At 29.0% G+C, this 72,089-nt stretch overlaps 1 protein-coding gene across 1 annotated transcript; it reads left to right on the top strand.

Moving 5' to 3' along the window:
• Positions 1 to 8,399: 8,399 nt before the first annotated feature.
• On the top strand, positions 8,400 to 40,836 carry LOC107439191 (SPRY domain-containing protein 7). Its single transcript, XM_087149333.1, has 5 exons — positions 8,400 to 8,418; positions 9,893 to 10,003; positions 22,312 to 22,414; positions 26,164 to 26,279; positions 35,901 to 40,836. Exons 2-4 carry the CDS (start codon positions 9,896 to 9,898, stop codon positions 26,259 to 26,261), a joined length of 309 nt encoding a protein of 102 aa, XP_087005459.1. The 5' UTR covers positions 8,400 to 8,418; positions 9,893 to 9,895; the 3' UTR covers positions 26,262 to 26,279; positions 35,901 to 40,836.
• The last annotated feature ends 31,253 nt before the right edge of the window (positions 40,837 to 72,089 follow it).

Here is a 72,089-nt window from a genome sequence, read left to right on the forward strand (position 1 = left end):
CATGTTTATTTGTATTATAATTAGCGTTGAACGGTCGATCCAATTCTGAATTGATGGCTATCAATATTCAAATCCGCAGGCATGTTATTGTGAACCCAACACAGAAGACAAACTCTTGAACGATGCATTGGAACAAACCAGTTGCTACGTGCCATGCTATAGACTAGTGATTCTCAACCTCTTTTTTTGTTGCGGCACACTTTTAACGATTTCGAAATTTGACGGCACACAATGAAAAAAATTAGATTAAAAGTTGTTTAATTACCTATTTTACACGGGGTTAAATTGTTTGTGATAATAATTTTGAATGTGAAATAAAATAATATGTACTGCAAAAACACAATTATTAAAGGATTCATTATTTCTTTCGATGAATTTTTTATTCAATAGTTATTAACTGTTAGTTTTTTTTTTACATGCACTGTTATTTCTTTGTGATTTCTTGTTAACTAGTTTTTTTTGCTAATTATTAATTGTTAACTTAATTTTTGCTTGTTATCCTTTGTTAATGTGTTTTTTATATATTTGTTTTTTCAGTTATCCTTTGTTGATTTGTTTATTAATTGCATAGCTTACTTTAATGATTACCTTTTACACCATTTTTTTAAAATCGTGTGTCATATACAATTTAAACACTTCCATCTTATTTTAAGATTGTCAGAGACAAGACAATCGCCGACAAAGATGTTCACGCGGTTAAAGAGTGGAAAAATTATAAAAAAGTATATATATAATATTATATACACTTTTCTTAAATTTAAACTTTACTCATAATAAAAAAAAGTATTATAATTTTTATTGTATCATTTCTAATATTTGGCGGCACATTTTAAGAATTTGGCGGCACACAAAAGTGCCGAGGCACATTGGTTGAGAATCACTGCAGACGGTTTTAAAAATCGGTATATGTATTTAGTTTGAGATAGAAATTCTAAATCTAAAATCTAAAATATGGAATAAAATAGGGTACATCTAAAATATGGAATAACTTCAAATCATTTATTCAAATGGACATTTGATAAATAAGCAGTCAAATTCTTCTTCAACTAATGGCAAAGAATAATTCATCCAGTAGCTTCAACAAAAAATGAACTCTTCAATCATCAAACGTTTAGTTTATTATAAATGATACCTACGCACAATGGAACAAAACGATCATCGGTTTTCCATATGTCTATGCATATTTTATCTACGTTCCTGAGACTACTAGGAAGCTGAGCTTCAATTTCCTTCCTTGGACTAAAAAGAAAAACTGCATCGATCTCCCGATAAATAATAAAAAAAAAAAAAAAAAAAATTAAAGGTAATTTGCAAATTAACCAAACTTGCACTTCAGATTAAAAATAAGGAAAATAGCTAGATCTGTCAAAAATAAAAAACTTTAAGTGTATTCTTTGCATAACTGAACTTCAATTTTCGTATTTAATTCATTCAATGAGATCTCGGAAGGGAAAACTTGACGTCTGTAATTTAGAATAATTTCTACGACATCCGTTAGAAAAACCATACTATTAATACAACAATTCGATATAAGCCTACATTGAAATTTTGACTGGCTATAGCTAAAGATAACAATGATGCAAGTAACTTGAAAGATTTGAACAAAAAGCGATCATGCTTTTGTTACTGCTTGCTATCAATTTGCGAAGTTACAAGAATACGAGAAAATTGAAAATAAGGAAATCCACACTGTTAATAATAAAATAGTTGTTGTTTGGACTACATTGTTCGACTTGGATTTTCATCTAAGTTTTGTTCGACTCTTAAATAAATTTGTGAGCAGTATAATTATTTCCTTTGTAAAGACAGTATAGTATGCTATTATACAATATTTGACCTAGTTTGAAAATGTTAGGTTAATATTTAGGAGAGATATGGGGCCGTTTATATACAGTATATGAGCGTCAGTTTATTACTTTAACACTTTATTTCATTACGCACTTATAAAAGTAAAAAATAATAAGTTTAAGTAAAGGAATATTTAATTTGCACAACATTATTGCAAAATAAATAATAAAAAAATTCTTTTAAATATTGACTAAGTTTGGGGTTTGAACCCTGAAGCCTCAAGACTAGCAATTTGTTGCTTCCTATCACTTTAACCATTTGGACACACTAAGTATTCGACCTATAACAAACTTTTTATGTAATTTCCCATGGTTTGTCAATAGAACCATATAGTTCCACATTGTGACAAATTCTGGGCTGCCTTGTTTGTCTATAATTATTGGTAGTATAGTATAATATATTATCTGTCCGATTTTGAGAAATATAATTTAATATTAAAGAGAGATAAGAGGCCATTTATATATACAGTAAAGTGAGCAACAATTTCCTACTTTTAACGTTATTATCGTTAAAAGTTGTACATACATACTTACACGCGATGAAATATATGCAGACATACCTACATATTATGCCACATTGTAGGCCTCTTGATTTTTCTATACTTATTTCCTATGGTATGATAGCATAGTATATTGTAATTAGGACTGGGCGATATAAGAAATTTTATATCGTTATGCATAGTCAGTTTTGCATCGCGATATAGTATTTTTGAAATTCATTTACTTATAAAGCGCAGAAAGTCGGATTTCTACCAAAACTTCATACTCAGATTGATTTAAATCAATTTATGAATTTGATGTATATGTTTTGCTTAAGAAAGATATTAATGTTATATTCTCTTAAAATGATCGCGCAAATAACGAAAAGATTGCTTAGTTTAAAAATAAATAATAAAAAAATAAATAAAATTGAAATTTATCAATATATTTAGCTAACAATATAGAAACAAAATTCAAAAAATAAGTTCGTTAAAAATTATTTGTATGCTTAAAACAAAGTGCTAAATAAATTAATCAAAAAAAAAAAAAACACTTTTAAAAGAACACTATTTTTTATCGTTATCATTTCACATAAATAATAAAATTAAATTGAATAATTACCGAATTCTGAACGAAAAAACAAAGTAAGATTTAATTTCTTAAAAATAAAAGCAAAAGAATTATGATATTCGATAGTATATTCAACTGACAATATTGAAATAAAATTTAAAAAAAAACACGATTATACTCTTTAATAGAACGAAGTGCTAAATGATTTTAAAAAAAGAAGTCGCAAACATTACTAATTTTTTTGAATAAACGAAGTTGATTGACTTAAGACCAAATCCAAAAGAGGAAAAATAAGTTTTATTATAATTTCATTTATAAAAATGAAAACAACTAAAGATTTATAAATTTAAAATCAGTAATAAGAACCCATTAAATTATTATTTTTTCCAAAAAGTTTTTAATAAATTAAAATAAAGTAAAAAATAGCCTAACAAATTTAATTACTTTTTAATTTAATTCTTTATGGGCACCTTAAATTAGATTTCCGTTTGTAATAAATTCAATAATGTAAAATAATACTTAAACATATAATATCAAAATTAATTTTCACAATTAAAAATAAAAAAGAAAGTTTTGTTTCAAAAAAACAATTTACCTAATTAATTAAGAAACACTTCTTTATATATTCTTTTCAATAATAGATTACGTTCAGAACAAGGTAACGACGATCACAAAGTCAGTCCCACTGAAAATAATCTACAAGAAACGATATCAAGTCGCGACAAAGTAGAAAAAAAAACTAAGAGGTGCGAAACGAACATGCGAGATCACGATATATGTTCTCAAAACCGATTCTGATTCTACCGCTCATCAATCAAAGCCGTTTCAATATAACGATACGAACATCGTCTTCCCCAGCGCGAGTTGGCATCGGAACGTAAGAGATCCTTGCGTGTCTTGTATCGCTATATCGTATATCGCTATATCGTAATATCGTATATCGCTATATCGTATATCGCTATATCGTATATCGCTATATCGTTCGTCTTCTTTACTCGACGGCTTAAATCAGATTTCTGATGCATCGCCTGGAACTAAAGTCGCTGTATCGGCCTGCCGATAAAGGCATTAAATCGATGTGTCGCGATATATCGATTTATAGTCCAGTCCTAATTGTAATATAAAATCTGATCGAGTTTGAAACTTGTAAATTAATATTATATAAGGAGATATGGAACCAGATGCATATATTCAGTATATGAGTAACAATTTCTTACTTTTAACACTTTCATTATGTTACCTCCCTTATCAAAGGGAAAAAAATAATTTTAAGTAAATAAATATTTTATTTATGTTACAAAATTGCAAAAACCCTTTTTTTTTACTAAATATTATTTTTAAATATTGACAAGATAAATTTTCCTTAGAATAGAGTTAACATGTCTTATATACTAGTGAACCAGAATTATAGCTGTTATAGACAAGGTGAACAGTTACCCCTAGTTGATTCATTGCTGTTTTGTGAGAAGCCGGGAGAGCTGTATTAAGATCACCGTATTTTGGAATGCTGATTGTGAGAGCTGTATTACGTTCATGGTCGTGGTCACTCCTGTGTTGCGTTTAGCAGTCGAGTGAATGCGTTGTACGTAGCAACAGCGCGAGGAGGTGGATAATGTCGTAGTCACAAGTCAACTGTTCAATGGGGACCATCCATCAATGTTGGCGTGTTCAAATCAAAGTAGGAGTTTCTGTCAAGGTAGGCGTGTTCACATCACGTCACCAATGACGAGTGAGAAGTTACAGACAATATCAACTTTGATCTATCAGAAGGTACCCAACATAGAATCGTGTTAACATGTCTTATATAACTAGTGAATTGGAACGATATTTTTGTAGTAGTAGATACACTACAGCGTGGTAAAATATTATCTTATAATATAATGTCTGACCGAATTTGAAAATTATTGGTTAATATTAGATGAAGATATGGGACCATTTATATGTACAATATATGAGTAACAATTTCTTAATTTCTTATTCAACATTCGTACTATTTCATTAGATTATATTATGATATTAAAATATCAGTATTAAGTAAAGAAAAATTTTATTTGCTGTGCAATGTAGCTTTTTATGTTTCCCTGGTCTTTTTTCTTTAAACGGAACCATATTATCATATAGTGTAGGCCTCCCAGTTTGCCTATAACTATTTCTTTCGGTATTGTAGTATAGTATATTATAATATGACATCTGGACGAGTTTGAAAATTATAGGTTAATATTAAGGAGAGAAACTATGGGAGCAAAATGGGATTGATTCAATGATTAAAAATATTTTTTTTAAATTTATTTGTTTTTAAATAATAAAATTATAGATATTTTTTTAAAACAGCTTTTTTTTAATAGTTTATTTTTTGCAAATATATTTTAAAAATGTGAATATTTCTTAAATTATCGAATCTTATTTACCAATAAGTATTTTGATATTTGCTGAAGTATTTTTGTAGTAAAGAGATTTCAAGGAACTTCCTGTTGTTTTTGAGTCTTTCTTCAAATATAAAACAGAGCGATGCAGTTCTCTTTTATTACAGTGGCTAAGAGGTTAAGAAGCAAAAGTTGAATAAATAGGTTATATGTTTAAAAAAAAACTTATTTAACGTAAAAGTAGTAAAGTAATAGGTACATTATAAACGTTCCTAAAAGAACGTATAATTTATGGTTGAGTTTTAGATTAGCTGCAAAAATATGCATTTCAAAAAAAAAAAAAGCAATCTTAAAGAACGATTAAGACTTATTGGATTTCGAAGTAAAGTTTATTTAAAAGTATGCGATGCGTAGAGAACGAAATAAAAAAGCTAACACCCTGAATAATTTTAGATTCAATGATAAGATTTTTACGTACTAGAACTTAATCTTAATAGTACTTAGTAGCTTAACATTAAACGCAAGTATTTGATTAGTGTAAACGATATAGATTTACAATTTATTTTTTGACACAGTAAGTAAGTAACGAATGCAAATCTTGAAAATTCAATTGAGGCTTTCCACAAGACCCTATTTGAAGAAATTTCTCATAAACCATTTATTAGACTTTTATTTCATTATTATGTGATCTAACACTTTGCAATGTATGGAGGAAACTTTAATGTCTCTATTTTGTATTTTTTTTATAAGATTCAAAAGTTCACTTTTTAGGAAGAAACAACTATCCCATATTCTTTTTGTTCCCTTCATTTTTTGTAATTTTTGATTTGCAAAGTATATTCAAAAGACTATCCTTTCTTAATGAATTTTCAGACAGTTTTTAAAAAAAATTTTCATACTTCAAAACCTTTTGATAGAATATATTAATCAACTGTTTTTTTTTCTTTCGTTTTTATCTAAGGAAATTTGAAAAAGTTCTTTTCAATTTATTTATGAGGCAACTAAGAATTTTAAACTTGCATAGATACTATGTAGCAGACGACGAAAGAAAATTAATTATTCCTGTAAAAGATTAACGAATAAAATCTATAGTTGTTGTTCTACAGTTCTAAAAAATATTAAACATATTATCTTAACTTTCCACGCTCGTGTTATGAATAAAGTGTTTTTGGATTACTGTTTATTTTATGTATGTGGACGAAATATTGATGAAATTATTAAAATCGATATTTCTAAATGGACATTTTCTAGAAACATTTTTTTTTCTCGCAATGGAATGATCGTAAAAACTCAGTTCAAGATCACTTCGGTCAGTAAGTGGATTTGTGACCACTCTGATCAGCTTGCGTAGACACCAAGGGTGCGCGGGCTAACGAAGCAGCGGTGGCAGACCCTCTGCCAGGGTGTAACTCGAAGCCACTCTTGAGCAAAAATCTGCGCATTATTATTATTTTTTTTAATTTTTCCCATTTAAAATCAATTTGGCACCTTCGAGATCTTAGTTGGCATGACAGATGAAGATACGGAAGTGTCCCCTATAACATTAAAAACATTTGTCAAATAGAGATACAGATAGCACAATACAGAGAAGATGGAGCATGGTGGCTCAGGGGATTCCGCACCCGGTTTGCACCAACTACAGTGCTGATGTAAAATATCCTGAGTGGTAGACGGATCATGGGTTAGAGTCCCCTTGTCGTCAGGCTAAACATGGGAGGTTTTCGTGGTTTTCCTCTCTAATGCAAATGCGGGTTAGTTCCATTAAAAAGTCCTCCACGAAGACAAATATCTCCCAATACTAGTCATAGGTGTTCCCTTGTCTTCTGGATTTGATTAAAAATTAGAAAACTACTGAGTTAGTTACATTACATTACAGCACATTGGTAGTCAAGAACCCAAAAAAATTGGGGTAACTGCTCTACGACTGTTTTAAAATACAATAAAATACAGAGAAGGTCCTCTGTGGTAGACGAATCATGGGTTAGAGTCCCCTTGCCGTCAGGCTGACCATGGGATGTTTTCCTCTCCATGCAACTCTAATGCTGGTTAGTTTCCTAAAAAGAGTCCGCCACGGAGACAAAATTTCTCCCAATATTTGATCCATGAGTTCCCCTGTCATCTGGATTGGGTAAAAAATTACATAGCTAAGGAGTTGAACGTTCATAGACGTAAAGAAGCCAAAAAATTGGATTGGCTGTTCAACGACGGCTATAATATTGAGAAGGGTGGCTGAGAGGATAGAGCACTTGCCTCCCAAGAAGGTGACACGGGTTCGACCCCAATGATAGCTGGTCCATCCGAATTCCGCACCTGGCTCGCACCGACAATAAATATCCTCAGTGAAAGACAGGTCACGGGCTAAACTATTCGCTTGCAGTCAGGCTAACCGGGGAAGGTGCTCTTCTCTATATAACGCAAATACCGACTATTTGCATCAAAAAGTCTTTCACAATGGCAAATTTCTCCCCAATAATTGATTCAGGAGTTCCCTTGTCTTTCGGATTGGGTTCAAAATTACAAGGCTACGGTATTGAACATTAGTGGTCGTAAACCCTAAAATGGGGTTCGCTGTTCAACGACGGTTATAAAATAAAATACAGAGAAGGGCATAGCGAAGAAAAAACCAGGGTGAAAGCGGGATTCGAACCCACAACTTCCACTCCTAGAATCAAATGATTTATTCTAATTTCTGATCTTTTTTTAAGATGTTTACCTAATAGTCTGCTGAGCACCGTTATCTTACCTTTTATAAAATTTGCATTCCAGAATAAAAATTAAAAATCTAAGTCCTGTAGTGATAGTTAGGAGACGGTTTCCAGCAGATCACCGATGTCAAGCTTCACTGGCTGCTGCCAGTGTGCGGGTGGAGGACCACTTGGTTCTGTCTGCGTAGGATCCAAGTTAAACTGTTCTGCCGTACTTTACTGTAGCACAGTTTAAGGAGGACCAATACCGCACACCCTCGGTTTCTGCGCAAACTGATCTAAGTGGTCACCCACCCGCACACTGACCGCAGCCAGTGATGCTTGACTTCGGTGATCTGCTGGGAACCGTGTCTTAACCATCAGTCCACTGCGGGGCGATTTTGATATACAACTACAGTCTCTCGAAAAAATGACTGTACAACCAAAAAAAATCTAAAACGTCATAGAAAACAAGTAAGCTAAAAGCGTGAAAATATTTTCGCACAATCTTTCGAAATTGTTTTCAGCCAACAATTTTTTTGATTGCAGCCATTGCAGCATTTGAATTTGCTTTTAGCATTGATTGATTATAATAACCAAAACAGTATTTTTAAATTAAAAAATTTGACAGAAATAAGAAAAGGTTTTTGAAACTTAACTAAATTGTAATTGCCCTGCTGAGATTGACTTGTCTAAAAGTTCTTGTGCTTGTTTCTTGTGATTGCATTGTTGATCATGAATTTTTAATACGCTAATGAATTTAATTTATGTGAATGTTCGTGAAATTATGTAAACATGTCAATTAAGCATTTAAGTAAAGGAGCTTTTTTATATATTCTTATTTCGGTCGTTTCAAGTAGCAGTTTAAATTATACAGGGATATATTCGTAATCTGATCTGTGACGCCAACTAAATTTGCCAAGAACCAGGTTATCCAGAAAACACATCGAGAAATAAAATTATCTGCAGGGATGGGGCGTATATGGATATCATCAAATCAAAATAGTATTTCGATTTTTGCTTTATTGAGGTTGATAGTCCAATTGTTATTTTTGAGCTAGTTTTAGTTTAAATTTATTATAACTTTTATTTTGAAGTTTTATTTGGGGGGAAATTACTGAACTGTGTAGGATATTATAAATGGTGTAAGTTTGGTGTGCTAAATATTTCTTATGTTGTTCTGTAACGATGTAAACAAGAAATTTACTCAATCCTGAAAGATAACAAAACTTAAATAATTCATTTGCTAGTTTAAGACAGTGCTAAACATTCAAGGAACCAGTTCATTTGTTTTTTTTTTTCTAGATAAATTTGTGTGTATTCTGTAATACTTAGCTTTGTTAATCTGAAATGTTCTGATGTTTTTAATCATTATTACTTCTCAGAATTCCAATTGCTATTTTTAATTGAAATATTATCTTTATTTCATTGTTCTGTAACTTTTATATTAAGATAATAAATAATTGTTCATTCTAGACCTTTAAAAGGGCAGGGCACTAGAAACAGGAAAGAGCCGCTAAAATAGGGCACCCATCATAAAAAAGAGCATTATTTTAAAATATTTGCTTTACGTTTAGGACACCCAAAATATACAAAGTTTTTAATTTTATCACTAAATAAAATTTTTAGCGGTAATTAGTTTAAATTAAAAAAATTATTTCTTAATTTAATTGGTACATTCTATAAGTTGATTTTAAAGTGAGCGTTATTATAAAATTTTGAATTGCGTAAAAAAATAGCTATATGATTCGAGAGTTGGTAAGAAATTTACATTTTTGTAAAATCTTCAGATTGTTTTTCCTTTCGTTGACAACTACGCTTATTTATGTACTTAATTTTAAAAAAAAATTTCTTTCCTATCTAGGTTTCAAAAATCAAATTGTATTTCTTCTTTTCATGTTGCTTATTCATGCACTCAATTTAAAATATTTTTTTCTTTCTTATCTAGAAGATGAAAATGTTGGACATCTCTTTTTGGAAACTGAAGATTGCAAACATGAAAGAATTAATGGTGGTATCATTGGTAGTCAAAAACAAGAAGCTATCAGCTGATCTAATGGTTAGTTAATAATTATAACAATAAACTTAATTTTTACATTCAATTTTTATACTTTGATTATATTACAGAAATGATTGTGCTCCGTAAAATGTACAAATTTTTCACTAGTATTTGAAAGTTTGACAAATAATTTTATAACAAACATTAAAGTTATATTGCATAGATCATTATTTCTTTTGACTAAAATAAAATTTTGAAATTTCTCAAATGTGGCTGACTTTTGATAAATAATTATTCTTATTATTTTAATAAACACAGATTCAATACAGATAAAAGCTAAATATAATTTTGAATGTTTTTGTTAAGAAAAAGAAAAAAAAAGGCAAATTTGTTTTAATGAAATAATTTTATGGATAAATTAAAAATGAAATTTTATAATTTTTATTATATCACTTATTCAAACAACAAATTTTATAAATTTGAATTTTATTCTCATGATAATTGAGGATCTTTTTCATTTAACACAGTTTATCGTATCGCATTGAAGAAAAAAAATTTCTTCAAAATGCACCAATTTTAATTTAAATGATTTACTTTACTACATTACACTCCTTTTTACACTACTTTTTTAAAGTAACATTGATTTTATGCTTTATTTATCATTTTAATGCAACTAGTTGAAATTTGAAAAAAAATGTACATTTTAAAGTTTATTTTCTTATAATTTATAGTTAAAATTATTAAAAAACGCTCTCAAGCTGTTTATCAAATAATCATTTTTTGTTAGTTTACTTTTAATTGAAAAAAAATATGCACAGAGATTGTCTGTTAGCATGCCTTTAATTATTTTTATTAACAACAATCTCTTCTCAGATTTTGATAATGAGAGAGAATTACTTTTAGATAATATACTTATAAGATAGTATGAGACAATTTATGACAGTATGAGGTAATTTAATTGGATAAAAATCTAAGACATAAAAATAGAAGACAAAAAATCTAAATTTTGAGTTCTTTTTGAAAATTTTTTTAATTCTATAATAATTACATATAATTCTATAATAGCTATATAATACATCATTATAATGACTTTTTTAATTTTGTATTTGTGTATTTTGCCTTTAAAATATTTGTACAAGTATTTTAAGACTCTAATCTGCTTCAATGCCTTTAACAAGAATTATTATAAGACCCTGCTATTTCGTTACCCAAATAAAATTTATTCTTTTAAAAAATATTTAGAAATTAGTTTTAAAATTTAAAATTACTTAAAAAATTTATTAATATGCTCCTCCCCGACCTCTCCCTAAAAATATACTTATATTATAGAATATTGACCAGTTGAGAATAGTCCAAACAAAATAAATGTTTGTAAAAGTAATCTGAATTTAACCTATAGACACATAATTTTACCAATGTGTAATTGTTATTAAAACAATGAATTAATGATTTTCAAAATGGAATCTGAATAAAAAGTTAATATTTTTAAGAGAGAGAGTCCTATTTTTATAAAAAGGGTAAAGAGGGTACATTTATTGGGATCAAAGAGTTAGCTGGAAGGGTTGCCCTTCACAAATGAGATAAAGAGAACACTGGTATTAAAATATACTGCTAATGAATTTCTTGTAACAAAATAACTAAATGTTGCATTTTTAGAATGTTTTTCAATGCCATTGAAAAATTATAGTTATTGGAGATAAGATTTTGTTTTTTCCGATCAATAATATAAAAAATGTTTAGTTTAGTGTGTCTTAAAGAACATTTACAAGCTCTTCCAACACTTATGTATCTTTGAATTATTAGTTACGTTATATCATTAGTATTGTTAAAAGTTTCATATTGTTGTATTAATTTTTAAAAAAATTTTAAATTATCTTTTTTCAAACTTAGGAAGTTTCTAATAAGCTGAACCAATTTCATTCTATTTATCCTTTTACAGTTATTTCCAAATAATGTAATGTAAACAATTGATAACTGTTTTTCCAAGTTTATAGCTTCTTGGTAAAGCTCAACATTATTTAACAATTTTAACATATTTTTATTGAATCCATTTTGATGTTCATATTTGATCCTTTTACTGTTACATTATTTGGGCAAATTAGTTTAAGCTTTTCCCTACCTTTATCACATTATCATTACTTTAAATTAGAAGTCATTCAAATATTATGTAAGCATATTTTTGGCAATTTCAAACACCTCCCTTATCAGCAAAATTAAGTAAATTTCAAACCTTTTTCCATGTGTCAGGATATTGCATCACCCTCTGGTTTTTACTTTCTTTTCAGTACTAATTTAATTTAAGGATAAAATTCTAATAAAAGATATTAACTTTGTTTTAAACAAGTATTATATACAACTAATAAAAGCTAATATAAAAATTATAAGAACACTCCCCTTTCTTTCGCCGTTTTTTTTTACTATAAAAATAGTTCAAGGTCAGTTAAATGGGAGTCTGATTTAAATTTGGACAAAGATCCTTATCTACCCCTCTCCTGTGATTGGATATCAAAATAAAAGTAGGGTGTGGGAAAACCAACAGGGAAAAGGAGATCTTCAACGAAACCATGTCTAATATTAGTCTTGTTTTAACCATGCACTATTTTTAATGTGTGTGGTTTTTGCAACTTTTTATTTAATTTGCTTACGTGTTAAAATTAAAGTTTTATTCCTATTTGAAAATCTGGTGATTTCTGATGTATTTAATTTATTAGTCATAAGTATGAAATGGTAAAAAAATTTGCACCAATGTAATTTTCAAAAAGCTCCAATGAGTAAATTCTTGAAGGTGAAAAGGGAATACATACTTTTTCCCTTTTTCTTCTTGGATTATCTTTCACTTTGATATTTAGAAAGCCAGAATTTTTAGCAGACAATTTTCGTTTCTGTACATGGCTTTAGTTACCGTTCGGGATGCAGTATTTTTTTCAAAGTTTAAATATAATCATTGTGTTAACTTCATTTAACTTTTTTTTATCATTTATGAATTTGGATTTAATATAAGGATTAGATATTAAGCGATTCTTCCTTTTCTTTAGGAAATAAGTAGAATTAAAAATAACTTTAATTTTATAGAATTTTTATTAATGTTTTTGTCATGATTAGCGTTTTCTCGGTTTCTGTAAACATATAAAATATTGATAATGAAACTGCAAAATACATCTAATTGAATTGATTCATGCAGTTAAGTTGGGAGTTATTGCTTTGAGTTTAATTCACTTATAATTGAGACTGTTCCTTCATAAATTTTTTATCTTCATAATTTCTTAAATTCATAGTTGATTGCTCAATTTGTATGTAGTTTAAAATTACTCCAATTTTCTTAAGTATTTTTAATTGATGAAAAATTGCATCATATTATAACTTCCGAATTGTTATTTTTTATGTATATATATTTTGCTTTAATTGTAAGTACTATTTTACATTTGATTGATAATTCATATTCACTTATTTTCAAGATAGGGTAACAGTATAAAGCAAATAATTCAAAAATAATTTTACAACTGTGGCACACAAAAATGCCTAATGTGCATGTTTTACAAGGAAATGCCCCAAAGGCAAAATATTACGCTTTAAACTTTCAGTTCATTTACCTTTAAATTAAGAAAAACTTTGTAGCTCACCTGCAGTTGTGGTGTAGCATTTAGACTTTCCATTTTCTGTTGAATGGTTCGGATTTTAATAGAATATTTATTATCTTTAACTTTCTTTTCCAAAAATGAATTATTGAACATGTTTAATCATTTGATAAATTATTTTAAAAACAAAAAATATCAGTACCTGTTTAATTTTATCTTATTAAAACATATGGATTAATTAAAAATTCATAATTTAAGTTAAAAAAATTTTGTTATTTTATTTAAATTACAAAATTAAGTTAAAAAATTTTGTAATTTAAAATTTACATCAAAATGTTATAATTAGTTAAAAAATAATGGAAATATTTTGATTAAAAAAAATGTATTAATTTTTGTCTTAAAAATTAAATTTTTGAAAAGAATTAATTTTGATTTTAAAAAAATTATAATTTATAAATTGAATAAAACTTATTAAATAGTTATTAACCTTTTTAGATACAGAAATTTAAATTGAACTCCTGACCTCACTGGTAGACACCACTATTACACCACGAAAAAAAAAAATTAACTAAACCAATATTAACTTAGTTTTAATATAAACTAAAATACGCGTTTGAAAATAATGAAGTTGTATTTCTTGAAACTGAAATGAAATCAATTATAATAGTTAAATAAAAATAAAGAAAATTAAAAAATACTTGTTTTAAAGAAAAGTTTTCAGCAATTTTTCAAAATTGCCTCAAAGCAATACACACCATCTCCCTTCCGACAAATCGTGATATCATTTTCGACCAATAGCGTGTCCTGGCTATTCTGAAATTTAATTGCACGTTTAATTTGCGCCCTATCTTAACCATATGCTCCTTAATTTAGAGCTTATTTTGTTTTAATAGAAATTTTTGAGATGTGTTCCACCCTTGTTAAATACAAACTTGTTTGCATGCAATCGCTTGTGAGAACTAAACAATAATATTTGCTTACTTTTTCTGAATTAGACTAAAAATCCCAATTGAAATTGCAAGCATTCTCTTTGAATAGAATTAAATTAATTTTGTTTGGTATATTATGAACTGATAACATATCTATAAGACTGCTTTAAAACTCTACTACGCTTTTTAGTTTGTCTCAGAAAGATATTTTTGAGCAATTATATAGTTTTTTTGCAAATTCAAGAAATGGTATTTATTATAAGGATATTTTTTTTTGTTGTATAATTTAAATATTTTTAGATTTTGTCTGTTTTATTTTCTAAGTATTTCTTTTGTGTATGTGGATAAGCAATTCAATACTGCCATTTGAATTACTTTGTTGTTTTTGTTTTCTTTTATTACTTTGAAATATTTCTTGTAGTTTGTGTTACTAAAAACTTTTAATTTTATTTCAAAAATTCATTTATTCCTTAGATGTTGTTGAAAATTTTTATTTTATACTGTAAGTAAACTTATTTATTTAATCTTGTACATTTTGACAATAATTTGTTTATAATAAATATTTCTATCTAGTGGAATATTTTTTCCAACTTTTATCTAAAATTTAACAAGAGTTAACTTAGAAGTTGGAATTGCGAACGTGTGTTTTGAAGACTTTTATCTTTCAGGTTTTGAAGAGGTTATTTATTTGTTATTTCTTAAATTAAAAGTTCATGTATTTTTCTTAATATGGTCACATACATTTTCCTTAATATGGTCATATATTTTTCTTAATATGGTTATTAAAAAATTATATAGTATTTTGATGAATATAGAACCATAGTTTTTGATATATATAATTTTCTCAAGATTCTTAAAATAAGATCCTTAATACATTGACCTCTAATAATGTTTTTAGATTTGCTATTCCTTTTTCTTTTCACTAAGAATGTCCTTTTTATATTGACACTTTAATATTTGAATATATATATATTTACCAGCAGGCTGTAAAGTTTCACATTTATCAAAAGTTTCTTATTTTCTATGTTTGCAGTAAATTTTAGTTGAATGTTAAATAACTGGTAGATTCTTAGGGGTTATTCGAAGAAACATTTAAAATTTCTCTTAAATACTTTTTAGAGAGGGGTTTACTAACAGAGAGCTTGATGACATTTTTTAATTCTGTTACATTCGTTTGAATATTTTAAATAGTTTGAATATCATGTGTATGTTTCAGTAAAATATTTCACTAAGTTTGTAAACTTGCAGTGACTCATGCTAGTAAATGATGTTAAGTAAAATATGGAACTAAAAAAAATAAATAAAAAATACAAATTAAAAATTGTATGCAAGTTTCAATTAGAGTGCACAATTGTGTACAGTTACATTAAAACATCTTTAATGCAAAGTACCATGCAGAAAACATTACAAAAACAAACGTTGCAAAAGTGTGAAATATTTAAATCAGCCTATGAGAAAGGGCTTAAAAAGTACTTAAGAAAAATCAGCGTGACAATTTTTTTACTGCTCTTTTTATTTTTTTAAATTCAGTTATATGTGTTTTCAAATTTTTTTTATACCTATTTGTAATGTTTTTTTATGTAATTAGTGATTGTTGTTAAACAGATTGTAATGCAAAATCTGAGAAGACTGATCACCTTTTCCGATTATAAAAGCAATTTGTCTTTACATATTTCCTGAAATCCGGGTTAATAATTGAAATAAAAATACCATTAAAGGAAAAGTATAAATAAATATAGAAAGTAGATAGAAGAATAAGAGAGAGAAAGAAAAGAAAAATTTTTACAGAAGGCAAATTTTGGACATAGAGAAAAAAAAATATTTTTCGGATACTTTGCTATTAAAGTGATAAAAATGTAAGGTAAATAATAAATAAAGTGAAATAAAGACAATACTGAAATCTTAGACTTGACAATAACAACCACTGTGTCATTTTTTTTATTTTGTTTTCAAACAAGGTAAACAATACTCAAGTCTAATTCCAGATTGAAATTTTTCCTGTAAAAATGTTTTTTGTGTTTTACATTTTAAATTACACATTTTTAACAAATGTTTATAAATTTTTGTCATCATGACTGAAGAGATAACATAAATTGGTATTATGAGGAATACTTCTTGCAGAATAACTGTAATGTGATCTTTAAACAAAATATTTTTGAAACTGAAAAAATTGTTAAGTCAAAAAACTGTTGAAAATGAAAATTTTAAATTTGCTGATGATGCTATTACAGATTTTTGATTGTGTTAAAATTTTTTCAATGAGAACATATGTAAATGTTTTATAATTTATATTACTTTTATATATTGTTACCATTACAAATTTGGTTATTTTATTTGTACTTCTATACCATAGGGAAGATTTTGCAAATGGATAATTTCAAAATTTTTGGATTCTAATTAGACAATTTTGGCGAAGGGGGATGTAACATAAAAAGCTTCAATTAATCTTTTTATGTTAGTTTCTTTGCTATAAAACTTCATCCTAATTAATTATTCTAATCGAAATACTTTCTCACACTTTTAAAAGCCACATCCTGTTCTTAAATCTATTTTTGGCTCAAGTATGCATTTAATTAAGAGCAGGACATTTTTCCCTTTGCTCTGTGTGGGAAACATTCGATCTATTTCATAAACCAATGGCAACTGCTGAGGTTTCCCTCTTTCCCTAAATTAAGACATTTTACGGATTTTACTTTGCAAGATTTTCCCTAACATATAACCAAGGAGCGCAACTTTTCATGTGCACTTTTACTCACTCTCATGACTGCTCTTGTCTAATAATTAATAAATAAATTTTGTACCCTCCTTCCCGACCTATGACCTGTTTTAATCCTTCCACTTGGCAACGACGTTATATATATATATATATATATATATATATATATATATATATATATATATATATATATATATATATATACTGAATGGAACTAAAAAATCAAAAGTTTTTTCCTTTTCTGATGAAGAAGAAAAGTATCTTTAGAATATAATTGTTCAGAAAAAAATTCCTTGTTTTTATTTTTTATTTTTTCAGCTATTTTATTGCTTTAACTCTTTTTTTAAATTAAAAATCTATAAACATGAAGATGCAGAGTGTAACAGTTATACCTATAATGTACAGTTTTTGTCATAGGAAAAGTCATGAAAAATTCTTTAAATTAGTCATGGAAAAGTCATGAATTTGAAAATCAAAAATGTAGCAGATACCCTGTCTGTAGTTAACAAAAAATTTGCTTTTTCCAATTTACCTCAAAATAACAAAAAATAATTTTGCTGTCCTTAATTTTTTTAAAGAAAATGTAAGCACCCATTTTGCGAATCATTTGTGTATTTTGAAATTAGGCATAAAATTTGTTTGAAGGGAGGCAAATATCAGGATTTGCATGGATACATCATTTTCTGTGTTCATATAAATTATATACCTGAAATTTCTAAACATTTGATTTTTAAATCAGTCATTTTGCTTCAAATGCTATGCCTCCATGCAAATTAAATTCTAATGATCTTTTTTATGTAAGCTCACTTTTTTAGATTAATCAAATGTTAGTAAATTATTAATGTTCATCTGTTGTTTTATATATAAAATAAATATATATAGAGAAATCTTTTTTTTTACTAACAACTGAATAAAGGTATACACTCTACTAGTGTTCTGAGTTTTGCTTCCTAATTTATTACTAAAGCTTCATAATCATTAATATTCAGATTACCTATGCTAGTTAATTTGCACATTGTTCAGAATGATCTGTTAAAGTGCAGAATTAAGAGTTTTCCCCCAATTTACCCAGATAATGTACACATTAGCAGTCTTCTATCGTTAAGGCACAAAAAGTCCCATTCTATCTACTAATTTGTAGATTGCTTAGTTGTACTAACTTGATTCTTTAAATACAGAAAAGTAAGTAAATAGCATTATTGTAATTTCCTTAATAATATGTTAAACTGTTAGCATTTGGCATACCTGCCAAGCCTCCTGATTTTTAATGAAGATTCCTGTATTTTATGACTATCTCCTGTTTACCCATAGATTCTTAAATTTCTTGAAATGAATTTAAAAATTTCTTCAAATTTGTTGAATAAATTTTTAAATACAATTTTGGTGATAAATTATCTGCTGATGGCAAAAATACTTTTCTTATTCCTCAACAGATGGTGCTATTGTCAGTACTGCAGTGTGTTGAGTGTTATTTAGTTTAAGTAATTATAAATAACGGTTTAAAAAAATCTTTAGATTAAGATTTATATCCATATTTTTTACTTCACACTAACTAAGAGCTGATATTATTTACAATTTTGATTTAAATAATTTTGCATGATGTATCAAAACTTTACTCGTAGCCCCCCAAAAAAATGTGCTAGTAAAAAATCTCTGTTAGTTTATTTCTCTAATGTTGGCAGTTGTATGGTTTTAGTTTATAAATTGATTGGTGAGGGATTCTCTCATCTGATGCATTGATAATTTGATTGTAGTAACTTGATATTTCAGATACCAAAGAATAAATAACATTGTACAGTAAAACTTGTGTAAGTTGACCACTTTTGGTGGTCAACTTAGACAAGTGGCCAACTTATAGAGGGGGTGGGTCATTGTTTACTTTTTCGCTGCTATAAATAAATATTTTTTTTTTACTTGACTTAAAAATTTTATTCAGAAAATATGCAAATGAATATCTTAAGAAATGCGCTTAAACCTGAATGAACTTCAATTTGATACATATAATTCTAATATTTAACTAATTTTTTAAAAAAAAATTATTTCGTTAGTTATGCATGTGAAGCGTTTAATAAATATAATTTCTGATAATATCACAACGCGAAAACATGTAATTTGAAAACTTTAACAAAATAAAATTATTTGCACACTTTAAAATTTATTTACGACCCTTAAAGATCAAAGACCATAAATAAAGGATTAAAGCATATTTCAGAGCATTCATTTATTCAAATGCTCACTATTGCGACTGGAAGAGCAACTTTTCAACTAACACACCTGTTTTCAATGAACGGATGAAAGAAATGGTCAAAAGCTGACCCCTTACAGTTTCCCCTGATGGTCAACTCACAAAAGGGTTTAGATTAGTTTTTTACACTATTTCACCAAACAAGTGAAATTTTAACACGCATTGCCAAAATGACAGAAAATTTTCTGAATTTTTTTTTTCTGTTCAACTTATGAGGGTTTTAGAATAGAATTCTGTAATACTCCTAGACAAAATTGACTTATTTCAGTGGTCAACATACAAGATAGACAGGTGGTCAAGTTACAAAGGTTTTGCTTCTTTATATTATAAAGGAAAAATTCCGTTCTTGATAATTGAGGTCAACTTATGCAGGTGCCCAACTTACAAGGGTGGTCAACTTGGCAGGTTTCACTATGTATTTATTTTTCGGTACATATTTTTTGTCATATGTTAATGTAAGTGTTTAAAACGTTTCTATTGTTCCAGCAAAGATCTAATTTCTATTTAATTCTGATTTAATCTAATCATAACAAACATTTCAGTTACAAGCACGATTCAGAACCAGTATTTGTTTAATTCTTGAAATATGTTAAGAAAGCAAATATTTCCAATTTGGCTGTAAGTTTGGTTAAAAGTTAAATTTACTATGTGACATCTAATATTGCAAATGAATATGAAGTAAATTAAATAGAAAAGAATGTGCTATTTTATTTGAAGTTAAAATTTTGAAACTTTTTATGTTTAAAGTTTTTTAGAAATATCGATTTCTATCTATTTTTCATTTATTTGAAAGGTATTTAAATTTTGTCATGGAATTTTTAAAAAAAAAAAAAACTTTAATATGTTATACCAATGTATGTTACAACTATTTAAAATTAATTTGTTACCTTCTACTAATTAAAATTGGAGGTTTAGGAACGCAAAACATAAAAAATGTCAACTTAAAAATGTGTTAATAAGATTTTTATTTTATTTCCCCTTATTATTAGTTATGAAAAAAATATGATTATATATTAAAAATAATTAAATATTAAAAATATGATTATATATTATAATATGATTATATATTATAGTATGATTATACAGGGTGTCTATAAAAGAGCTCCGGGGTTTTAAAAATTCATATCTCACTAACTATAAAAGATAGCAAAATTTAGTCGATTTCTTTGAAAAAAGTACCTCAAAAAGTTTTACTCATACCAATTGGGAATGTTTGTATCAACTGTTGGCGGCGCTGCAGGGCGTTGACCTTGAAATGGATTTGGATTTCGGATTTTTTTCTTTTGGATTCCGTTGGATTTTTTCTTCTGGGGGCATATCAAGAATCTTGTGTATGCAGAGAAAATTCGTGATGTTCAACATCTCATGGAACGAATAGTCAATTGTGTGGCAACCGTCCCCCCAGACATGCTCGCCAGGACATGGGAAGAGGTAGAATACAGTTTAGACGTCTGCCGTGCCACTAACGGGGCTCATATAGAACTTTACTAAGTGTTAAAAAAAACTTGAAAATGTAAGCTTTTCAGTCATGTATAAAACATGTATGTATGTTTTTTATTTCATTAAAATATTTTGCCTCAAAACCCCGGAGTTCTTTTATAGACACCCTGTATATTATAGTATAATTATATGATTAAAATATGATTATATATTAAAAATATGATTTATATATTAAGTAAAGAGAATTATTTTGCATGTTAACTAGCGTGCTTAAAATATATCTTCTTTTGGTACTTTTTTTTTTGTCTTCCAAGAGAGCACTGAATGAAAATTGAAATTCTCAGGTTTAAAAAGCAAGGTAAAAAGTTTGTGTAAATATGTTTTAATTTGTATTTTTATCTAATTCAACTAAGAAAAATATTTACGAAGCAAACACAAGAAAACTAGGATTTTAAATAGGCAAAATCATACAAAATTGTGTAAGAGAGATCATGGAGGACAGATAAGGGATTATATCTCTTGGCTATCACCAATTTGTACCAGATTTGTTTTCGTCTAATTCCTCTTGTTCCCAAAATAATGAATTCTCCCTATACAGATACATTACCTCTCTTTATTGAAACAATTGTAAATAATTTGAAAAGTTAGAGATTTGATTAATGAACTCATTTTTATTCTGTTTGAGTTATTATTTTTTTTATAGTATTATTATAAAATATTTGAATTAAGCAGATATTGAGATAATATACAAAATCAAAAACCTTAAGGCATTGTGGGGAAAGCCATTTTATGTTCATTAATTGGGTAATTTACCAATTCATTCATTGTGTGTTCCATATTCTTGATATTTTTTTCTAATCATAGGGTTAATGGGTAAGTCATTCTGATCATAAGATTTGTTATTTCTTCTAATTATAAGATTAATTACAAACCAGTATTTTGTAATAGTTACGTTAAAAAAAATTTAGCGCTCTTATTTTCATTTTAAAACGATTCTCCTGAAACTCTGTAGTTTTCTGAAATTCCTCATAACTCTCATAAATTCCTGGTGAAAACAATTATTGCAAAAAAACAATTTAATTCCTTTTTTTCTTCCACAAATATTTAGTGGTGCAGACATGAAGCAAACTGATAAATTTTTTTAATGGATTTTTATTATCAAAATCCATTATCAAACATGTCATCTGTTTTGAACTGTATTTTTAGTATAACATTCAGAACGCTATAATTTTAAATTTTATAAAATCATTTTATGAATTGAATTAAAATTAATTCAATTCAAAATTATAAGAATTATTCATTTGAATTATAAAAGGGTAAAACACTTTAATGGTAATATTTTGTTTTCTTGTAATTAATTGAATTCCAAGAAAACAAAATATTATATATTAATTATCTACAATAATTATATTAATTATTACAATATATATTTATTGAATTAATTGTATATTTGTGATTTTTAGGGAGTTTCTTATGACCATGTTGAAATCAACTTTTTCATAAACGGAAAGAATGTTTTGTGTCCTGTCACTGGAGCTAAGGGCGAAGTTTTTCCCGTTTTGTATGGTTTGTATAGATTATTTTGCTGTTTAACTACATACTTCTTCCTTGTAATTTATTTGTTCTTATATAAGTGAATAGTTTGATGTTCTCAAAGTAACTGTTGTACCATTGAACCTATTGTCACATCTATATGAGTGAATATGCAGTTGAAGTGCTGAGAAAATGAAGGTTTAAAATAGTATTTTACTAAATTTGAGTAAATAAGCTTGTAACATTTTGTAATTCTGCAAATTTAAAGATTTTGCTTTTTTCTCTTTTGATAATGCAACGATTGGCCGAGAAATGGAGCTGTCGCATTGCTCGTCAGAAGCAAGAACAATAGTGATTGTATTCCTGATGTATCAGAGAATTCCAAGCTTTTAGTATCATCCCTCCAAGTCTAAAATTTAAGGTCGGGTCATTTTTTTCTCGAATTTTGCAGAATTCCACTGATTACAAACTTACAATCGGACTACTATGGCTTTTTTTTATATTTCATAGGATTATGAAACCTATAAGACAACAAAATTTTTACAGAGTTGGCAGTATAAAATTTACATTTTTAAACTTTTGCTATATACCTATATACCATTCATAAAACGTTAATGTAAATCTTATTCTTCCACCGATTTGATTCTTTTGGTTTGGTGAATTTTTGCCATTTTCAATATTTGAAATTGTGCCGGAATTCACTAATATCTCAATTTTATATGTCCACAATTTTAACATTAATTGTTGCGACATTAGTCACACGATTTAAAATTCCAATATAGAGATTTGCATTCAATAGTTTTAAAAATCAATATTGTGATTTGTATTGAAACATTTTTAAAGTCCAATATCGGGATTCGTATTCACAAGAGTTTAAAATCCAATGTCACAATTCCTATTAGCAGCTTTTTTAAAATCCTATATTATGATTTGTATTCACTCACATAATATCAAACATTGATTTTTGTATTCAGCATAATTTGTAAGTTAGATTCGTATTTATGCTATTTAAAAATTATGCATCACGTTTCTTGTACAATGTAAGTTTTTCCCTAAATTAGTTATTTTTAAGTTGTGATTGGTAGATAATTTAATTATAAGTATTAGTTAAAATAATTATATTAAACATGTATGGTACATAAATTGATATCTTAATATTTAGTTTTTACAAATAAAAATTTCAAGGTTTTTCACTCTGTGTCACAATTATCCCGGCAAGAAGTTGTCATATATTTTTACCTCTAAATCATTTTTATAGTTATTTTCAAATATTGCTTGTTGCCATTGATATTATGCAAATTGGATAGTAGAATAAATACTGACAGTTTTCCAAAATAAGATCAATAACTGGGAAATAAAATTTCTTTCAAAAATGTCACTGATTTTCTACCTCATTTAAGAGTTCATTCTTCTGTGATTGCATTAATTTATTTATTCTTTTCTGTTCTAAGAATAATATGAATAAAGTACTAAAGTTTATATATAATTACAATATATATGTATGCAGTGTTAAAAGGCTTTTCCTGTGTTCTTATCTTTAAAAGTAATCAAGAAAATATAGCTGGTTTCCAACTTTTCTCTGCAGAAAAGCTATTTTATTACTTTTCATTAAACAAACGCAGACTATTTTCTGAATAATCCTTGTGCATTTTCAAACATGTATATTAATTAAAGATACTTTTTTTTGGAGCATTTAAATTAAAAAAATTTATTATTTTTCTGTTTCGAAAGATTTATGTAATAATTTAGTACTTTTTGTAGCTTATAGAAATGAATTTTATAAAATTCAAGCATTTTTGTAAAATTCAATTTATTTATTTTTGGCTACAATTGCACATGATTCATTCAAAAGCTGTGCACCTTTTAAATCTTTTCTTTTTATTTATAAATCTTCCAACTTTAGGAAATGGTTACTTCATTATTTTGCAATTTTTATGTTACAGTTTTAATGTTTATTAAAAGAATTTGAAAGAACATCAAGTGTCAAAAAACAGATGTCTGGAGAAATTTGTTTGCTTTTTTACTAATGGGCATGCTCTTAGAAATTAAATAAAAATATCTACTTTTTTTATTTCCACTTGTTATATTAAACATTTATACAGCTTTATTGAGTAAACTTCAAGAGTTGTTGAAAAAAATTCAGTGATAAATCTTATAAATATTAATATTGTTTAGAAAGAACACCTTCAGAGTAAACTCTACATTAAATCCATTGGTTAACAGTTTCAGGCAATTCAAGATTAATTATCATTATTTTTTTTTACAAAAATTTAATTCACAGATTGTAAAATATTTAAGATAATTTTTAACTTTAAAAAATTTATTTGAGGCATTGAGAAAGTAACCTTTTTTTTTCTCTTTGAACAGATCATAATATCAGGGTTACTACAGAAAAAAATGAACAAAATAGTTGCTTTTAGTAGTCTAAAGCAAGAAAATAGTTACCTAAAACTATGAATATAGTTGCCTAAATAGGAACAAAAATATGACTAAAATTTTATTGAGTGACTTAATTGTCATACACCATAATCCATTTTAAAAAAAAGTTTTATAAATTTTTTTTTAAAATTTGCACAGCAGAAAATTTGTAACTAGATAAGAGTTGAAAACAGTAAAAAATTAAGGCTAATATTGATAGAAAGAAAAAACAATTTATATAAATAACAAAATTATAAATCAGAGAAAAAATAAAATGCACTTTAAATATAATGGAAAATTAAAATTTCGGCATTTTAGACATAAATGATAGTATAAGAAATCTTTTCTTTTATTCAGAAGCTCCCGTGGACTGCAAGTTGTGCAACTCAATTTATGCTATGAAAAAAAAACATTGCAAAGAGTACAGAAAAGTCTCCTAATAGTCTCCTTTTCCTGAAAATAGTTACTTTTTAAGCCTTTTCAGGTAAAAAAAGTTGCCACAGTCACCTCAGGCCAAAAATAGTTGCATTTTAGTCGCCTGGGGCAACCCTGTAATATGTTTTTTTTTAATGATGATCTTTATTAAATACACAAGTGGGCGATCTTTGTGTTAAAATACAAACTAAGGTAAACAACGTTTAAGAGCACGAAAAATATTTATAAATGCAGACAGCTGTTTCGGATGCTCAAAGGGCAACCTTCATCATTTCTCCTTCCAAACAGGAGAAAGATGAGGAACGCTGGATAGGTCATAGACCAAGAGTTTGGAATTTTTGAAAATATTATAGGACTCATAAAAATCTAAATCAAAAATTGAAGAACTTATCCAGCGTTCCTTATTTTTCTCCTGTTTGGAAATCTATGATTAAACCTAACTAACCCCCCCTTTTTTTGTTCCTTGCTTTCCATTCGTCGTCATCCATTCACCCTTCCCTCCTATTGGCCGTTGCTCTAACCCCCCCTTGTGACGTCACCTTTCTCCATATATTTACCCTGTTTTCTCTCATTTCTTGCTGTTGCACTGATGAAGGTTGCCCTTTGAGCATCCGAAACAGCTGTCTGCATTTATAAATATTTTTTGTGCTCTTAAACGTTGTTTACCTTAGTTTGATAATCTTTATTGCCTATAATTAAAGATGTATGCAGTGTCTGATAACAAATGATTAAAACTCCCAGAATTCAAGGTTTAAACATTTTTGCCGAAGTTGAGAACTTGACACCAATCAATTTTCCACCAATCAAAATCATTTTCTTTTTTCTTCTTTTTTAATGTTAAATTGTTATTGCTTAGCCATATATGGAATCTTTCTTTTTTTGCAAAGTTGTCAGCTATAATGTCTAACAAAAGAATGTTATTTATTTAGTTGATGATGGTGCGATACTTGATGCAGCTTTCTCCACTTTTACTCATCAGCCTCCATCAGGATTTGACAGAATAATGGTTGAAAAATCCTTGTTGTAATTTCATCTGCAAGAAAAGGTGAACTCTTCTTTCAATATCTTTTGTATTTGCTTCATTTTTTTTTTCATCATACAGAGTGAACTCTCGCCACTATGATAATAACTCCCTTTGTAACGAAAATATTTCGTGGTCCCGACGAACTTGCACATGAATAAATGTCATGCTCCTCTCAATATTACAATATTTTTTGATGCAATGAATCCCTGTAAATTGATTTTTTCCCTAAATTTCAACCTTGTTTTTTCCATTTGTTATTGATTTTTAAATAATGTTAAAAAAAAATCTTATTTTATTATCTTTTGCCATTTTTTCCATCTTTTCTGACTGCTGACCACCCTAAGAGCTTCCATTCATAGAACATAGCTGCCAACTATCCAGAATTTTTCGGATTTGTTCCTAATTTTTAAATCAAAACTGAAAATCTGATATTTTTATAAAAAATCCGAATTTTTGTAAAATTACAGTGTTTTTGCTTTTAACCCAATTCCCTGTTCTGATCACCGCAATCGCGCTTCCCGTGATTATTGTGCAGAAGTAATTTTTAGTAGCTTTATATTGGAAAATACTATTCTAATAGCTGTTGCTGATCATTTCACTAAAGTGAATTTATAACAACTATTATTATTATTTTTTAAATGTTTTGTAGTATTTAAACATTTGCATCAGAAATATTTGTTTATGATGTAGTTTAGGGGTGCACAAACTTTTTCAATGAAGGGCCACATGCGCAGCAGATTGACCAATGAAGGGCCGCATGCCAAAGTGTTTAGACCGACATATTGAAAGCAATTGTTGGTGGTGATTGTTAAATAAACATCATTGTTTATATAACACTAAATTCTTTTTGTCGGTTAACCTTGTAATCTCTTTGCAGAAAATACAATACTTTTAAACGTTTAAAATTAGAAAATGCAAAACTGATTACTTAAGAAGGAAAACAGAATTCGAAAATCAGAATAAATTTATCGGAAAAAATTTAGATAAATTGAAATAATTAAAAAATTATGGAAAAATTGAAATTTTTTTTATCGCATTACAAAATACAAAAGTCCATTTAAACATAAATTTTAACTTTAATTTTTTTTTCATAGAACTAAATTTCAAATAAATAAATATTCTAGTCATTAATATAAATTCAAGTTAAATACTTTGATTTAAAGAAAGTTTATAGGGTTAAAAATGATTAAAACTAAAACTAAACCCCTTAAGTGGAAAATAAGACTTAGCATTTATTAGGGAATGTACTTTATCTTTCAGACATTTTTATTTTAAATTAATAATAAGAGGCTATGAGAGGAAAGAAAAAGAAAGAAGAAAACACATTAAATTTTAAGGAACTATATTCCTTAATAATAAAAAACTATTAAGATACTTGCTTACAACTTTTTATGACGAATATATTTTTAACATGACACTTACTATTTACAATTAATACACAATCAATTAACAATCAATAAAATTTACATTACTTTTCGAAACTTATCTTGATTAAATTTTTTATACAGTTAAAATTTAATGATATACAAATCATTTCCCAGCATACAATCATAAATGATATAAAATGCTCCAAGAAGATAGAAAATGGTTTAAAAAATTTCTTAATGGTTACACTGTAATTTGCAAAATGTTTGAATATTTTGATAATTTTATGTACTTGATCATGTGATATTTTTTGAGCCATTAAATGAAAATGTAATGATTGTATTTAAAGACTACTCTGTAATTTTGAACAGGCCAAATTCATTCTGGAAAACAGTCTTTCGACAAAAGCTGTTGTTGTGGGTAGTATTAAACTTAGAGCAAATAACATAATCAGTTTTGGAATTTGTCCTAGATGGTGTTCTTCCTTTCTGGGTTTTTAAATCGCGGAAATACAAATAGCGATGTGTTATTTTTTAATTGCTTGAATACAAATTGCTATGTGTTATTTTTTAATTGCTTGAATACGAATTGCCATGTGTGATTTTTAAATTGCGTAAATAATAAACTCGATGCTTGTTTTTCATATCGCGTGAATACGAATCGTGTGGCTTTTAAATTGCGAAAGGACTACTCGCAACACTTGATTTTTAAAATGCATGAATATGAATCGCGATATATGGTTTTTAAAACGCGTGCGAGAAAAGTAGCAACGGATGATATTTTAAACGCCAGAACACGAATCGCGATATGTGATTTTAAATCCCGTAAATACGAAACGCGATGGATTATTTTTAAATCTCGTTAATGTTAATACGAAATGCGATGCGCAATTTTCAGATAGCGTAAATACAAATTACGATGTATGAGTTTTAAATTACATGTGACAACAAAAAGAATAGGTTCGATGTGTGTTGTTAAACTTGCACGTGTTCATGGGACTTAAAAATTATGCCGTTTTTTGAATTATTTATTTATTTATTTATTTTTTGCAAAACGGACCGCGTTTAAACACATCTCGGTTTTTTTTTTGGGAAGGTTTTGATTTGGCTAAGATACGTAATTACTTTTTAAGTTACGAAAAAAATTAAAGCTGAATCGAATTTCACGAATTGTAATATTGTGTGAAAATATCAGGTATATTCTAAATTACAAATAAAAATGCAGCAATAACGGGAAAGAAGAAAAAACACTTTCGAAAAACCTCTTAAAAAATTCGTGTTAAAATCGGTACAACGCAAATGATAAAATCGGCACAAACAGAGCACGTAAAAAATAATTATTTTAATGCGCAATTCAAAACTCGCTTGCTGTCAAAGTATTAAAAATATCATAATCTTTTTAAATCACGGGGAAAACGTAATAACTACTAAAACAATGACCAAAATACTTTAATATTTTAGATGAAATTGGAGTAAATAAAGTCCATCAAAATTTTATGTAATTTAAATGCGAGATTTGAAATTAAAATGTCACAATAGCGTATAAAAAATATCGGTACTTTCAAAACCTTGTAGAAATGTGTAGCAATAATTTCTAAAATAACGATTGTAAAATAATTTGATTCGCGATAAAATCGTTACAAATAAGCCATGTCAAAAAATGGTTATCTAAATGAGCGATTCGTAATAATATCTGACTAAAATATCGAAGTTTTAAAAACCGGGCGGAAATGTGCAGCAATAACTGTTGAAGAAAGGATCTAAAGTCATTTAGATTTTCCATGGAGTTTGCACAAATAAAGCGTTTCATAACTTTCAAACATCGCTATTTCAGAAACACTTGAAAATTGGTAGCAATAACCACCGAAAAGTCATTGGAATCGGCACATACGAAAAGCGTCAAAAGTGGTAATTAAAATTCGTAAATCGTAATAATGATGTATTAAAAATATTGGGATTTTTAAAACTATGCTGAAATCCGTAGCGTTAACCATCGATAAACTACATTGATTGAGATTGGGTGCGTCAAAAACTTAAAACTGTAAATTTAAATTACCGAATTTTTTTTATTATTTTTCAAAAACAAATATTTAATATTTTTTTTTTCATTTTGTTCAGATTGCGGCCGCGGGTCGCACATCGAGGGTTGGCGGGCCGCATTTGGCCCGCGGGCCGCAGGTTGAGCACCCCTAATGTAGTTTAATATTTACCTGTGTTTTATAATTTGGAGAAGAATAATTATATATTAATAGGTAATGGTTGTTTTTTTTTTAATAATATAAAATATTAGTATTATGAAGTTCCCACAAAAGATAGTGATTAAAGTTTTGTTTTAATAATTTACATAAGGTATTTAAATATACTTCTATTAATGTTATTATTTAATAGTTAAACTTTTGTCTTACTCTCATAATTGGTGCGTATAATTTTGTCGCATTTAGTGTTTCTAGTTTTTAATTCCTGAGGTTGGCAGCTATGATAGAATCGCCTCCTTTATCTCTTAAGAAGTCACAAATATATAACATCCCTCTCTGATTTCATTTAATTCATGTAAAAAGCTGAGTCACAAATGACCATCACGATAACACCTGAAAGAGAATATTTTCTGTAGAGGGTGGGGGTGCCATAACCACCTAGAGTAGAAGGCCTAGGAGCTTGTTTGTGACATCACGATCAGAAGGTAGAGAAGAGCGTTGCTGTTTTCTACCTTCAGAGGAGGCTGTGAAGATAGTCGATTCCTTATTAGTTTTATTGTGTTTCTTTCATTTTTAAAAGCTGAAAATAAGAATCCAAATTTTTTTATGATCTGAATGATTGTGTATATATAATCTTTGCCTTAATATAATAAATTTAAAATGAATCAATAGAAGAAAGAAATCATGATAAAAAATAAGTAAATTAATGCAGTAAGAAATTTTAGATCAGTTTTTAAAGATTTTTTTGTGTGGTTATTTTCATAAGATTTATCCAAACCTTTTTTCAAAGGATAAATTTCAGTTTTAAACTATTTTAAGAGTAATCAATCATATTAAATAAATATCTATTGATTAAAAATAAAAATATTTTCCTAAAAATTGAAAATTAGTACTGAACATTACATTCATGGAAACAAAATGTTATTGGAACAAACACTGAACGTAAAATTCTATAAAAAAAAGCATAAAAATGTTTATCCTTTATAAACCTTTGAAATATTTATAGCAAATGTATATAATTATTCTGAATTTTTTTTTATTTACTGCAGTAAACTGACAAATTAACATCTGCCCCTCTAATTTCTTTCTATGTTCTTTTGTTTTGCATACATGTGATAAAAATGATTTAATATGACTTATTAAATAAGCTGAGTCATTACTTTGATGATATAGACTAGAACTTTATGAATGTGGTATTTAAGTATATGAAGATTAATTTTATCATAAAGTATAAGTATGCTTTAATAATGACACAAACATATATATAGAACAAAAGCTTTATTTGAATCAGTAAGGAGAAAATATATATACAAAAGCAAATAACATTTTTAAAAATTTTATTTTAAAACATATATCATTAATTATATCATTACTTGCAATTTCAAGATTACTATACTTCTGAAGAAAACATTGTAATTGTCATATATTTTTAAATGACCAAATTTCCAAACATTTTATTTTAAAACATAACCCCATAAGGCAAACAAAAATTTGGAACCTGGGAAAATTTTTACTTTATCAATTTAATTTCATTATAATCATGGGTGCAAAGGCAAAAATTTTTTCTGTCTAAAATTCCCAACATACCTCCCCGACATACAACACATATGCAAAGTATCTATAAAGCTCTACCATAATATATCAAACTTATATACTGACCAAAAATTATTTGTTTATTTCTTCCCTTAATAAAATAACAGGAGCATAAAAAGTACACCAATATAAACAATGAATGCAATTTTTACTTATTAAATAATATCATTACTTGCAATTTCAAGATTACTATACTTCTGAAGAAAACATATTGTAAATGTCGTATATTTTTAAATGACCAAATTTCCAAACATTTTATTTTAAAACATACCCTAGAGAGCAAACAAAAATTTGGTAAAAAAATTTCACGGATAATTCAAAGTATTTGCTTACATACTGTATTTTTCCGTGCATGTTAATGAAACAATCTTTTTCGAAAATGCTGCCCTTTGATAAAACTGTTAATATACGTGTAAAAGTAACACAGTAAATTACTAATGATTGTATAGTAGTTATTAAATACTTTACCATATATGAACCATTCAAATTACCCGACACTTTTGCTCCTGTAACAACATATTTTAAAAACTTGTTGATTTTGAGAAATTTAATTATCCAAAAGAAGGAAATGAAAAAGGATAGTAAATTAAATAAAATATTGAATGAAATACAAAAATGTCTTTTCGTAATCTAAACTTTCCACTTATTTTTTAAATACTATTCTATATTATAAATTAAATCTGGAGTTATAAGTAAATTGCCAATTAAATTTTCTTTTAAGAAAAACACACAAGTATCTCATACTTATGGAGCTATTAACTATTTTTATGGGATAATGAGAAAAATATATTAGTCAAAACAAAATTGTAGTTTCTTAAAACTGCAGTTTCTGATGAGATGTGCCCCAAAATATAATGTAAATAATGCAAAGTAGTTGCATTACATCACCCAATAATTAAAACTAAGAAAAGTTTTGAAAGTAAACAGGAATTTTATGAAAAAGAGACTATTATTTACAATAAATTTTTAAAACTTTAAAAACATTAGATTAAATTGAAGCTATAAACTCCTACGACCTTCCTATTAATCATTTTACAATTTATGATAATAATTAAATATTTGTTTTTAAAAGTCTTGATGTAAGACATCCTATTAATCATTTTACAATTCAATAATAATAATATATTTATTTTTAAAAGGTGTGATGAAAAACAATCTACTTTAGGAAAGCATTAAAAGTGATAATCCTTGTTGATTTAAACATATAATAAATCTTTATAAATTTAAACAAATATTCTTAGTTAAAAGTTAAATACAAATTTTAAATATTTTTTGCATAAATGAATCAATTGTTGCAGTTGTGTGTCTTGGGGAAAACGAAAGACCTTGTGATTATCATCATAGTTCCCTCGACACAAGAGAACACAACAAGCATAAATCATGATTGATGCCTGAAAAATAAACAGATATTAAGACTCATGGCTGAAACTAAAATATTAATTTATCAACACTTACCTTGATTTCTCATTGGAATAATGAAAATTAAAAAAAATTGTTTTACTTCCCAAAAAATATATTAAAAAATATTTTTCTTAGTTATCTGAATCTTAAATAAATTTTCTAAAGTTTTGGTTAATATGAACAAAGTTCTGCTAAATGTAGTCAACCATCTCTAAAATAAGTGTTCAATTAAGTAATTTATTCACTAAAATTTTCTTTATTTAAATACTTAAAAGTATTTTAACAGCACATTAGAAGGGCTATAAGTTAACAATGACACCAAACCTTGAAATAGAATTAGAAACTAATAATTTTATCCCCGAACATTGGTACATTTAGAAATTCTTCAATATTAAAATTCTTCTCAGGCATATTTAAATTTAAAATTCTAATAGCTAAATATAAACAAATGTAACTTCTATCAGCATTCTTCAGATAAACACATATGGTATTTTTTTTACTAAAATTTGTTTAAATTTAATTTCATTAGAGTTAAAAATAACTACTTTTCATCACCAATACAGTTTAAATGTCTTTGTAATTCTTGTCTAAAGTAGTTTTAAAATTTTGGTAATCTTATACCAACTGCTAATTCTACATTTCAAATTATTTAGTATTTTTACTGAGAAAGATATATACAAATCTCTAATCTAACATTCATAATGTACAAAACATTACAAACATCTTATTAGTATTTCAAGAAATTGCATATTTTATTCTTGCAAACACTATAAAGTTTAGCAGTAAAACATATTGGATTGTAACTAATATATTTTAATATTCTTATATAAATGTATAATTCAAGCATATTTTAACCGATTCATTGAAATGTATATTTTATAAACTATTTAAAATCTTGAGCAGTCTATTTAAATCGCTTAGATTCATTTAAGATGCTTTAGCTCATAAAGTATGACTAGAAAATACAATCGAATGCTTTTGTAATTTTACATTACAAAAGCATTCGATTGTATTTTATATTTGAATACTAAATTATGTTATTTTATAATTCAAATGGAAATAGATCAGATAACACATATAAATACATTAGAGACTTAAATAACGTCTCACAACATAACACCAATGCAAGTTAAATTATATACGTGCTTTCAAGAGAGTAGGGAGAACAAGGGAAAACCTGGATAATACAGGGAATTTAAAAATCACCTAAAATAGCAGGGAAAACGTGGGGAATTATGAGTTTTTCCTTATTAAGTAGGAAAATACAGGAAATTTTATTTTTTATTTTCGTCTTTTCAAAAGTACTGACCTCACAAAGCGTATTCTATGGAATATTTAAGGATGATTTATCTTCTAAACTAAACTATTTCATTTACTATACTATTATTTGTTTTAAGTATGCTCAGGGAAAAAACAAGGAATATTTTTTTCAAATTTGAGGGGCAACCCTGTTTTCTAATTGGATATTATAAATAGCAACCGTTTGACGGTTAGGAAAATGGGCAGTTTTTGTTTACTTAATTCGCGCAGTATTACGAGTAAACAGAAGTCGAAGGTGGCAGCTGTTTTCCTTCGCCGTTCTTCCAAAAATGTCACCCTTCTCTTGCGATGGCGTAGATAGCTCGCCTCACATGTTTTAAAAATTTCTTAAAGTATTTGTAGTACATAAATAACAGTTTTTACATACGTTAAAATAATTAATAAAGGATAATTATTAAATAGTAAATTATAAATGATTATAATCAATTACATAAATAGTAATAGTTAATTATAAATATAGGACAAATATTAAATTGAAAGGACTCAATAAATTAAACCAATGTAAAACTTTATGAAGAATTTAAATGCAGTAATTACCAAAAAATATTTTTGTACACGCTGTAAAAAATTTGCAGTAATTACTTAAAAATCTTTAACAATCATCATCATAATTAGCTAACTTTTGCTTTTGAGCCATTTTACTTTACAAACACCCTAAAAAACGTGCCAAAACATTCATAAAAAGAATAAGGTAAAAAAAATTCCCCCTCCATTATGAAAAGAAATTCATGGAACCCCATCTGCCATCTGTAGAGAGTAAAACTAACTGCATTTCGCTAATAGGATTTGTTTGTAACATAATCAATGTAGAATAATAATGGTGAACGAGCTCAGTTGTCAACGCCCGCAGCTTGTCAATACGCGTTGGGAAAAAATGTCACTACGCTAGTAGTGCTTGTTTCTAACCATTTCGGTCGAAATCTTGCTTCCGAGCGGAACTCGTTTGCGCGCTTTATGCAGGGTTTGTTATTCCCTATACTCCTTGGAAATAAAAAGGTCCCCAAGGAGTACTTGGAACTACTTAGATTTCCAAATTAGTCCTTAGAAACTCCTTAGATTATTGCGTTGCATAGATAAACTTACTAGGTCCGCTGTTGAATTTGCTGTCCATGCAGGGAAACAAAATTATATGACTTAGCTGTCAAAATCTAATAGTTTAAGAAAAACTTTAAAGGAAAAAAAATTGATTTGCAAGAGTTAGAAGAAAAAAATAGCAGCAAATAATTTTAATTTTACATGTTACAAGCAAACTTAATTAATAATTTACTGTGATTTTTTTTTTTTTGTATAAAATGCCTTAGATTTTCTTATGTATTCAAATGTAAAAATATAAGATTAGTAGGTTTTTATGTTAATCTTTAACATGTGTTCTTTAACAGGATTAATTAAAATAATTGAGACTGTCAAATGTATTTATGTGTAAAAGTGATAACTTTATTTATTTTTCTTGGTGAAGTTTGACGAAGTCAAAATTTATTTCAAAAGGGCTGAAAACAAAATATGCAAACTATACATTTTTGTGAGTTCCTTATAATAACTGCTTTTTTAATTTAAAGAAGAAAAACTGCCTAATTATCTTTTACACAAAGTTTTTGGATAAGTCCTTAAAATTTTGGACTCCTTGGATACTCATACATATGGATTTCTTCTTCTGATCTCTGTATGAACCCTGTTTTCTAAATGATATTTTCTATGCTAGGCATTGTATATACAATGTTGATATTTCCTTGTATTTCCACTAATGTATTGTGTTTTTTTTTTCTTTTCAGCTATTTTCATATCCATCATCACAATAGTTTTTCCAGTCTGGCCTCTCTTTTGTGGGATTAACCCCTTCATTCCTGTTTTGTTTTTCTTTTTTTAAATGATCTTTTTCGATATTTAAATTTTGTTGAGGATTCACACACTAACACAAATCTGTTAAACTAGTTTACGGAAATTGTTGCTTTAATACAATAACATTGTAATTTTTTCTTTTTTAAATTATAATAACAGACATCCAGTAAATGAACAGAAACAAAGAAAATTATTTTACCTATGCTCTGATTTTATTAAAAATATTGCAATTCTAGTTTTCAAAAAAAGAATATCGCCAACTTGTTTCTGCTGCATATAAATATGTATTTTCGTATGACGATTACAGTGTTCCATTCATTTCAATATCAATCCTATTCTGTTTGAGGCATTTTTCATTTCTTCTGCCATCATTTATTTAAAAATAATTTTTTATCTGGTCTACGAAAAAGAATCTACATCAATAATATAAAGGGTAATAAGTTAAGTCAATGAGACGAATTACATTTAATGATCTTCATCTTAACGATGTCTTCAACCTGTGTAATATTTACTGTGTTTTGCAATCACAATCTTAATATATATTTTTACAGTCCTTTTCAGGAATGAAGTGAAAAAATATACACCATAGGAGTAAAAAAAAAAATTGAGATTTAAGTTAGGTACAAAACAAAACCACTATTTAATATTATTCACTGTTATGAGAGACATCATTAGAAATATTAAAACTTGTTTAATTGCCTGCGGAAATTAGGAGAATTTGAAAAGTGATTATTCTAAACACTATTAAGTTTCAGCTGACAATCAAACGAATTTCGACGTTCTTACACGGACATTCCTCAATAGTGATTTGTTACAATTTTTAGCTTGAGTATTTATTAACCACCCTAATTTGTATGTTTTTGTGAAGGAGTTGAAAAATATGTTAAGGGTGGTGATTACTTAACATTCTATCGTTTGTTCTTACTCTATTATTGTGGCAGTCATTTTTTGATGCAGCAGTTTTTAATTTACTTTTTACTAGTTTAGTAACTTAAGCTCTTGTAACATTCAGAGAATCTTTATTGGAATCAAAATATCACCAGCACTCTAAAAACATCTGATTTTTTTTTAAAGTCATTAAACTAGTTCTAGTTTTGACCAGGTCTGAAGGGGTTAGCTTTTTTCCCCCTTATAATTAGTTTTAAAATTTTAATGGATGCTAATGAATACTGTGCATTTCCAAATGTAAGCCCAGAGTACACTCTTTCTTTGTTAATTCTCACAAAATCCACATATCTAACCCGATGTAACACCTATCTTTGTGGGTCACTTTCAACTCCCCCCTTTTTGTTTTGCTCAACCAAAACCACTTTAGTTTATTTGTTTAATAATAACTTGTTAAAAGTCCCGCCGATTCTTTCCTCTCTACTTTTGTTTCCCCCCTCTTTTCTTCTCAAGCCTCTCAACTTACCAATCGCAGAGATGATTGTGCTATGGAAAAAATCCAGATTTTTTGCTAATTGCGATCCAGAAGTTTCGAGAAATTATTTATCACATTTGTGTGTAAATATTCTTGTTTATTTTATTTAAAAATGTTAGAACTAGAATTTATACATCTCTTTCATTTGTAAATATTTTCATGGCTGCCAACTCTACTGGATTTCGCCTGTTTCTCCTGGTTTAATTAAAATTCTCCTGGTTTTTGTACATTTTAGAAAATTCCCTGAAAATGAGTCTTAAAAAAATTCCTTTTGAAATAGAATTTTTCTACTGATTATTGCTTGCTATAATGCTTAAATAAGTATGACTAATACATAATGAAGCAAACTTCATTTATAGAAATCAGTTTAAAACGCTTTTTGTTCTGAAATGTTCAGTTTATTTTTATTCAGAACTCTCTTTTTAAATGAATTAAAAAAATCTTTTAACTATCTTTGACGAATTAAATGTCTATTACTATTCTATATTATGAGTAAACATAATACATAGCATTTCAAGTATCTTTAATTTTAATCATAACTGGAAAATAATGCAAGCTTTCTATTTTAATGATTATAAAAATTCCATATGTCTAAAATATTTAGTATATTGTTGCAACAATTATATTATTTCGTAAAATCTACTGGATTTTTTGCTATCCATGTTGGCAGTTATGCATTTTTTCTGGTAGAATAATAGATGTGATTAGAGATAAAAGTAAACTTATACATAATTATTAATTTAAATGATGCTGCATATAATTTATTTTTCAATTTCGTGTTTTGAAAATATCATTGATTTAAATTTATAAAGACATTAGTTCTTTGAAATGTGTCTTTAATGATTTTACTCCAGAAATTTTCAGGATTTTTGAGTTGAACTCATCATCACCTCTGAACTCGGAGCGGCCGCCATCTGCAGTTCAAATTTGCAGAAAGAAAAGTAAATCAAATACTAAAAGCGAGATCTATTTTAATTTAAACCTAGCGAATGTAACTTTTTGTGTTTGTTTTAATTGTAAGATGCTTTATGAGAAAAAATACGTGTTAAAAGAAAATCTCATTAAAAAAATCCTTTTCTGTTGTCAATTTATGTTGTTAGTTATTTTTATTTTTTTATTATTTAATCTTATTTTATGTTTTGTGTGTACATTTTGTGATAGTATTTAGCGGTTTATCACTAATCAACAGAAAGAATTTCTGTTGGTGATGTTTGCGTGGTATTTCGCAAACTTAACAGATCTGACTATAAACCGACCCTCTACTTAAGCTTTTGAATAGCTCCAAAAATTCTCTGGCTATATTTGGAAATGTACAGCATGTGAAAAAAAAAACTTTCATTCTGTGATAAGAGTTTGCGGAAAATTCCTTTTAGTATTGTCTTGTGAGTTTATACTCAAATTATTTACTATGTACAGATTGTTGCATTGTTTATTATTACGAAATTTTATTTTAATAATCTTTAATAGTAATCAAAATTTACCTTCGCCGGTTCACACAAAATTTTACAATGATTTGAATTTTATGAAATGAAAAAAATCTGTTATTTACTACAATCATTGATTTTTATTGTAAACTGTAAAACAATGTAGAAAAGACTTCTGACCGAATTTATTTTTCAATTCAAAATTATTCTAATTTTAACAACTGGAAGTAAGAGATGTATCTAAATTTGTATCTCATGTTTGAAGAGTTTAATTATGATTTTTGTTAAACCTTTTTTTAAAAAAATATTGATAATAATTTAAAAAATATTAATATAATATAAAAATATTAATATAATATAATATACAATATAATATTAATATAATATATTAATATAATATGATAATAGTATAAAAATATTAATATAATATAATATTAAAATAAAAATTAAATTTTATTTTAATAATCTTTAATAGTAATCAAAATTTACCTTACTACAATCATTGATTTTTATTGTAAACTGTAAAACAATGTAGAAAAGACTCTGACCGAATTTATTTTGTAATTCAAAATTATTCTAATTTTAAGAACTGAAAGTGAAGTAAGAGATGTGTCTAAATTTTTATCTCATGTTTTATTATGATTTTTGTTATACCTTTTTCTTTTTAAATATATTTTTTGTTATAGAATTTTGTTAATAACAATTACTATACTTTACTAATGATGCATCATTTTGTCCTCTGTTACTGTAACTTTTTGCTGTCCACTTTTTGTTTATTATGAATAAGCCAACATGTTATGCACTTTACATTTGAGGGGTTGAGTGACTGAAAGTTTTAAATGACATTTTCTTCAAATTGGCAATATTTATCAACCCCATGACTCATTTAAACTGTTTACATTATCGCAGGGCATCCGCACACCTGGAAAGTCATGAATTTCAGTATTGAACAAAATTTGTCATGAAATATCATGATTTAAACTATTTTTTGAAAAAAAAAATCATGAAAAGTCATGGATTTAGGATGCCGAGAAATATAATTTTTAATCCCCACTCACAGTCATATTTGATCAAAATATGAAATATTTTTATCGTGTTCTTTAAAAATTATGGTGTTCTTTCAGAAAATGAAAGAAAAACATTTCTAGAGCAAATTATCTTTTAAACTTCTGTGATTTCAGAATTTTTGTTATTATTTATTTTTCTTCAATTTATCAATTTAAAATTCTATCTGTAGCAAGCCAGTCATTGGCGAATTTTTTTATTCCGAAATGAGAACAGAAAAATATAGACTATTTTGTTCCTTTTCGATGAACAAGAAAAGTATCTTTAGAATGTAATTCTGCAGGAAAAATAAAGATTTGCTTTTGTATTTTTTTCAGCTATTTTATTGCTTAAACTCTTTCTCTACTCTGTTTCTCAAATTTAAATTCTATAAATATGAAGATGCAGAGTATAGCAGTTTTGGTTATACCTATCATTTCAATTAATGTTATATTAATGCTTTTTTAAATTTAATGTTGTGTTTTTGTTGGAGAAAATAGTAACTTTCTTAAATCATGAAAAATTCTTGGAATCAATCATGAAAAGTCATGAATTTGAAAATCTAAAATGTAGCAGATACACTGTATGGGGTTGACTCTCTCTTAAATTTTAATTTAATGCCAAAACGGAGGCTTTCTAAAGGTGACTCTTTGATGCCAAGTGCACTTTTTTCCATTCTAAAGAAGTTAAGGAACATCACCGCCCATTTAGATCTTGACTTAATAAGTAAATTTTGTTCAGCTAAATTAGACTACAATAAGATTTTCACTCGAAAACAAATCAAAATGTCACTTAGAACCTTTCTTCAAGTATTATTTTTAAAAAAAAATGTTGGCATTGTTTGGTACTGAATCTAAATCTATGTATCGGAATTCCCTTTAATATCATTTCTGTTCTTTATATTTACTATTTCAAGACACTATTTTGATATTTAGGTTGCCATTTTGTATCATAAATAAACACTGCTGCATTTTTAAACAATATTTTGTCACCTTTGTGGTATTTTTATGTTCTAAATTGCATTTATAATTTGTTCAACTATTCTAATCAATGCCATATTAATCTTGGATATTTACTATCCAAGATTGGATATTTACTATAAGATTGCATTCTTAATCTTGGATAGTAAATAAGTGGCCATTTTATAGACTAATTACTTTTTTTTCCTAAATTTTATTTATAAAACTGCCAATGAACTGCTAATTTTTTCATTGAATTTCAGTTTTTTTTTCTTTGTTTTTTTCAGCATTTTAACCACCATCAAAAAGTTGCCAATTGGCATAGTGGGTTAAAGCTGATCAATTATCTGAACAATATAAATAAAAAGTTAGAAACCAAAAACAAAATTCAAACGCTATGTATGTTAGCAAAAGCATTTCATTAGCAGTTTTTTTTCCTTAACATTTGCTTAAATCAATTTGATATTTTATTGGATCAATTGTCTTGAGTGATAGCACATTTCTTTGAAAATTATAAAATCAAAATAAAAATATGACAAAAGTTTCTATTCTGTATTGTCTGTATGACATATAGTAAGTGATGCTCGAATTATTCATGCAAAACAAATTTATTAAATAATTTCTAGTAAGGATTATGACTTTTTGATGATTTATATTATTTACAACATCGACTAATCAGTGACTTCATTACTCGGTTTTCTTTTAAATACCACCTTTTTTTTTATATTTGCTCTTCAATGCAAAGGTTTTAAGAACGAAGATGCCAAAACCCAGTCATTATATCTTCTGAGTCACTCTTTTGTTATTGGCCCGTCACTTTTGCAAAAGGAAAGTCACTAAATATGAATTTTTTTTATTTAAATGAGCTGAAACTTCACTAATTATTTACATTTTATAAAATACCCCATTTAAAAAAAATTCCAATCCATCAAGTTTTGTTGCTACGTAAAAAAAAAACTTTTTAATTTTTCTATTGCCATTAAGCGAAGCTAGTTTTTTTTTTCTAAGCCAAATACTTTTTGCTATTATTTTGTTTGAAGGGGGGGGGAATGCTTCCTCGGTCAAAGGTTGAAGTCTGCAATGCATTTTTTAATGCAAATATCAATTTTATTTAATTGGGTTCTCTGTGGAATCCTTGTAAATAAGAAATTTGTTTTGTTCTTTTTTAAATATGATATCTAGCAATTGTAAAAATGTAATTAATATCAGAATATTTTTTTAAAACATGGATTTAGTTCAACTAAAATAATTGAATGCAGAAAAAATGCTTATAAAAATGTAATTTATTGCAAAATATTTTTTGAAATATAGATCTGTTTCAATAAATACCGCTTGACAAAATAAAAACAATTATGCTATTTAAAAATAATCTACCCTGAGAAAAAAGAAATAAATGTAAATTGGAGTGATCATTTTAGGAGTTTTCACTGGTTTAGCTTAATTCTCTTTATTTATAAGTGCTTGTAAAACATTCTGTACTCCAAGTTATTTAAATTAAAAAAAAAGATTGCTAACTTTCGAATTTTAAGAATTCAATGAGGAAGTGTGTACAAAAAGTTATATTATCAAATGATTATTCTGATTTGTACTTTTGCGCGTACTTTTTTGTACTTGTACTTTTTTTTCCTCATTAAAATATCATACACTTTGTTCACCTTCTGTATTAAGAGTGAACATTGTAGAATTTGATTATTAATCTTTACGAGAGCAATTGCAGAATATAGTTACATTTTGTCTGAATATTGCATAAAGTTTATTTTTTCTTTTGAATCATTAAATAAATTTAATTTCCTATCTATAAATTTGCTGGTGATAATTTTTGCTTTTCACATTTAATATTTCTATGAATGTATTGTATATATAAATGTGAATTAATTTATAGAGATATTTTAATATCTGCATATTTATATAGAGATATTTTAATATCTGCAGTTTATTTTCCTTTTCTTCAGAACTTTCTATTTTTAAATTATTGAAAGAATAGGCTGAAGTTATTTAAAATTAATTAAATATCTTTTACTATTCAAAATTATAGATACTGAAATGTAACATTATAAAATTATTTTATGTTAAAGTTCATTTAAAGCTATTCATATGTCAAAAATGTTGCTGTCAATTTAAATTTATAGTTATTAGTGTGACACAGTTTTTATATTTTACGACTATAACGATCTATAAAATTTCTTAGCCTAAAATATTTTATTTATCACATAATTATTAGTAAAATCTACTTTCCTTTTTCCTTTTCATATTGGCAATTATGTGTAGGTATTGTTTATTTCTGTAGTGCTCCTTGTTTAATGTAGAAAACTTCCTAAGAATAGGGGAATAGAACAAAATACAGTAGAGAACCGATTATCCGGGACCATCGCTATTCCAAATAACTGATTTTTCCGGTTTTCTGGGTCGCTACAAATTGCCGTTTTTTTTATTGTTAAACCCAACTAAAAAATAAAAATATTTGGAAATAATCTTGAAAAAACGAAGTAATACACTAATGATTATTTCCAAAATGATGGTAAGGTAAACATCTTTTAAAAAAGAAAGAAAAATCCTAACATCTTATGAGGAAAATTTTTTTTTTTTAAAAATAGCGGGAAAATTTATCGAATTTCGTTTCGGTTAACTGATTTCCGGATAACGGGTTCTGTACTGTATATTTTTTACTCACCTTATTGCTTGCTTGAGATTTTAAATTAGACGATACTAATAATATAATGTAAGATAAACTTCAAATAAAAGTTTAACTAAAAACATTTATTTTATTTGCAGTAATTTGTTTAAAAGCATTCATTTTTAAATAATTGTTATTAGTAATTTATTATTTGTTTTTAAGAATTTATTAATTTTAAATTAATTGAAACAATATTTTTTGTCTTCATGATTTTTATTATATGTTATTAAATTAATATTTTAAAGCAAACTTAAATTGAATGTCTTTTAATTTTGAAATTTCAAAAAATACTAACCAAATAGATTTTTAAAACTTATTCTTACAGTTTTTAAATATTGCATTCAATGTGAGTTTTTAGCCGTTAATTTAGCACAGTTTTTTATTTAATTATTAAAAAATCTCCGGCGTTCTATTTTTAAAATGTTTTGCATACAAATGTTTACACAAAAAATGCTTGACCTATGTTACACTAGTTTGCAAAAATTTGTAATTTGTATTGAGTTGGCAACTATGCTATTTATTTTGTAATTTTACACTACTTTAATCTCCTTAGACCCAAATTTTAAGTAATGACAGAAAATGTGATTATTACTGGGAAATATGTAGCATAGAAGAAATGAAACCTGTAAGCGTAATAAAAAAATTCAATTAGTTAAACGGAATTTACTTTTTTTTAATTATTTTTAATCATAATATAAAAATATGATTAGTGTGAAGTTTTGGTATTTTTTACATATTATTGGATATTTTTATTGATATTTCTTCCCAATTTCCTCGTTCAACAATGTAAAAGAAAGTAAACTGAGGTGTGCAATCATTTTTTTAAAAAAATATTTAATTAATTAAATGTAATTTACTATTACATAAACAGTGATAAATCTTAATTTTTAGTTTTTTTTTGTCTGCATATTGCTATCTATATTTAATGTGTATTTCCTCGTGAAGTAAAATCCACTAATTATAAATAATAGGATATTTATTTGTCATAAAATTGTCAAAAAAGGCTACTTACATCAAATTTCTTATAATTCTTGTAGATTTTTCAATGTAATTAAATACTCAGTTTAATGCGAATAAATCGAATTGTATTTTTACTCAGGCAATTGCATCATATGGACATGCAAACTGAAGAAAAAAAATCTTGAAATATTATATTTTAAGTGATAAAATTATACGAAATGTTGTCTAATATGTTGGACACTGATTCTCAGAAGGTTGAAGGCTAGAATTTCCTTTTATTTTTCATTCATTATTTCGAAACTGTGGTTTGCTTTAAAATATTTGAATCTTGAGAATAAATAAAAAGTAAAATAGATGTATAATTTCGTAAATAAATTACAATCTCTACAGTAACCTTTGACTTTATTTTCAACTTTCAAAATAATTTCACTTGACCTAAATTCAAAACATTTATTATAGCAGCTAATATAAATATTGTAAAAGTGGAAAAATATCTCTTAAGTTTGATTGTTCATTTTTACTATCTCTTTTAGCTGTATATTTATGCTTTTCTGAAAATTTAAAATAAATTGTGCATTCTCTAAAACTACGATCTCTAAAATAGAAGGCCAGGATAGCCTGGGGCACTGGGCCCGCGTCGAAGAGATCGTGGGTTCGATCCCTGCCAGCCAAAGACTCAGTAAATGGTGTCAGATGCACTTTAAATCTCTCGGGTCACAAAGTCCTTCATGTTTCCATAACAAACCAAAACCTCTGGGGGTACTGATTCAGGAGGTTCCTTGTCTTCTGGAGTGGTTCAAAATTTCAAGGCTACACAGTTGAATATTAGTAGTCATAAACCCAAAAATTGAATTGGCAGTTAAACGACGAATAGAAAATATTAAAAAAAATCTCTAAATTAAGCTTTGACTTTGTTTTCAACTTTCAAAATAATTTCACTTGACCAAAATTGGAACATTTATTATAGCGGCTAATATAAGTATTGTAAAAGTGTAAAAATATCTCTTAAATTTGGCTGTTCACTTTTAATATTTCTTTTAGCTGTATATTTACTTTTGTCTGAGAATTAAAAAAAAATAATTGCATATACTAAAGTTGTTATATGCTTTTAAATTTATAACTGTTTTTTTCTTTTTTTCTCTTAGCATTTTGCTTTTTGTACTTTGTGATATATCTCCCTTTTTTTTTTATTTCTTAATAAGCAAAACTTATTTGTGTATTTTAAAAATTGTGCTAACACTTTATGCTTAAAATATTTTGTACCTGCTATTGTTTTTATGTATATTACAATGTTTCAAACCATGTATAAACTATTAAGCATTTGTAGAATGTTGTTGAATGTTGTGTACAATAAATTCCCTTTATATAATCCAAAATGTGTGTAGTTCAATTCTGTGCCCATCATTTTTTTCTATTTCAAAACACATTTTTTCTTTTTTAAAATCAGGAAAAAAATGTACAAAAATTAAAATTTTGTTAATTTAATTATTTTTTTATTACAGTATTATTTAAAAAAAAACAAATTTAATAAAATATTTTAAAAAATGACTTTAAACATGTTATATACTAATTCAAAATGTACTAAAATTATTTTCATAATTATATTTTAATGAAAGAAATAATTACATAATTTTTTTTAAAGCTTAATAACAGTTTAAAATATAAAGAATGCAATTTTTTTTTCTTAAGAAATTTTCAAGACATAGTTTAGAGCACCATTCTGTTAAGGAGAAAAATCCTTCGCATTGTCCGTGGGATTGTTTTCACTCATTTTTTACAATTGTTATCCACTAAATTTGAAAATAAAAAATACTACCCTATCAAATTATATGTGTATCAAATCAAACTAAAAAAGTATTTATAGAAAAACAATACTTTTATGCTAGTGAGAACCAAAACAATATGGAAATAAATGAGTGAAAACTGGATTCTACCACGTGATTTCCCGGCCAATAAAAATGTAGCGTTAAACGTTTAACGCAACCTTGTTGGAAGTCGCATAAGAAGTATAACTTCAAAAACTGATAATATTATACACTAACTGATAATATTATATATTAATTTAAAATGTACTAAAATTATATGCGTAATTATATTTTAATGAAAAAAATAATTACATAAACATTTTTTTTAAAACTTAATAACAGTTTAAAATATAAATCATGCAAATTTTTTTTCTTAAGAAATTTTCAAGACATAGTTTAGAGCACCATACTGTTAAGGGGAAAAAAAAACTGATAATAGCCACTGACTGTAATAAAGCATTATTTATTTAAAAAACAATTGTGAAAATATTATAGAGAAATTTATATTATAGTGGATATTTATACTGCTACATTTATCATAGTGTATAATTATAAAAAATAGTTATAAAAACTTTAATAGATTTTTTAAAAATGCGTAATATTTTGAAGAAAATGTTTTTTAAAGTAATGAAATAATTTAACAGATAATTAACATTTTAAAAAATTATATTTAAAGAAATTTTAAAATATATGTTTGCAAATAGCCAGCTATAATAAACTATTTAAAAAATAATCATGAAGTAACTAAAAAGGTTTTATTCAAAAATGAATAATTCAATTAAATAACTATTAAAAAAAATATTTGAAAAACGTTTCATTAAAAAATATGTAATAATTTAAATATAAGAATGAGATAGAATATTTTTTTGTGTTTAATAATAAAAAGTTTTAATGTATGAAGCCATTATTGTGGAACTTAACATTAGGGCTATATTAAAATGTAAATTTATTCTTTTCAGCATGAAATTTTATTTAATTCTACTTTGCTGAATTTTTTAAATACTGTTTCCTTCCATCAAAAAGTATAAAAGAATTTTCTAAAACAAGAAAAGAAATCTTTACCAAATGTCACAAAAATGTGAAAAATCAAATAATAAAAAACGGTAGGAGATTGAAATGCTAAATTTGTTGCATTTTGCTAAAAAAACGATCTTATTTCCACCCTACTTGGTTGTTGTTGTAGTTAATTTACGTCGCACTAGAGCTGCACAATGGGCTATTGGCGACGGTCTGGGAAACATCCCTGAGGATGATCCGAAGACATGCCATCACAATTTTGATCCTCTGCGGAGGGGATGGCACACCCGCTTCGGTAGCCCGACGACCTGCACGCGAGGTCGAGCACTTTACGGTAGAACAGTTTAGCGAGTACCCATACCGCACACCCTCGGTCCTTACGCAGGCTGATCCAAGTGCTAACAGTTTTTTCTACTACTAACATGGAAATACGCCTTGTAAACTTTTATTTTTATTCGCAAGAGTCCGGGCGCGTAGCCAGAGTTTTCAACAAAAAATAAGCACTTTTTAAACTATATATTCGTTGAAGCAACGTGTGAGCCGTGGTGTGATAGTTAGAGCCACAGGTAAAGAAGATTGTAGACTCGGTGGTCAGGGGTTCTATCCTAGTCACGGATTAATTTTAAATTTTTTTTTTCTATTTACTTTATTTTATTTTTTTAAATTTATTTTTCGATATTTCAACGTGAATAAAGTGTTATATTAATAAAAATAATTATTTCTCTTTGGGAAAGGGGGAATATAAGCTAAGAAACAAATAAATATCGACTCCGGAGCTACGCACACGACTCACTCCGTAACCCCCTTTAATATTAACTTATAATTTTGAAACTCTGCCAGAAATTAGAGCTTTATGTACCAAAGAATCGTACCGAAGGAAATTTTTATACACTAATTAGGGGGCACATAATGGGCCAAAATAGATTTTGTTAATTAACCGAAAGGAAGTTCTTTAAGCTATATATTCGTTGAAGCAACGTGTGAGCCGTGGTGTGGTTGTTAGCGCCACAGGTTAAGAAGATTGTAGACTCGGTGGTCAGGGGGTCGGTCCTAGTCACGGATTAATTTTTTAATTTTTTTTTCTATTTACTTTATTTTATTTTTTTAAATTTATTTTTCGATATTTCAACGTGAATAAAGTGTTATATTAATAAAAATAATTATTTTTCTTTGGGAAAGGGGGAATATAAGCTAAAAAACGAATAAATATCGACTCAGGAGCTACGCACACGATTCACTCCGTAATCCCCTTTAATATTAACTTATAATTTTCAAACTCTGCCAGAAATTAGAGCTTTATGTACCAAAGAATCGTACCGAAGGAAATTTTTATACACTAATTAGGGGGCACATAATGGGCCAAAATAGATTTTGTTAATTAACCGGAAGGAAGTTCTTTAAGCTATATATTCGTTGAAGCAACGTGTGAGCCGTGGTGTGGTTGTTACCGCCACAGGTTAAGAAGATTGTAGACTCGGTGGTCAGGGGGTCGGTCCTAGTCACGGATTAATTTTTTAATTTTTTTTTCTATTTACTTTATTTTATTTTTTTAAATTTATTTTTCGATATTTCAACGTGAATAAAGTGTTATATTAATAAAAATAATTATTTTTCTTTGGGAAAGGGGGAATATAAGCTAAAAAACGAATAAATATCGACTCCGGAGCTACGCACACGACTCACTCCGTAATCCCCTTTAATATTAACTTATAATTTTCAAACTCTGCCAGAAATTAGAGCTTTATGTACCAAAGAATCGTACCGAAGGAAATTTTTATACACTAATTAGGGGGCACATAATGGGCCAAAATAGATTTTGTTAATTAACCGGAAGGAAGTTCTTTAAGCTATATATTCGTTGAAGCAACGTGTGAGCCGTGGTGTGGTTGTTAGCGCCACAGGTAAAGAAGATTGTAGACTCGGTGGTCAGGGGTTCGGTCCTAGTCACGGATTAATTTTCAATTTTTTTTTCTATTTGCTTTATTTTATTTTTTTAAATTTATTTTTCGATATTTCAACGTGAATAAAGTGTTATATTAATAAAAATAATTATTTTTCTTTGGGAAAGGGGAAATATAAGCTAAAAAACGAATAAATATCGACTCCGGAGCTACGCACACGACTCACTCCGTAACCCCCTTTAATATTAACTTATAATTTTGAAACTCGGCCAGAAATTAGAGCTTTATATACCAAAGAATCGTACCGAAGGAAATTTTTATACACTAATTAGGGGGCACATAATGGGCCAAAATAGATTTTGTTAATTAACCGGAAGGAAGTTCTTTAAGCTATATATTCGTTGAAGCAACGTGTGAGCCGTGGTGTGGTTGTTAGCGCCACAGGTTAAGAAGATTGTAGACTCGGTAGTCAGGGGGTCGGTCCTAGTCACGGATTAATTTTTTAATTTTTTTTTTCTATTTACTTTATTTTATTTTTTTAAATTTATTTTTCGATATTTCAACGTGAATAAAGTGTTATATTAATAAAAATAATTATTTTTCTTTGGGAAAGGGGAAATATAAGCTAAAAAACGAATAAATATCGACTCCGGAGCTACGCACACGACTCACTCCGTAACCCCCTTTAATATTAACTTATAATTTTGAAACTCGGCCAGAAATTAGAGCTTTATATACCAAAGAATCGTACCGAAGGAAATTTTTATACACTAATTAGGGGGCACATAATGGGCCAAAATAGATTTTGTTAATTAACCGGAAGGAAGTTCTTTAAGCTATATATTCGTTGAAGCAACGTGTGAGCCGTGGTGTGGTTGTTAGCGCCACAGGTTAAGAAGATTGTAGACTCGGTAGTCAGGGGGTCGGTCCTAGTCACGGATTAATTTTTTAATTTTTTTTTCTATTTACTTTATTTTATTTTTTTAAATTTATTTTTCGATATTTCAACGTGAATAAAGTGTTATATTAATAAAAATAATTATTTTTCTTTGGGAAAGGGGAAATATAAGCTAAAAAACGAATAAATATCGACTCCGGAGCTACGCACACGACTCACTCCGTAACCCCCTTTAATATTAACTTATAATTTTCAAACTCTGCCAGAAATTAGAGCTTTATATACCAAAGAATCGTACCGAAGGAAATTTTTATACACTAATTAGGGGGCACATAATGGGCCAAAATAGATTTTGTTAATTAACCGGAAGGAAGTTCTTTAAGCTATATATTCGTTGAAGCAACGTGTGAGCCGTGGTGTGGTTGTTAGCGCCACAGGTTAAGAAGATTGTAGACTCGGTAGTCAGGGGGTCGGTCCTAGTCACGGATTAATTTTTTAATTTTTTTTTCTATTTACTTTATTTTATTTTTTTAAATTTATTTTTCGATATTTCAACGTGAATAAAGTGTTATATTAATAAAAATAATTATTTTTCTTTGGGAAAGGGGGAATATAAGCTAAAAAACGAATAAATATCGACTCCGGAGCTACGCACACGACTCACTCCGTAATCCCCTTTAATATTAACTTATAATTTTCAAACTCTGCCAGAAATTAGAGCTTTATGTACCAAAGAATCGTACCGAAGGAAATTTTTATACACTAATTAGGGGGCACATAATGGGCCAAAATAGATTTTGTTAATTAACCGGAAGGAAGTTCTTTAAGCTATATATTCGTTGAAGCAACGTGTGAGCCGTGGTGTGGTTGTTAGCGCCACAGGTAAAGAAGATTGTAGACTCGGTGGTCAGGGGTTCGGTCCTAGTCACGGATTAATTTTCAATTTTTTTTTCTATTTGCTTTATTTTATTTTTTTAAATTTATTTTTCGATATTTCAACGTGAACAAAGTGTTATATTAATAAAAAAAATTATTTTTATTTGGGAAAGGGGAAATATAAGCTAAAAAACGAATAAATATCGACTCCGGAGCTACGCACACGACTCACTCCGTAACCCCCTTTAATATTAACTTATAATTTTGAAACTCTGCCAGAAATTAGAGCTTTATATACCAAAGAATCGTACCGAAGGAAATTTTTATACACTAATTAGGGGGCACATAATGGGCCAAAATAGATTTTGTTAATTAACCGGAAGGAAGTTCTTTAAGCTATATATTCGTTGAAGCAACGTGTGAGCCGTGGTGTGGTTGTTACCGCCACAGGTTAAGAAGATTGTAGACTCGGTGGTCAGGGGGTCGGTCCTAGTCACGGATTAATTTTTTAATTTTTTTTTCTATTTACTTTATTTTATTTTTTTAAATTTATTTTTCAATATTTCAACGTGAATAAAGTGTTATATTAATAAAAATAATTATTTTTCTTTGGGAAAGGGGGAATATAAGCTAAAAAACGAATAAATATCGACTCCGGAGCTACGCACACGACTCACTCCGTAATCCCCTTTAATATTAACTTATAATTTTCAAACTCTGCCAGAAATTAGAGCTTTATGTACCAAAGAATCGTACCGAAGGAAATTTTTATACACTAATTAGGGGGCACATAATGGGCCAAAATAGATTTTGTTAATTAACCGGAAGGAAGTTCTTTAAGCTATATATTCCTGGAAGCAACGTGTGAGCCGTGGTGTGGTTGTTAGCGCCACAGGTAAAGAAGATTGTAGACTCGGTGGTCAGGGGTTCGGTCCTAGTCACGGATTAATTTTCAATTTTTTTTTCTATTTGCTTTATTTTATTTTTTTAAATTTATTTTTCGATATTTCAACGTGAATAAAGTGTTATATTAATAAAAATAATTATTTTTCTTTGGGAAAGGGGGAATATAAGCTAAAAAACGAATAAATATCGACTCCGGAGCTACGCACACGACTCACTCCGTAATCCCCTTTAATATTAACTTATAATTTTGAAACTCGGCCAGAAATTAGAGCTTTATATACCAAAGAATCGTACCGAAGGAAATTTTTATACACTAATTAGGGGGCACATAATGGGCCAAAATAGATTTTGTTAATTAACCGGAAGGAAGTTCTTTAAGCTATATATTCGTTGAAGCAACGTGTGAGCCGTGGTGTGGTTGTTAGCGCCACAGGTTAAGAAGATTGTAGACTCGGTAGTCAGGGGGTCGGTCCTAGTCACGGATTAATTTTTTAATTTTTTTTTTCTATTTACTTTATTTTATTTTTTTAAATTTATTTTTCGATATTTCAACGTGAATAAAGTGTTATATTAATAAAAATAATTATTTTTCTTTGGGAAAGGGGAAATATAAGCTAAAAAACGAATAAATATCGACTCCGGAGCTACGCACACGACTCACTCCGTAACCCCCTTTAATATTAACTTATAATTTTGAAACTCGGCCAGAAATTAGAGCTTTATATACCAAAGAATCGTACCGAAGGAAATTTTTATACACTAATTAGGGGGTACATAATGGGCCAAAATAGATTTTGTTAATTAACCGGAAGGAAGTTCTTTAAGCTATATATTCCTGGAAGCAACGTGTGAGCCGTGGTGTGGTTGTTAGCGCCACAGGTAAAGAAGATTGTAGACTCGGTGGTCAGGGGTTCGGTCCTAGTCACGGATTAATTTTCAATTTTTTTTTCTATTTGCTTTATTTTATTTTTTTAAATTTATTTTTCGATATTTCAACGTGAATAAAGTGTTATATTAATAAAAATAATTATTTTTCTTTGGGAAAGGGGGAATATAAGCTAAAAAACGAATAAATATCGACTCCGGAGCTACGCACACGACTCACTCCGTAATCCCCTTTAATATTAACTTATAATTTTGAAACTCGGCCAGAAATTAGAGCTTTATATACCAAAGAATCGTACCGAAGGAAATTTTTATACACTAATTAGGGGGCACATAATGGGCCAAAATAGATTTTGTTAATTAACCGGAAGGAAGTTCTTTAAGCTATATATTCGTTGAAGCAACGTGTGAGCCGTGGTGTGGTTGTTAGCGCCACAGGTTAAGAAGATTGTAGACTCGGTAGTCAGGGGGTCGGTCCTAGTCACGGATTAATTTTTTAATTTTTTTTTCTATTTACTTTATTTTATTTTTTTAAATTTATTTTTCGATATTTCAACGTGAATAAAGTGTTATATTAATAAAAATAATTATTTTTCTTTGGGAAAGGGGAAATATAAGCTAAAAAACGAATAAATATCGACTCCGGAGCTACGCACACGACTCACTCCGTAACCCCCTTTAATATTAACTTATAATTTTGAAACTCGGCCAGAAATTAGAGCTTTATATACCAAAGAATCGTACCGAAGGAAATTTTTATACACTAATTAGGGGGCACATAATGGGCCAAAATAGATTTTGTTAATTAACCGGAAGGAAGTTCTTTAAGCTATATATTCGTTGAAGCAACGTGTGAGCCGTGGTGTGGTTGTTAGCGCCACAGGTTAAGAAGATTGTAGACTCGGTAGTCAGGGGGTCGGTCCTAGTCACGGATTAATTTTTTAATTTTTTTTTCTATTTACTTTATTTTATTTTTTTAAATTTATTTTTCGATATTTCAACGTGAATAAAGTGTTATATTAATAAAAATAATTATTTTTCTTTGGGAAAGGGGAAATATAAGCTAAAAAACGAATAAATATCGACTCCGGAGCTACGCACACGACTCACTCCGTAACCCCCTTTAATATTAACTTATAATTTTCAAACTCTGCCAGAAATTAGAGCTTTATATACCAAAGAATCGTACCGAAGGAAATTTTTATACACTAATTAGGGGGCACATAATGGGCCAAAATAGATTTTGTTAATTAACCGGAAGGAAGTTCTTTAAGCTATATATTCGTTGAAGCAACGTGTGAGCCCTGGTGTGGTTGTTAGCGCCACAGGTTAAGAAGATTGTAGACTCGGTAGTCAGGGGGTCGGTCCTAGTCACGGATTAATTTTTTAATTTTTTTTTCTATTTACTTTATTTTATTTTTTTAAATTTATTTTTCGATATTTCAACGTGAATAAAGTGTTATATTAATAAAAATAATTATTTTTCTTTGGGAAAGGGGGAATATAAGCTAAAAAACGAATAAATATCGACTCCGGAGCTACGCACACGACTCACTCCGTAATCCCCTTTAATATTAACTTATAATTTTCAAACTCTGCCAGAAATTAGAGCTTTATGTACCAAAGAATCGTACCGAAGGAAATTTTTATACACTAATTAGGGGGCACATAATGGGCCAAAATAGATTTTGTTAATTAACCGGAAGGAAGTTCTTTAAGCTATATATTCGTTGAAGCAACGTGTGAGCCGTGGTGTGGTTGTTAGCGCCACAGGTAAAGAAGATTGTAGACTCGGTGGTCAGGGGTTCGGTCCTAGTCACGGATTAATTTTCAATTTTTTTTTCTATTTGCTTTATTTTATTTTTTTAAATTTATTTTTCGATATTTCAACGTGAACAAAGTGTTATATTAATAAAAATAATTATTTTTATTTGGGAAAGGGGAAATATAAGCTAAAAAACGAATAAATATCGACTCCGGAGCTACGCACACGACTCACTCCGTAACCCCCTTTAATATTAACTTATAATTTTGAAACTCTGCCAGAAATTAGAGCTTTATATACCAAAGAATCGTACCGAAGGAAATTTTTATACACTAATTAGGGGGCACATAATGGGCCAAAATAGATTTTGTTAATTAACCGGAAGGAAGTTCTTTAAGCTATATATTCGTTGAAGCAACGTGTGAGCCGTGGTGTGGTTGTTACCGCCACAGGTTAAGAAGATTGTAGACTCGGTGGTCAGGGGGTCGGTCCTAGTCACGGATTAATTTTTTAATTTTTTTTTCTATTTACTTTATTTTATTTTTTTAAATTTATTTTTCAATATTTCAACGTGAATAAAGTGTTATATTAATAAAAATAATTATTTTTCTTTGGGAAAGGGGGAATATAAGCTAAAAAACGAATAAATATCGACTCCGGAGCTACGCACACGACTCACTCCGTAATCCCCTTTAATATTAACTTATAATTTTCAAACTCTGCCAGAAATTAGAGCTTTATGTACCAAAGAATCGTACCGAAGGAAATTTTTATACACTAATTAGGGGGCACATAATGGGCCAAAATAGATTTTGTTAATTAACCGGAAGGAAGTTCTTTAAGCTATATATTCCTGGAAGCAACGTGTGAGCCGTGGTGTGGTTGTTAGCGCCACAGGTAAAGAAGATTGTAGACTCGGTGGTCAGGGGTTCGGTCCTAGTCACGGATTAATTTTCAATTTTTTTTTCTATTTGCTTTATTTTATTTTTTTAAATTTATTTTTCGATATTTCAACGTGAATAAAGTGTTATATTAATAAAAATAATTATTTTTCTTTGGGAAAGGGGGAATATAAGCTAAAAAACGAATAAATATCGACTCCGGAGCTACGCACACGACTCACTCCGTAATCCCCTTTAATATTAACTTATAATTTTCAAACTCTGCCAGAAATTAGAGCTTTATGTACCAAAGAATCGTACCGAAGGAAATTTTTATACACTAATTAGGGGGCACATAATGGGCCAAAATAGATTTTGTTAATTAACCGGAAGGAAGTTCTTTAAGCTATATATTCCTGGAAGCAACGTGTGAGCCGTGGTGTGGTTGTTAGCGCCACAGGTAAAGAAGATTGTAGACTCGGTGGTCAGGGGTTCGGTCCTAGTCACGGATTAATTTTCAATTTTTTTTTCTATTTGCTTTATTTTATTTTTTCAAATTTATTTTTCGATATTTCAACGTGAACAAAGTGTTATATTAATAAAAATAATTATTTTTCTTTGGGAAAGGGGAAATATAAGCTAAAAAACGAATAAATATCGACTCCGGAGCTACGCACACGACTCACTCCGTAACCCCCTTTAATATTAACTTATAATTTTGAAACTCTGCCAGAAATTAGAGCTTTATATACCAAAGAATCGTACCGAAGGAAATTTTTATACACTAATTAGGGGGCACATAACGGGCCAAAATAGATTTTGTTAATTAACCGGAAGGAAGTTCTTTAAGCTATATATTCGTTGAAGCAACGTGTGAGCCGTGGTGTGGTTGTTAGCGCCACAGGTAAAGAAGATTGCAGACTCGGTGGTCAGGGGTTCGGTCCTAGTCACGGATTAATTTTCAATTTTTTTTTCTATTTGCTTTATTTTATTTTTTTAAATTTATTTTTCGATATTTCAACGTGAATAAAGTGTTATATTAATAAAAATAATTATTTTTCTTTGGGAAAGGGGGAATATAAGCTAAAAAACGAATAAATATCGACTCCGGAGCTACGCACACGACTCACTCCGTAATCCCCTTTAATATTAACTTATAATTTTCAAACTCTGCCAGAAATTAGAGCTTTATGTACCAAAGAATCGTACCGAAGGAAATTTTTATACACTAATTAGGGGGCACATAATGGGCCAAAATAGATTTTGTTAATTAACCGGAAGGAAGTTCTTTAAGCTATATATTCGTTGAAGCAACGTGTGAGCCGTGGTGTGGTTGTTAGCGCCACAAGTAAAGAAGATTGTAGACTCGGTGGTCAGGGGTTCGGTCCTAGTCACGGATTAATTTTCAATTTTTTTTTCTATTTGCTTTATTTTATTTTTTTAAATTTATTTTTCGATATTTCAACGTGAATAAAGTGTTATATTAATAAAAATAATTATTTTTCTTTGGGAAAGAGGGAATATAAGCTAAAAAACGAATAAATATCGACTCCGGAGCTACGCACACGACTCACTCCGTAACCCCCTTTAATATTAACTTATATCTTTCAAACTCTGCCAGAAATTAGAGTTTTATATACCAAAGAATCGTACTGAAGGATATTTTTATACACTAATTAGGGGGCACATAATGGGCCAAAATAGATTTTGTTATTTAACCGGAAAGAAGTTCTTTAAATGGATATTGGAAGGTAAGATGAAAAACATTCAAACCTGTCAGATTGTTGAAAAAATTTTATTGTTTCTTTTTATAATGGCCTTTCAATTTCTCTCTTTTTTTCTATGTCATAGTTTCCCGACAGGGGGGGGGGTATCGCAGTAGGCGGTGAAGCCCTTCTGCAGGGACCTAATAAGATTGTGGGTGATTAAGAGATGTTATGGATTTTCGGAAAATTTGGAAGATCGATCTATTCTTTATCTTAATTAAATATACTATTTTTCAAATTTAGAAATTTGTTAATAGAAAACTATAAAGTATGCAAATATTTGTTTTTTTAAACACTTTTTATAAAGAATTCTTGAATGCATTGGTAAGATAGTTTATTTGTATAATTTATGTGTTTTTTTCTTTCTTCGTGTGATAATTCAAAGGGATGTTCTCAAATATACTTTACCTCACATTTTTTGTTAACTCATAAAGTATATGTGATTAGATTTTTAATATTTCATTCCTAGTAGTACTAACAAAAAAAAATCAGGCGGTGGATTGCAGGTCTACCTAATAACATTTTTATTATATTGCCGGCATTGAGCAGTAGACGCAATTCTGAGTTTACGACTATCTATGTTCAACTATGTAGCCTTGTAATTTTGAACTAAGCCCGGAAGACAAGAGAACTCATAGATCAAGCATTGGGTCTAACTAGCTTTCACGGAGGTCTTTTTGATGAAACTAATTCGCCTTTGCGTTATAGTGAGAGGAAAACCACGAAAACATTCACCGTTAGCCCGAAGGCTGAGGTATACTAACCCTTCATCCATGTACCACTGAGAATATCCTACGAGTGCACTGTGTTCGGTGCGAGTCGGGACTGGAATTCGAATCAACCAGCACCTCTGGGTTTCCAATCTAGGGCCTCTCATTGAGAGGTGAACGCTCTATCTACCGCAGCTCTGATAAAATTTGTCAAAATTTTTTTTAAATAAAATATAAGAAAAATATTTAATTAAGTTTTTAATTTAAATGTCAAAATGATTCCGCTGAATTTATTCTTACGCAAAAACACTTAAATTATTTACTTATGATAGAACTCCGATGTTAAGCATCACTGGCTGCTGTCAGTGTGCGAGTGGGTAACCACTTTGATCAGCCTGCGTAGGGACCGAGGATGCGCCGTATCGGTCCGCGTTAAGCTATTCTACCACATAGTGCTCGACTTCGTGCGCAGGTCGTCGGCCTACCAAAGCAGGGGAGCCATCCCCTTTGCAGAGGATCAAAATTGCGATGGTATGTCTTCGGATCATCCTCAGGGATGTTTCCCAGACCGTCGCCAATAGCCCATTGTGTAGCTCTAATGCGACGTCAATAAAGTACCTACCTACCTGCATATAAGTTATTTTTACTAAAATTAGCAACAAAAAAAACGTTTATAGTTTAAATGCATTAGCTATAAAATATATTTTCAATTATTTGAAAGAAAGGCTTCAGAAGAGCATCAAAACCAGAATGTTAAAGGACTTAATATGGGCCTAAAATGTTTTTAACTTCATATTCAAATATTTTTATTTTTCTATACGCGGGAGCTGAAAAAGTTTTTCACTTATGAAGAGGACGTTGACCCCACCATGATAAATCGCAAAAAAATAATGTTAAGCACTCAAAAAATATTTTTGATCATTTTGCAAAAAAAAAAAAAAGAAAAAAAAAAGTCGTAACCAGAATCTGGGCAGTAATAAAATTTTTTTTTTCTATCGTTTAAAGTTCTTAATTTCTAAACATAAAATCGATAAAATTTATAACCATTTTCAGAAACTTTACGTAATCATGATAAAATAAACACTGTCTGAGAAAAGTGTGAAAATCATGAATTTTTTCATAATTTAGAACGACAATCGACAAGGAAAAGAGGAAAAAAAATCGCTTTTTAAAAGATAGAAAATTAAGCACTTTTTACAAATTCCAATTGAAAAAGCAACTTTAAGGGCCTTTAAAAAACGTTAATCAAAAATAATAAACTTAAAGCACTTTTTAAAAACGCTAAGCACCTTGTCTTCGATTAGCTATTAACGAGGTTTCATAAATGCAAAATAAAGACTGGTTTATTTTTTCTATTTTCAATTTTTATCGCTTTAAACACTCATGACTCATTATTCAAATTTCAGAACCAGAATCAATTAGAATTCGAGCACTTTCTGCCATTGCGAATATTTATCTTTTACGAAGGTTGCTATTTATATTTCTGGCCTAATAATGAAAAAACAAATATGTAGGATCGAAATTGGTTTTACTGTTTTTCAAAATATTCTCCATGATGATCAATACACTTTTGCATGCGTTTGAACCAATTTTCAAAGCACCTTTTCCAGTCCGATTGAGGTAACTCCAAAACATGCGTTTTGAATGCATCAACCGCTTCTTCGGGGGTCGAAAATCGTTGTCCACGTATTTTATTTTTGATGTGTGGGAATAGGAAGAAGTCATTGGGTGCCAAATCAGGACTGTACGGCGGATGACCCATAAGTTCGATCTTTCGCTCCGTCAGAAATGCCTTTGTTTGAGTCGATGTGTGAGAGCTCGCATTGTCATGATGAAGAATGATTCGCCTGTTCTTCTGCTTTTTTCGAATTTCTCCGATGACTTCTGGCAAACAAATGGTCGTGTACCATTCAGAATTGACCGTCCTGCGTTGCTCTAACGCCACTGTTGCCACATGGCCGTTAATGCCGAAGAAACGGGCAATCATTTGTTTCGATGTGCTTCTTCCTCGAACAACTTTTGTTGGTTTGGCCTCGTCTTGGAAGACCCATACAGTTGATTGCTGTTTTGTTTCCGGCTCATATGCATAGATCCATGATTCGTCACCTGTGTAGATGTTATACACAGCCTTTGATGTACCTTGAGCGTATTTTTGCAACATTTCCTTGCACCAATCGATACGAGCCTTTTTTTGATCGTTTGTCAGATTATGCGGGATCCAACGCGAACAAATTTTTTTTACGCTCAAATGTTCATGCAATATTTTATTGATGCTAGTCATACTAACGTCCAAAGACGCCTCTATCTCACGGTATGTCACATGACGATCTTGCTTTATCAGTTCACGCACAGCATCGATCTTTTCTGGCACAACAACGGATTTTGGACGACCTGCACGGGATTCGTCCTGGATCGACCACGATTAAATTCGTTATACCAATTTTTTACAGTGCTGTAGGATGGCGCTTTATCGCTGAATAAAGAATTAAGTTCATCGAAGCACTCTTGTCTTGACAATCCACGTCGAAAGTTATGAAAAATAATGGCACGAAAATGTTCACGATTCAATTCCATTTTTTGAAAGAGAAGAACTTTTCAATTTACTGTCAGCAACACAAATGAAGCTATAATGGTAAATCGTCTGCTGAATTTATGTTTGAAAATATCAAACTTTCGATTAAAATCGTCTGCGGTCGCCTAGCAACACTTACTGTTGCCAAGGCCAGAAATATAAATAGCAACCCTCGTAATATCAATTTTCAAATCTGTCAATTGTATTTATTTGTAAAATATCTGTTAGCTTCTTTCCTGTTAAGTAAAATTCAAATTTTTTAATGTGCACTATTTTGTACGCTTTAACTTTTCATTTTAGGAATTGTGATTATGTATTCACAAATGTTTAAATTGTACAGTTAAGTTTATTGATTTTGTGTATCATAGCTATTATGAATCTGTGATACTGAACTGACTGGCTGGTGTGATCTACTTTAGATCAAAAGCAGGGTACCCACAATTTGTTTTCCAGTCTTATATTTAAGCAAATTTTAATCTAATACCGACTCTTGTCATTCACTGCACTCGCCATTGTTCATGTTTTAAGATGCTTCTTGCCGCCGTCCTGAATTACAGGTTAAAATGTTTTGTTTTCGATTTATCAATGTTCTTAAAGTGTCTAGGTTTCGATTTCATTAAGAAAACATGATGATATAACTTTTAGAATTTCCAATACTTAACTTAAAATTTACTTTTAAAGGAGTACTTGCAAAGCTCTTGTGATTCAAGAAATTTCATAATTTAATTTTCTTTTAAAGCTGAATCCTGAATACTACGAGGTTTGACATGCATGATAAAATTTCTAAAAATCATGTTAAGGACTTGAAGAAAAAAAAACTGCTGAACCATGCACTTTTCAAAACTATGCTTGCTTAAAGAAACTTGTTTAACCTTGATTTGGTTATTGGCAAGGGCGCCGGCAGCAGGGTGCAAGGAGGTGCACTTGCATCCCCTGGCTTTTTTTTTAAACAATTAAAAACAGACAGAAAAACTATTTTGCTATAAAATTTTTTTATTAAAAATATTTTTATTCAAAAACAAATAATTATGTAATTATTGATACATAACAAATAAAAAATTGTTTAATCAAACAAGAATTGTAATCGTCTTGTTTGCTGTCCCAAATCTGTTTATAACTTTTTCAATGAATTCTGAGTCATCTTTGATTCTTTTCTTATGCACACTGAGAAAGCACAAACTTGGCAAATATCTAAGCTATATTTTTAAATTTCGTTTAATAAAATATAAATAATATTATATTTTCTATTAGTTATTTAGTTTAACAAAGGTGTATAACACAAACTGACTTTTTACAACCGTAAAACTTCATCAACACAATAAATACCAATATTAAGCGTACACAAACACGTTAGTATACGAACCTGTTTGTAGTTATTTGTGTTTCAAAGTCAGTTGCTATGCCATCGCATATCAATACATTTTCTTGTGGCAAAATTTGCAAGTACAAAATATTCGTATTTTTTTTTTAAATATCTTGTTAACAATGAAGAAATGTATCCTGAAAAAAATCAACAGATGAAAGTATATGTAGTAACAAAACAAGTAAAATAACAGAATATTTTAAATTTTTTTTTTTGGGGGGGGGGTAGTTTGTTAGAGGGTTGCACCCCCTTTTATATTATTCTGCCGGCGCCCTTGGTTATTGGTTATTGCAATTACATACAATTTCAGGCTTGTGTGCTCAAAATAGGCTTATAAACCTCCGTCAAGTAGATGAGGACAGATAGCACAATCAACCTTGATTTTAATAATGTGGAAAGTGTCACAATTGCAGTTTTTATTGAGTTTCGTGTAGTCTTCAATAAGGTTTTATAGGTGACGAAAACAGTTCCCAGCAGATCACCGAAGTCAAGAATCACTGGCTACGGTCAGTGTGCTGGTGGGTGACCACGTGGATCAGTCTGCATAGGGACCGAGGTTGTGCGGTAAGAGTCCTCGTTAAACTGTTCCACCGTAAAGTGCTCGACTTCGCGTGCAGGTCGTTGGGCTACCGAAGCGGGGGTGCCATCCCCTCCGCAGAGGATCAAAATTGTGATGGCATGTCTTCGGATCATCCTCCGGGATGTTTCCCAGACCGTCTCCATTAGCCCATTGTGCAGCTCTAGTGCGACGTAAATTAACAACAACAATTCAATGAAGCAAAAATATTGCAGTTTCAAACCATTCATTCTAAAAGAATTTAAAATTATTTTTTTAAAGCTTTTATTAAAAAGTATTGTCGCTTAGGCTTAAAATGACGTTTTAGCTGACATCCCCACTAGCGATAGGATCAAATTGCATCGTCCATTTCATGACAAGGTGTATTTCAGCACACAAGACGCTTGCAAAAAGAAACCTTATAATTACCTAGATTTAAGATTATTTTCTCCTTAAGACGAGCTCTTTAAAATGTTTTTTTCACGCCTGAAAACCTCAAGTCAACATCGATTTAAAGTTTTTTTTTAGAAGGTTGTTTTTCAAGGTTTTGGATGAGGGTAATGTGCGTAGAACAGATCTCGTTTTAAGGTTAGAAGGTTTACACGTAAACGGCATGATAAACCTTTTTAGGTTTACATTAAAGGGTTTTTGTTGAGTGAAAATAAACCTTATTTTGCAATCTGGGATTGCAGTTTCAGATCCAAAAAAGTCCATGCACAGTTGTACAGTAGGGTAGAGTGCTAAAGTGATCGGTAGATGACCACCATCTGTCCTCTGCTATAAATTGTGTCAGTGTAGAATGTATAACATACGCCAACATTGTTTTCGGAACATCATTAAAGACCAACCACAGACCATTGCCAATGATTCATTCGTGTAGCTCTAATGAAACTCGAGTAACAAAACTAGTAACTCTCTTACACTGCGAGGCTCTGATTTCTTTGCCACCCGAGACAAAACCGTATCAAACATTTTACTCAGTTTTTATTCGTGATTGCTTATTTATTGCTTTAATGAGATTACATACATTGAAGGCTTGTTTGCTCAATTTAGGCTTGTAAGTGGAAGGACAGATAGAACAATTTAGAGAAGGACATCACAAAGAATACATTCAGGGTTACACAAAGCTCGTGTACTCACTACTTTGAAGTGCTTACCAGATTGGAAAAAAGGAAACAAGGAAAGTATGATCAACCCTATACATCACTTCAAGCTTCAAAATTTATAATAAAAGGTTTGAAGGTCTTGAACCACATGACCTTGTTACCTTGCACCACATAAATTTATTTTATCTACTCAGTCACGAGTATGTTCAGGGATCTGAGTGCTAGATACAAAGACCCACCTGAAATAGAATAACAGTTGGAATAAAACACATGGGAACGGCGCAAAGGTTGTGACTAGATTCGAACTCGTCACCTCCTACGCTCTATTTCTTTATTGAGGTTACATACATTTGCATTTTTGTGTGATCAATTTAGGCTTGTAAACCATTATCGACGCTATTCCACACACAATAGAACAATTTAGGGAAAGACAATACGAAAAATACATCCTGGGTGACAACGGGATTCGAACCCGTCACCTCCAAGCTTCACACGGCGTTTAGTGGACGATTCCGCTCAACCAGGGAAGCCCCACTACCTACGCTTCGGATCAATTCACGGAAGGTTGATACTCCGTGACAGCAAAGGCTTTAATTTTGCTGTTGTAGTTCATTTACGTCGCTCTGGAGCTACACAATGGGCTATGGGCGACGGTCTGGGAAACATCCCGGAGGATGATCCGAAGACATGCCATCACAATCTTGATCCTCCGCAGAGGGGATAGCACCCCCGCTTCGGTAGCCCAACGACCTGCACGCGAAGTCGAGCACTTTACGGTAGCACAGTTTAACGAGGACCCACAGCGCACACCCTCGTTTCCTACGCAGACTGATCCAAGTGGTCACCCACCGGCACACTGACCGTAGCCAGTGGTGCTTAACTTCGGTGATCTGCTGGGAACCGTGTCTTTAATGATCAGTCGACGCTTTAATTTAGCATTTCTGTGGATTTTGGAAGTAAACAAAAAAACGGGCGGTCGGAGGCGTTCTCGCTTGTAGTAGGCGTTCTATAAAACCGCATCATTTTTCTCTCTCTGCTTGTTATCAAAAAGTTTGAAGAAGGGAGTGTTTGGTGCAATGATTTTTGGACATTTTAGAAGGTCAATAGTTTGGGGCCTGCCGTTTGAAACTGATTGAGCTGGTTCATTTTGAAACTTCAAACAGGTCAGGGTATTTATACGTGTTTTTACGTAATTAGTTAAATTGTATTTTTATAGTTAAGAGTGCTTCCCAATTTCTGTAACTATTTCTTGTATTACTTCCGCATAACTATTTCTTGTTTCTCTGATGTTCAGAATCAGTATATAAAAACTGCAATTCCTGGTCAAATTATAAGAGCTGCAGTTTAATAATGACATGTTTTGTACGAGCTTATATGCAATACTTGTATATTTATATAATGGATTTTCATTCAGGAGATTTTTCATATACTTACTATTTATATTTATTTTTAATGTATTGCATTGCAATGTTAGCCAATTAATACACGAACGTAAACAAGTACAAACCGGTTTCTGTCACTTTCGTCGCGTATTTCAGAATTTTTAAAAATTTGAATTTTGAATAATATTTTCCATTTTAAGTGCATTTTGCTTATAAATGCTTTTTTACAAATCTGTATGTAAACATTGAATCTTTCATGTTATCTCCAATTACAAATCGTCGATATTAAACAGAGTTTTTCAGGAATGTGCTTTTGAACAATCTTTCAAGATTAAAAATCATTTGTTATGACGATGCAATTCTGATCTTGCAAGAGAATGTAATTAAGAAATTTATTAATTCCTATTTATCAGGCTTTTTTACTTTATTTCTCAACTACAGACTCTGGCCAAATTCTTAGATTCACTCTAAGATTCTATTTAAAATCTTTATAAGGTGATAGGTTTATTGTTTTTACGTGACTGAAACCGGTTTTCACTTGTTTACGTTCGTGTATTAATTAGTTAAATGAGACAATATATAATATAAATTTGACGATTGGATCAATTAGACGAAATATTACATAAATATAGAATATTTATTACAACAGGTATTATATTAATATATTATTTAATAATATGACTCAATTATTAGAAGCACTGCAGTTTTTTAATAATGTCATGATTTGCACGAATTTATAGGCAATAGTTTTATATTTAAACATACTTGTAATGCCTTATTATACCAGAGATTTTTTATATACTGAACTCAGCGGCGCAACAGCCCATAGAGGGCCAAGGCCTACTGTGCCCATCTCAGTTTTCTTGACCTTGGGTTCTGGGGTGCAGGAGCAGATGTTCCGGTCAGGTGGTCAGCCGAACGCGGAACCCCCAGTGTTTAGTTCCCAAGCATGCTTGGTACTCATTTATCGACCCACTGAAGGGATGAAAGGCTGTTTTTTATATACTTCCTATTTGTATTTATTTTTAATGTATTGCATTACAATGGTAACCAATTAATACGCGAACGTATTACGAATCATTCGTAAAGTTACTTTAAGCAATTACAATCATCTTTGCTTAAAGTTAAATCATGCTGAAGTTAAATAAATTGTAATTTTAAGTAGAATTGGTAAAAATGACTGTTTGAAAAAAAAACCCATACTAATGTGGTAGTAAAGTGTGATAACCTACAGCAGTGTTTCCCAAATGTGGTACGCGTACCCCAAGGGGTACGGGAACAGTTTAGTGGGGGTACGCGTTCTCATGCGAAATATCTAGCAGCAAACGGAAATTTCAAAAAATTTTATTTAAAAATAAAGCTAGCCATGAAAATTAACGATTACATATTTTACTATTGGCTATTTTTTGCAGAGTTAACAGTTAATAATTAGTGGTATCAACAGTCAGTTGTGATTTTTTTTTCTTTTGTGCAATTTTCTTATTGTAAAAAATGCATTCATTTTTTAATTGGAGGTACACAACGGTACGAAAAATTAAGAAAGGGTACACAAGTCATAAGTTTGGGAAACACTGACCTACAGCATTAAAAGAAAAACTAATTGTCGAAGATCTTAAATGTTCAGCTTCAATTAAAGCATTTTTTTCTAAATGCATTTGAAATATTGGTATTTGATTATATAAAACTAAAATCAAAATAATTTAAAGAAAGTTTGGAAAAAATTTATTTTTATTTATTACACAATTAACCAGGGAAGACTAAGGATGAACAATTAATCCTATTAACACTTGCCTGAGAATTTTGCCCAATTTTTGATTTGGGAAAAATGAAAATTAATTGCCTAAAATAATAATACAATCCCTCTGGAACAATGGAATTAAAAAATAACATTCAATAATTAGTTTAAGAAATATTAACTGTTAAACTTGATCGAAAAAAAATATGCCGAAAAGGACAGATTTGTTTCGGATTTTAACATCGTGATTTTTCGCAATTCCAATTTGTTAGTCGAAAATGCTCAAAATTCAGATTTGCAGAATTTTGAGCATAAAACCTAAATGTTTAGTATTATCAAAGAATTTGTCACTCATTGTTTTGCAATGAAACCATTTTTGGGGAGAATTTTTGAATTGCTAGGTTTTTATTTTTTATCGAAAAACAAATAGTTTCCTAAAAATTTAAAATTATTCAAGTAAAAGATCCGAATTATTCAATTCAAATCTTCTCTTTGTCACTGTTGGAATTTTTTTTAAAAAATTCTATTAAACTTTCGCTTACTGTAAATTTATTTAAATTTTTTTCGAAACAGATTGTTTATCAAAATAAGTTAATTCGAAATAAGTTTTGAAAATTTTATTGCAAGTTAATAGCACATTTTGACTGGAACCTGTCTAATGTTAAGCGTAATATATAAATATAACTTACTAATGGGCCGCGCCGCCTGCTCGCTTACGCTCGCCAACCCCCGAAAATTGCTACGCAATCTTATATAGTTTGCTTCGCAAACCAAGATCGCTTCGCTCGCTACTAACTTGGGTACATTGCAAATGCACAAAACTCTAAGAATTCAAAACAATCATTCAAATCCATATAACAATTTTTTTAAAAAAAAAAATTGCATCTTTTTGGCAAATACTAAGTCATTAAAATAAATTTGAATTCAAATAAATGACATGTAATTCGTTAAACCTATTAGAAATGTGCTATAGTATAAAATCTTAAGATGGAATTTCTTAAACTGATATCTCTTTAAAAAGGTTAAAATTTTGGCTATAATTAAGTCTATTAAAAATTGAAATAAGTGAATTGCAATGGAAAAACCTGCATAAACAAATAAATTCTGGTAAAACAAATAAATTCGTTATATAAATCAAAAATCGTAAAATAAATTCGTAATATATAAATTCGTAAAAAAAGCGCTTTCGACAAAATACTAAAATAGAGATCTATCGACAAAGACTACTCACTTCTGCCTAGCTTATGCTCTCTCTGGTTATTTCAGTTTCCGTTTTTAAAAGCGCTATATGCTGAGCCATCTCAGCTAGATTTGGCTTGTGACACTTTTAGCGGCAATCATGGGTCGATTTTCTAGCGTTGCCATTCGAGGAGTTGTAATGAGGCTTTTTTTGTCACCGTATAAGAGAAATATATATATATATATCGATTTGCTATTTCATAATTGCATAATGATTTAGTGACATACCATTTTCAATGAGTTTTTCATAAAAATAAATAATGTAGTGTTACAAAATAACTATGAGAAAAAAAATCCCTTTTTTAGTTATAATCTTTAATTTGAAAAAGTGAAAATCAAATATTTTTGTTATAGTGGAGCATATAATAAATGACGATAAATAATTATTGCAAGTGCATAACTTTAAAAATTGAATAAATTAATAATTTATAATGTATTTTAGCCTAAAAGCTTCCTACTTGAAACTTTTTTTACTTAATGAGGAAAAATATGTTTGAATTTTAATTTCCACCTTTCACAATAGAACTGGGAAAACAATTTCTGAAACCTAATAAAATTCTGATGGAATAATAAAAAATTAATATCAATTATTTTCATTGAGATTGATATTTCATTTATTGATATATCTTACAGTTCGCTTACGAAAATCAACTGACATTTTAAAATTACATAATTTTTGTCTTTCTGTAATTTTTCTCCAATAAATGAAGCAAATCTATACAAACTGTTCAGATGTAAAATTTATATCATGACAAAAAATGAAATTGTTATGAAATTTCGCTTTCTAGACTAATAATTATATGTAAACTGAATGTTTTAAAAGGTGTTCTAGCTTGTTCTTCATGTAAACAGACCTCAGTTTTTTTATTTTAATTAAAGGCACACAACCATTTAAAATAAGTTATTAGCATTTCGTTTTATTTACCGAATTGAACCCGAATTGATTTAGCTTAATTGTGTAATAAGTAAAGCTAAATCAACAAGTTAATTGATCTCCTATTGTTTGGAAACTCCCGTTTAAATTACAATTATTTACAATTACTTTGCTTTTGAAGAAAAATCTATTTATCTAGTAAAGGAAAGTCTGAAAAAGCATATCTTAAAAAACAGAGGTTTTTTTTCTTTTCGGGTAGGGCTAACTTTGGCTTACCCTGATATTCACTAAACAAGTTTTCAATGAATGTTTGCAATAAACATGAATCCTTTGAAAAACTTATTTGTTGTACCTAATATGCAGTCTGAAATGTAATGATTGCTTTTATTGTGGAGCTAATCGTAGGCCCTTGGTGAATGCAAGTTTATAAATTGCAAACAAAAAGTATGGTAATTATCTGATATTCACTATACAAGTTTTCAATGAATGTTTGCAATAAACATGAATCCTTTGAAAAACTTATTTTTTTGTACCTAATATGCAGTCTGAAATGTAATGATTGCTTTTATTGTTGAGCTAATCGTAGGCCCTTGGTGAGTGCAAGTTTATAAATTGCAAACAAAAAGTATGGTAATTATCTGATATTCACTAAACAAGTTTTAAATGAATGTTTGCAATAAACATGAATCCCTTGAAAAACTTATTTGTTGTACCTAATATGCAGTCTGAAATGTAATGATTGCTTTTATTGTGGAGCTAATCGTAGGCCCTTGGTGAGTGCAAGTTTATAAATTGCAAACAAAAAGTATGGTAATTATCTGATATTCACTAAACAAGTTTTCAATGAGTGTTTGCAATAAACATGAATCCTTTGAAAAACTTATTTGTTGTACCTAATATGCAGTCTGAAATGTAATGATTGCTTTTATTGTGGAGCTAATCGTAGGCCCTTGGTGAGTGCAAGTTTATAAATTGCAAACAAAGTATGGTAATTATCTGATATTCACTAAACAAGTTTTCAATGAATGTTTGCAATAAACATGAATCCTTTGAAAAACTTATTTGTTGTACCTAATATGCAGTCTGAAATGTAATGATTGCTTTTATTGTGGAGCTAATCGTAGGCCCTTGGTGAGTGCAAGTTTATAAATTGCAAACAAAGTATGGTAATTATCTGATATTCACTAAACAAGTTTTCAATGAATGTTTGCAATTTATAAACTGAGTGCAAGTTTATAAATTGCAAACAAAGTATGGTAATTATCTGATATTCACTAAACAAGTTTTCAATGAATGTTTGCAATAAACATGAATCCTTTGAAAAACTTATTTGTTGTACCTAATATGCAGTCTGAAATGTAATGATTGCTTTTACTGTTGAGCTAATCGTAGGCCCTTGGTGAGTGCAAGTTTATAAATTGCAAACAAAAAGTATAGTAATTATCTGATATTCACTAAACAAGTTTTAAATGAATGTTTGCAATAAACATGAATCCTTTGAAAAACTTATTTGTTGTACCTAATATGCAGTCTGAAATGTAATGATTGCTTTTACTGTTGAGCTAATCGTAGGCCCTTGGTGAGTGCAAGTTTATAAATTGCAAACAAAAAGTATAGTAATTATCTGATATTCACTAAACAAGTTTTAAATGAATGTTTGCAATAAACATGAATCCTTTGAAAAACTTATTTGTTGTACCTAATATGCAGTCTGAAATGTAATGATTGCTTTTATTGTGGAGCTAATCGTAGGCCCTTGGTGAGTGCAAGTTTATAAATTGCAAACAAAAAGTATGGTAATTATCTGATATTCACTAAACAAGTTTTCAATGAATGTTTGAAAACATTCAATGAATGTTTGCAAACATTCATTGAAAACTTGTTTAGTGAATATCAGATAATTACCATACTTTTTGTTAACATGAATCCTTTGAAAAACTTATTTGTTGTACCTAATATGCAGTCTGAAATGTAATGATTGCTTTTATTGTTGAGCTAATCGTAGGCCCTTGGTGAGTGCAAGTTTATAAATTGCAAACAAAGTATGGTAATTATCTGATATTCACTAAACAAGTTTTCAATGAATGTTTGCAATAAACATGAATCCTTTGAAAAACTTATTTGTTGTACCTAATATGCAGTCTGAAATGTAATGATTGCTTTTATTGTTGAGCTAATCGTAGGCCCTTGGTGAGTGCAAGTTTATAAATTGCAAACAAAGTATGGTAATTATCTGATATTCACTAAACAAGTTTTCAATGAATGTTTGCAATAAACATGAATCCTTTGAAAAACTTATTTGTTGTACCTAATATGCAGTCTGAAATGTAATGATTGCTTTTACTGTTGAGCTAATCGTAGGCTCTTGGTGAGCGCAAGTTTATAAATTGCAAACAAAAAGTATAGTAATTATCTGATATTCACTAAACAAGTTTTAAATGAATGTTTGCAATAAACATGAATCCCTTGAAAAACTTATTTTTTTGTACCTAATATGCAGTCTGAAATGTAATGATTGCTTTTATTGTTGAGCTAATCGTAGGCCCTTGGTGAGCGCAAGTTTATAAATTGCAAACAAAGTATGGTAATTATCTGATATTCACTAAACAAGTTTTCAATGAATGTTTGCAATAAACATGAATCCTTTGAAAAACTTATTTTTTTGTACCTAATATGCAGTCTGAAATGTAATGATTGCTTTTATTGTTGAGCTAATCGTAGGCCCTTGGTGAGCGCAAGTTTATAAATTGCAAACAAAGTATGGTAATTATCTGATATTCACTAAACAAGTTTTCAATGAATGTTTGCAATAAACATGAATCCTTTGAAAAACTTATTTGTTGTACCTAATATGCAGTCTGAAATGTAATGATTGCTTTTACTGTTGAGCTAATCGTAGGCTCTTGGTGAGTGCAAGTTTATAAATTGCAAACAAAAAGTATAGTAATTATCTGATATTCACTAAACAAGTTTTAAATGAATGTTTGCAATAAACATGAATCCCTTGAAAAACTTATTTTTTTGTACCTAATATGCAGTCTGAAATGTAATGATTGCTTTTATTGTTGAGCTAATCGTAGGCTCTTGGTGAGCGCAAGTTTATAAATTGCAAACAAAAAGTATGGTAATTATCTGATATTCACTAAACAAGTTTTCAATGAATGTTTGCAATAAACATGAATCCTTTGAAAAACTTATTTGTTGTACCTAATATGCAGTCTGAAATGTAATGATTGCTTTTATTGTGGAGCTAATCGTAGGCCCTTGGTGAGTGCAAGTTTATAAATTGCAAACAAAAAGTATGGTAATTATCTGATATTCACTAAACAAGTTTTCAATGAATGTTTGCAATAAACATGAATCCTTTGAAAAACTTATTTGTTGTACCTAATATGCAGTCAGAA

This window comes from Parasteatoda tepidariorum, chromosome 8, assembly GCF_982258835.1.
Source record: "Parasteatoda tepidariorum strain Cologne lab strain chromosome 8, Ptep-v5.0, whole genome shotgun sequence".
NCBI lineage: Eukaryota > Metazoa > Arthropoda > Arachnida > Araneae > Theridiidae > Parasteatoda > Parasteatoda tepidariorum.

What these genes read in the sequence shown, in the direction of transcription:
- LOC107439191 (XM_087149333.1), top strand. Translation starts at nt 9,896, where the DNA reads ATGAAAATGTTGGACATCTCTTTTTGGAAACTGAAGATTGCAAACATG. An exon ending in AGCTATCAGCTGATCTAATG is followed by an intron (nt 10,004 to 22,311) that starts GTTAGTTAATAA and finishes TGTGATTTTTAG; the next exon opens with GGAGTTTCTTATGACCATGT. An exon ending in AGTTTTTCCCGTTTTGTATG is followed by an intron (nt 22,415 to 26,163) that starts GTTTGTATAGAT and finishes TTATTTATTTAG; the next exon opens with TTGATGATGGTGCGATACTT.